Here is a 72089-nt window from a genome sequence, read left to right on the forward strand (position 1 = left end):
CAACCTAAATGTCATGTATTCAGCCGTAAAAAATAAAGAAATCTTACCATTTGCAACAACATGGATGGACCTCAAGGGTATGATGCTAAGTGAAATAAGTCAGATAGAGAAAGACAAATACTGTGTGATTTCGCTTGCTGGTGGAAACTAACAAACAAAACAAATGAAAAAATAAAATGAAATAAAAACAAACTCGTAAACACAGAAAACAGATTGGTGGTTGTCAGAGGGGAAGAGGGTCGGATGGGGTGAATGAAATGGGTGAAAAGGGTCAATTATGTGGTGATGGGTGGTAACTAGACTTATGGTGGTGATCCCTTTGCAATGTACATAGATAGAGCCGTTCAGCTCACAGGCTGGCCTCCCAGGTACCTTGATCATCTGCCTGGCTCTAACCAGTTTCTCCAAACTACCCAGCACATAAAGCCTACACAGAGGTCGCTTCTACATGGAACCACTTTCTGTACAACTAATAAGAGAGTGACTGTATCGAAAAGGCTGGGGAGCCATGGGAGCTCTCCAGGGACTGCAGGAACTCTCTGGTGTTGGAGGGACTGGTGAGCACCACTGTTTAAATCCCCTCCGCCTTCAAAGGGTGGACGGAGGCTCTCTCCAGAGGCTCTGGCCTACCCATAAAGTCATTGCAGCACATTTCCGGATACATGACCAGAACCTATTTCGGCCCCTAACAAAGGAAGCAAGCAGGATCCACAGGGCATTACTACTTGCAGCTGGCCTCCCCACTCAGAGAAGCTGCAGCTTCGTGGGCCAGTGCCTCGGACGCCTTAGACACCCACTTAGCTCCTGCCAGCCTGTCAAAATCACCCAGAACACACGGCCTGCACAGAGGCCACTTCTACATAAGCTACTTTTTTAAGACTGGGAGAGCCAGCTATTTTGTCTAATTCATATAAGCAAACATAGAAAGTGAAACAAAATGAAAAGACAGAATAATATCTCTCACATGAAAGAACAAGAAAAATCTCTAAGGGAAAAAAAATCTAAGGAAACAAAGGTACGTCATTGGCCTGATAACAAATGGTCACAAGGATGCTCACCAAACTTGAGAGAGGAATAGAGGAACTTAGGGAGGACTTCGACAAAGAGTTAGAAAGTATAATAAAGAACCAAGCAGACATGAAGAATACAATAACTGAAATGAAAAACACACTAAAAGAAATCAACAGTGGTTAGCTAACACAGAACAGATCAGAGACCTGTAGAAATCAACCAGTTAGAACAGTAGAAAAAAAAATAGAATGGAAAAAAAGAAGAAGAGGATAAAACCATTATGAGATCTTACTGCATACTTATTTAAATGGTTAAAATTGAAAATATTATAATAACAACTGCTGGCAAGCATGTGCAACAACTGGAATTTTTGGACAATGTTTGTAGGAATATAAAATGGTAGAACCACTTTGGGAAAAAGTTTGTCAATTTCTTATAAAATTAAATATATATTTACTTTTGGTCCAGCAATTCTACTCCTTGGTATTTACTCAGAAAAGAAAGAAAGAAAGAAAGAAAGAAGAAAGAAAGAAAGAAAGAAAGAAAGAAAGAAAGAAAGAAAGAAAAGAAAGAAAGAAAAGAAAGAAAGAAAAGAAAAGAAAAGAAAAGAAAAGAAAAGAAAAGAAAAGAAAAGAAAAGAAAAGAAAAGAAAAGAAAAGAAAAGAAAAGAAAAGAAAAGAAAAAAGAAAGTTAAAAACCATATGTCTACATTGTCCTATAAACAAATATTTACAGTAGCCAAAAACTGGGAACAACTAAATATGCACATTTTGTGTGAACAGACACATAAAATGTGGTGATCCCATACCATAGAACACCATTCGGCAATAAAAAGGAACTAATATACACGAACAAATGAACAAATCTCAAAAATATTATACCGAGTTTTTTAGAAAGTCAGACTCAAAATAGTACCTATGATACAATTCCATTTATATGAAATTATAGAAAAGGCAGGCTAATCTATAGTGACAGAAAGCAGACCAGGGGTCGCTTAGGGCTGGAGTGCGGCGAAGAAATGATTGCAAAAGAAGAAAAGGGAACTTTCGCATTAATGGAAATGTTCTGTACCTAAATTGTCATGATGGTCACATGGATATATGGATTTCTATGCAAATTATAGCTCAATGAAATTGATTTTAAAAAGACATTGTGATTCGTGAAATGTTGGGAATGGGGGAAATGAATGTAAAATACCATCGGACTGAGATGAAAGCCACAGTGAGAGCAACAGAAACGGGGGTCGGTCTGTCCAGTGACAATACGTGGTAGCAGGAGGAGTCGCCTCGAATGACAGACTTCGGGATTCTGTCCGCAGGACCGGTGGTACGGGTAAAGCATTCTGCTTTGCTCGACGTTTGACAAAAAAAACTCTAATGAGAAGTGGTTAGGCAATATATGAGAAAGTCAGTTGTGCACATTTGGGGGAAAAATAGATTTTAAACAGGAAAATTTTATACTTTATACATCCCGTACAACAGAAGACCGAACTCAATGGACTTGAGATAGCTACCTGGAGATCCTGTCCACGGGAAAGAGATTTCTGGAATTGTTCAAATAGTGGTAACCAAACAGGAAGAACACAGTCCTAGTCAGAGCGGAGGGGATCCTCCACTGATTGTACCATTACCCCTTTGAAAATGGACAGCCTCGGGTTGGAAAAGGCTCCCCACCGAGTCTGTAGTAAGTAAATGAATAAATAAATTACTTCTTATGGTGTTTATCTGAATCGGCTCCAGGCAATGCTGGTGTGGTCCCCTTGAAACGACAGTGGAAGAGTTTCATACAGGCCAAGCTGTCCCTACATGCATTACAATGAATCAGAGAAGTGAACTTAGTGATAAAGATACCCAGTTATTTTATTAGAAACTAAATGCGGCCTCGGTGATAGCCAAGTGACTTGTTCTCTTGGAAACCTGCCTGTCAAGAGTCAGAGTCATGACCAAACTCTCACAAACGTTCCTAACACTTATCTTGTCGGGCTCAGTAAAGAAGAGTAAGAGAACATGGCTTCTTCCACTCTTGTTCCTTCATTTAACTAATAAAGGAGATTCCAACGATATTTTAGTTCAAAAAGAGGTGCATACCTCACCACGAGGAAGGAATGGTGTAGGGACGTATGGTAGATAAATAATGGTCCGTACTCTAACCTTCAGAACACATGGATACATTGCTTTACATGGAAGAATGGACTTTGCAGATGTGATTAAGTTAAGGACCTTGGGGTGGGGAGACGATTAAGTATTCTCTTCAGCTAAGTAACTGCACAGGACTACAGGGTAGAATGAAGAACTCCCCCACGCGTTCGTGTGACTTTGCCCAGGTGCACACAGCCCCAGGGCTGGCCCCTGTGTTTTTTCATGCAGTCTCCAACTTACACCTCATTCCAAACCCCAATTCTAATCCACCCTCTGTTTGAGGGGGCATTTGTTTCTTGTCACCCAGAGAACAGGAAACGGAAGCAATCTCATTTAGCATTTAGCAGTTCAGTATTGTGTAACTAATGCAAGCTCTGGTGGCTTTTCCCCGGGCTCCTGCTCAACGCCACTTTGTCAGCTCTCCCGTCAGGCACAGGCTGCAGGATAGAAAAAATCACTTCTCTGCAGGGACACTGAGCTTGGAGCCCTAAGAGAAACACCAGAATCATTTCCTTGGGCCCCATCAAGAGCCAAAACCCTTTGCCCTGTAAATCAGTGATGACTTACAAGCAAGGACAGGCTATTTGCAGCTCACCAATCCCATGATTCCATGATTCTCTCCTCCAGGATCACAGGCCAAGCAATGGCCCTGGACATGTGGGAGAAAATGAGTCCAGAAGTCCGGGAGAGACCTTGAGGCCAACCAGAAAGTGGCCTCCAATTTTCTTTTATTTATTCCAAGGAGGTAGCAAGAAAAATCTACCGCACTTCCTAACCCCAACTTCTCAATGGAGGCAAAAAGAATCACAAGTAACAGTTGCCTAAAAATCAATTTTGAAATAGTGGCTCTACAAAATATTGAACATGCGATTTTGTATTTCTCGATAAGTTGTGGTCAGAAAGCATTACTATAATTGGTGTTCCGGATTTGTGTCCCCGGAGCCTAAATTGTGGGGATGAGGAGGGGCAAATTAAAAGCCCTGTTTCTGGACCTGTTTGCTGACAGCTTATCTATGCTCAGTGACCATCCAGAAGACACCAGACCCGAACGCATATGCACCTTATATCTGCCTCGCTAATGGTTCCTGACACGCTGTTGATTTATGGCTAAAATCCCTCACAGTGGGGAATCTCACTGGTCTCCAAAGGTTCGGAAATAATGATGTGTGGAGAATAAAGATGCACCATTTATTTTATTCTTCTCTCTCCAACAGAGAACCAAAAAAAAAAAAAAAAAACGTTATGTAAAGGCTCAGATAACTAAAAGGCACTTTAATACAATTACACTTTCCGAAGATTTGCCAAGAAAATATTTTCAGCTGCTGCCAAGTCAGCAATTTTCCAAAGATATCCTTGCAGAGAAAAAGGGATTAATGGAAAAGAAATTACCAGGGGAAATTTAACTGTAGTCTAAAGAACGTCAGGTGGTACAGAGCACATTATTACTTTTTTATTCATTACTTGCCTCAGAAACACGTCCCCCCCAACAAAAAAAAAATGTAACCAAACTGACAGACAGCAGCTGAGTACGATAACCTTACGAATGCCACTCTGTGCAATAATAATATCGGTGTGACCTGCTGTGCGCTCCCTCACCACAGCAAGCAGCGTCCTCCCTGGCGGGAATCTGAAGTGTCAGGGGACAGAAAGACTGTCTGTCCCAGGGGCACAGGAGAGGCCTGTGGGGAGAAATATGCCTAGAGCCACCCCCTCCCCCACCCCGCCACCACCAGTCACTCCAGCCCTGCTCCTCTCCTCCTCAGCGTCCCCCCCACCCACCCAGTTCGGTCATCAGTCTGACCCCTCCCTTCTGACCCGCAGCCAAACGGGTCGTTCCTTCCATCCAGACCACGGGGAACACTGACCAGGCTTGAGCAGTTGGTCTCATGTGACTCCCGAGCTTTCCTCAGAGATTTTCATTTTAGAAGATTTACACCTAGGGGTGGCCTAGTGAACCGTTTTTCATTGTGAAACGGACATGAATTTTGGTAAACTGCCGTGGGAAAAACAAGAGAATTATTTCTGAGTTTACATCAACTTCGATTCGTTCTGGAGCTGCTGATTCCGTTTGTGTGTTATTTATATTTTTAATTCTTCGCTCTCTTGCTCTCTACCTGTTTAGCCATTTTAATACTCTCAGAACTTTCACAACAGCATGGCAAGGAAGACATTTCACCAGCAGCGGATAGTAAAATACGAGAGTATGAAGTGAGACTTAAAATCCTAATTACTTCATCTTTTCAGCAGTTTAACACAGTATATGGTGGGTAAAAAAGAATAAGTCATTGCTTAAATTAAAATGTACGGACTGCCTACACATTTTAATATTAACCTTTCAAACGGTATCTGTTAAGTGCTTACTAATATGCAAAATATTCTGGAAACAAAGTCACAGTGGAGCCTAGAATAACATGGCTTGAACTGTGCAGGTCTCTTAGATGTGAATTTTTTTTTTCAGTCAGTGGTTGAGAATCAAATATGTGGAGTGCTGACTTAAGTTATGTGCAGATTTTCGACAGCAGGGGTGGTCAGCACCCCTAAGTTCCGCGTTGTCTGAGAGTTAACAGCACGTGCTGGAAGGGAAAGAACAGAAAGATACATGGTTTGCGGTCAGATAATCACATCTCATATTTGGTGAGTGCAATTTTCAAAGTATCCTCACTTTGAAACGATATTTATTCCTTCAGTACTACAAATTGAATATCTATTGTGTCTCAGGCTCTGACAAAAATTTGGAAAGCACATTAAATTGCTCACTGGCAGAAATTGAGTCCCGTTCATTTCAAGCAAACATCCAGCTCTTAATAGCTACCATTTTACCGAATATTTATTATATGCTAGGTACTACATATTAAGTACTTTGCTAATCATAAAGACAGCTAGAATTCATTGGGTTCATCTGAACCAGGTACTGTGTGTTGCAAGACTATTTTCAGTCTCTTGTAAATGGGTGGGTCTCTTCACGTCCCACAAACAGAATGCTGCCTGCCTTTGTTCTGGATTGTCTTTTCAAGGAAGCCTGCATAATAAAGCTAACAGCCTTGGGAGGTAGAAGTGGTCTTCCGCCATAGCAAAGGAGCAGATTTACTTACTGCCCATTGGGGGGGGGGGGATTGGGCAGGGGGAGTGAGTTCTCCAAGATCAGATTTTCTATCTGCAATGAACCCGCTGCACGTGTAGACATTGCCTGGCCCTTGTATCTTTTCTTTGTGGGAAGTGGGGTTCAGAGCACCAGCATAATTGCTGATCCTCTGGCTACTGCTATTGCTGTGATAGTAATGAAGTGATCTGTCTCTGACCCAGGAGCCTTGTGTCTTTTGCCAGCATCTCAGCAGGGTAAAACCTCAGGCCCGTCATTGTTCTTGATATTGCTCAGTGTTTTACAGATGCCTCTTCACTGAATCTTCTCAACGAACTATTCATATTATCCTGATTTTAGAGATAAAGAATCCAGGGCTTAGAGATGCTCAAAGACTTGCTCAAGGTTAAGGACTCGGTCTTCCCCCTCCCACTTCTCATATATGTTTTGTTCATAGTGGTTGCTCTTATTTCGGCCTAGGATGTAGGCGTTTAAAGGTATCCGCATGAGAAATGCCTCTGAGAGGATACACCAATTAAGGCACTGGGGCAGGCCTGGGAGAGAAATAATGAGAACTTTCCCAGTGAAATGAGTCGCTTTTGGCTTTGCCAGTCAAGCTCCGGGCTTGGCACTCAGGACTAAAGTACGAAGCAGAGGAAGGTTGAGGAGGGTAATTCTGGAAAGTGATTCTCTTAGAAGAGATGTCACAGGGAAAGAAACAGTCTGGGCTTGGAAGAAGAGGAGCCAAGTCAGAAAGGAAGCAAGGGAGGCAGGCCTACTGGGGAGGCTATTGCTGCGGCTCCAAACCCTGATGGGACCTGAGGCACACCCATAAACAAAACTCTCACCTTCGAGCTACTGAGAATAAAACGACCCGTAAGACTCCCAGATCTGACTCATACTGAGAAGTCGACCTGTAAGACTCCCAGATCTGACTCATACTGAGAAGTCGTTCTAGAAATAAACAAAGCCTATCCGCTGCCAAATCTGTTAGCCTAGAGTTCCTTTTCCATTTCACTCAGAGAGGTAACAGAGGCCCCATGGATGAGCCTTGAAGTGTCCTCTCAGAGGCAGATCTACTGATCAACAGCACAGGGGCCTGAACGCTTCCAAAGCTGACAGGCATTGTGTGTCATGAGAGGAAACAGGAAGTGGGTCCCTTCAGATTTAGACTGCTGCCGCTGGAAGACGGTATGACAATCAGATAGACAGCATGGGTCATCAGAGGAGTGTTTCAGAGGACAACGTGAGTGTCATGAGACATCAAATGATTTTCCTCACCCTTGATGGCTTATGTGTCCAAAACAGGAATTGTACTCAGGAGTGGGTTAGAATCCTAAATAGCATATTTGGGATCATTTAACATTGAAAATGATAGAAAGAAAGAGGGGGGGGGGAGAGAAGGGGGGGGGTTAGCGAATAGAGCGATAGATACGAGAGAGATATCGCTATCTCGGCCACCCATCCCCCTCCGAAAGCCTCCCCCAATAGCCCGAAAGAAGAAAGAAAGATCAGAAAAGGAAAGAAAGAAAGAAATTTTGTCAGATCAAGAGGCACAGACCGATTGCCCAAATTCTATCCAGACAATCCTAATATCTACACATTGGGATTTTTGTGTGTGTGTGTGTGATTCTTTAGGGAAAATTCACAAGTGCTATTAATAGCCTTTGACCTTAGATGTATATCATGGTCAAACAGGAGAAGTTATAATTAGGGAGCGCAGTCTAAGAGGTAAAGGTCAGACAACGCACTAAAACACAGCTTAATATACAGAGCACTGTGCAAAAGTGCTGATACAGGAGAAATGGCTATTGATTAAATCTGGGGTTTCAAATCCCTGCTAATGCCATAAAACTTAATGGATTACAAAGGGAACATACAAACCACAAGGAAAGCTATGGAAAGCACAGCTTCAGTGACTCTCCTAATTAGGCAACTGCAGAAAACATACACTGAATTTTTTTTTAAACTAAACTTTTAAAGAGGGGATAAAAATGGCATCTTTATTTATCCTTGCCCAATGCAGCTTTCCATCTCCTCCTCTCAAAGATAATTTACTGCTCACATAAGGCACAGCCCTGGAGACCGAGGGGCTGTTGTGCCTCTTCTTTATGGCCAGCATCATTTGAGCTTTGAAAAGTTCAAGCCAAACATCCCCAGGTCCTCAGACTCCCTGCTCGGTGCTGTCAGTGTGCCCAATAGCAGCAATGGGGGCCCAGCTGGGGTCACCCCTCCCAGTTGCCGTTCTCGTTAGTCACTCAAGACCTCCAAGGATACCGATGGGAAAGGCTTGTTCTCTTCCTGCTTTGCCTGGTGAGGAAGATGACTGTTCAGCATACTGTGACCAGTCTCAGCAATTCTCCTCAGAACCTGGAGGAAGGACCTTTCCACCCCGTGATGGCGGCACGTGCCATCGGCCCCTCCGCTGCCAGGGCGACCCAACCAAAACAAGCCTGAGCTTGTGACTTCCCTTCACAAACGTTCTCCATTACACAAAACAGACACCGACTCTGGCTTCCCTAATTAGAACAGAAAGGCGCTGGAAGGATGATAGAGAGATCAAAGAACCTGGCTCAGAGAACGGACATGCATGAGGGAGGCAAAGCTCAGCCAAGATGCGGCCAGAGAAATGGTCGCCTTGGAACTGCTCCGGGCCCCGCGGCCATGGCAGTGCCACAGCTCGGCTCGCCACCATACTCAGCGACTCAGCGCCTTCTCGCCCTCAGGATTAAGTGCCCCGTCCGAGCCTGGGTCACACACCAAGTCCAGACCTGCCCGGCAGCTGTAGGAGAGAACAGGTCGTGCCAACGCGCAACAGTGGCGAGATGAGGGGGGGCTCATGAAGAAGGATCCAAGCAGATGGTTTCCTCATTCTCCCCGCCATCTCCGTGAACTTCCTGAGATCTTCTTGTCACTATTTGGGTAGTTTCCTCTTGTGATTATACTGCATTTTGGCTCCCTTCCTTTTAAGATTCACACGGCCTTGGCAGCCTCTGCCCAGGCAGGACCCCAGGTCTGTGGAGCACCAGCTCCGTGCCAGATCGAGAAGGGCCTGAAGCCAGGAAAGCCCTGAAATTCTCTCTAAGGTTATTTATCTTTTCATTCACTTCTTACATGTCTTCGTGACAGCTTCAGAATCTCCATGTAGAAGGGTGAGTGGAGCAATCTGCTTAAAAAGGAAACTAAGCCTTGAAGCTGTATTTATGTAGAAAGTCCACGGTTGAGGGCTGGATTATATGTTCCAAATCAGTTTTTAAAAATAGCAGATTTCCCTCAAGCTGTACTCCACATAATACATAGCACCGTTTCAATTGTTGTTATTTAAGAATGGTCAGTTCCTGGAGATTATGGGGGCAAATGGCCCCAAATCAACTCATGACACCACAATGGTTCTAGTCTTTTTCTAGACCCTGTCAATATACTGAGTGAAAAATGATTTCTTAATCTCTCCTTCCATCCTGTGGAATTTCCTCAGGCCTGAAGCTTGCGAGCCAGCTCGTGGGAACCACCACGATGGAGCTGGCTGTCCAGCCCGCATTGTCCAGAGTTCTCAGTGACGAGGCTCCTCGCGCTCACCCCACCCCCCCCATGGATCTCCAGATGCTCAGGCCCATCCCTCATATTTATTGAATCAGAATGACAAAGGCTGAGGCTTAGATACAAGCATCACAAGTCTGCAGGTGGTTCTGAGCTGATGAGAAAAATCAAGCTGGGATTTGAGTCAGAATACCTATGTTCAAGTCACATTTCTGCCAGGGGTCATTTACATGGCTTAAAGTAAGTCCCTGAATCTCTGAGCGTGAACTTTCCTCCTGAGTAAAATGAGGACGGTGATAATGCTTGCTCTCCTCCTCTCTAAGGTCATGACAAGGACCAATAAAGTCACAGCTGTGAAATGTCTACAGGCCTCAGAACTCTGCAGCTCCATACAGACGTTGGTGTAACCATGGGAAGGACTTGTGCCCTCATCATTCACAGACTCGGAGGCCTTCCTGACTCATTAGCCCAGTGGGTCCTGCCTTTCGCTTTATCTCAGCTTGATTCCAGCTCTTTCTATGGAGAGGAAGAGATTCATCCAATGGACCTCAAGAAATGAGTTTGTTTTCGAACATAGCTGTAGAGTAGACCTAGGACTGGAAGAAGAACCAGGAAGCCATCAGAAACAAAGGCAGTTCTACGGACCGTCAACCATCTCCAGCACTTCCTCACAGGCCACATAGTTTCTCTGGCAGAAAGTCCTCGCCAGCCCCCGCTTAACCCCACGTGGCCCCTCACCAACCTCATGGGACCAGCTTGACCTTCTGGGCCCCTATGCCGCCTCTCAGTTTCTGCTCTAGTCGCCAACTATTCTCAGCATTTTCTATGTCAAATACCTGCAAGAAGAAATAAGACTGGTAAGGCCAGCTCCTGGGTCAATGGTCTGATGTGTCACTCATCAATCTTGGGTCAATTGCATGCCAATAAAGGTTACAGGGTAGGCAGGGATAAGGAAGAGAACAGGATTGCCCAGTCTATACTGGGGAGGCTACACCGAGGGAGGACTGAGGGCCAGCAGGCTCTACAATTTACATCTCTAATATAACTTCACAGTTCTTTCATCCTCAGGAGTGAGACAGTGAGACCAAAATGCTCGTCTTGGCTGTAAGAAAATCACAAGACTGCTTTCCTGGAGCGCGAGTTTATAAAAAGTTATGAAATATACGCAGGTCAGCAACACTAGCCACAGTCTGTAGCTAGGGTCCAGCTTGGCACAGGTTTGGTTAGAGGCCCAGGGCCCCAGACACTGGTGTTATGTCACTCCAGCTGACTAACCTGCCCCCTGGAGCCCAGCCCCCCACACTCACTGCCTTCTTTACCTCTGCCTTCTCTCCCCAAACTCAAGGAAAATCTCTCCCAAATTTCTTGAGCCATTGAGGTTTGTTGGTTATGGCCTACGAGTCTCAGTCGACGAGAAACAATCCCAGTTTTCCTGGTTAGCTAAAGAGTTTGCTTCTACAGTCTCTAACTTGTATCTTCTCCAGCTTCCACAAGTAACCTTCCCTTCCCAAGGCTTAGAAAATCCTTATTTTCCCAGGCTACACTGAACCCTCGTCAGTACTGTACCACTAAAAAACAAGCCTTTGTCCACCCTGCTTTCTCCCCGGGGTTACCGCCTCCCCGCCCCGCCCCGCCCCCACAAAGTTGGAAGGTCTCAGGCAAGCGGCCTCCACTCCATTCACTGTTTTCCCCGGCGTTGCTATTCTTTCTTCTACCACTTGGTGGCGCTTTTTCTCTGACAGCGCCTTCCCTGCCCTGAATTAAAAAAATGAGGCTCCCAGTGGAGTCTTCAGATTTACAGGAGGGTCTCTCCCTCTGTCTGGTCTTGGGGTGCATATGGACGTGCAGTAAACTACCCAATACAGCCCTTTCCATTTTTTGCCCCTCTCCGGGTCCCTGAATAAGAAAATGTTTGCGAACATTCGAAACCGACAGCCTGCATTACACTTAAAAGTGCACCCCTCTCCGCTGACCGTGAACGAGGACCCAAGAACAGGGTCCAGGCGCCTTGACCCTCCGAACTTAAAGCAAGGTTCCTGTCACCCCTGGAGGAAGTACAGCATCCTAAGGCCTATCCTTGAGTCAAAAGTTACTGGGCTATTTTCCCTAGGAGGTCTGCAAATAAATAGGATTGATCCCCGGTGAGCCCTCACGAAGACCCCACCCCAGATCTCCCCTACATTCACAACTCACACTACGCCCTCCTCAAGCATAGAGGGAAAAGACCAGGCTTTGAGATCAAACTCTTTTTCCACCCTTACTGGTTAGTGGCCAAATTCTCCTGCTAAGTCTCAGCTACAGATGGGAACAATAATACGGAGGTCAGGGATTAAATGGGGCGTGCAGGCAAAGCACCCGACATAGTGCTTGGTATACAATAGGTGCTCAATAAATGCCTGTTCCCTTTTCTTCTCTCCTTGCCCATCTGCCTAGCTCCCTTATTTTAAAATCTTTATCCAGATCCAGGGCCCATCAATCTAATCTACTTTCAAAATATAGATCTATTTGTTTAAAAATCTAAACATCCATTACCAATACGATACATAGAAGATGAGATTTTTAATGATTGATAGTAGACAAAGATCCAAAATAATAGTGGCTTAAACATGATTGACGTTTTCCTCTCACGAACTGGGCTTCTATGGTAGCGGCTCCCCACATGGGGATCCAGGCTCCTCCTTCTGCATCCTCACCATCCATCCCTAGAGTAATGCACTGGCCTCTGCAGTACGAGATGCCTTGCCGCCATATCTGCATCACATCCATCAGAGAAAGAGGAAAGAGAGAAAGAAGGCAAATCATAAGCACTTAAAGACACACTGAAATGTCACAGATCACACTTCTTTAGAACTCCGTCACACCCAACTCCAAGAACGCTGGAAGGTCAGAGAGGCTGCTGTGTATCCAGCTCAAAATGCTGCTTCTGTGGAGGAAAGAGAACAATATATGAGAAAACAAAATTTCTGCCGTAGTGCTAATTAGGAGTTTTTCTCTGACAAAATAAATATCAAAGCTAGAATAATCCATGTAAGCTGAAAACCATCCAAGCTGCAAGTTACAACCCATTTATTTCAAATAAATTCATTAAAAAAAATTAACATCAGCCAAAGACCCATATATAAATGACAAAGACTTTCAGCTAAATCAAAGGAATATAGCCATATAAGAAAACATTAAACATTTTGTCCTATTGAATCATCAATTCTTAGAGCTGATGAAGATCTTAAAAGTGATTTAATAAAACCTTCACTTAATGCCAGAATCTTTTCTACAGTGATTTTGACAAAAGTCATCCCATCTTTGCCTAGACTTTAAAGAGATGGTGCCTGGGGTTTCACAGTCTACAGTTCTTGGGATTCCTGGACAAAGGCAGAAAGAGCAAGCCAGCATGGGACAATGGCCAGAGTCTGCCCCTGGGGTACTCAGCTACGTGCAAGGTCAAGGTGTAAAAGGTCCAGTCCCAGGATCAATCAAGAGTACGAAGCATGGTGGAAGATGAAGGATTGTCATTGGTTTGGGTCTAGAGGTAAATTTGCAAAAAAGATATATTGTTCCTGCAATAGGCTGGTGACATCGACTTGGCTTGGCTTTAAAGTGTGAGTGAAAGTTTGCCAGACAGAAAAGGAACTAAGACATAGTAAACGAACTAACAAAAAGCACTTGAAACCTCAAGGAATTAAAAAATGTAGTGCGTTGAAATGAAATAAAATAATAAAGAGTTCAGTGTAGCAAAATTATAGATTGCATGCAGTGCTTTGGAAAGTAACTGTTTTGCTAAGAAAACCAGGAGCACAATATGGAGGGTTTGGTGTTAAGTGATGGGACTTTACCCTGTGAACATCCAAGAGCCAGCAAAGTTCTAAGCACAGTCAGACCTAATTTTAGATAACTCTGGCAACTGCATAGAGCGTGATCCAGAACATGCAGAACACGAGAAAAAGGGAAGATGTCCCAGTGGTCCAGGGGAGAATGAGGAGCAAAGCATGATGGATAATGAGAGCATTCTATCTATCTAAGAAGACTGGTGGTTTGGTGGTCCCTCTAACTAAGACATAAAGAGGAAAAGTTTTTGTGAAGATTGGAAGTTCACCTCAGGTCATGCTATGGTTCAGAGAATGACCCACCAGTTGGCAGTTAAAAATGGCTATCGTCAGACACAAATACCTTAATAAAAGCCATATCATGTATGTCTCAGCTGCTCCCCTGATCCATCATTTGGTGACTTTTCCAAAAAGAAAATGAGCTCGATTTGGCATGAGTTACTTTTAGCAACAAGGGTATCATGAAAATGCACGGAACAACGGACGGCGACAACGAATGCCAGCTGGTGACCACCGCTGTATTTTCGAGGTGTTTTCAAACCATCTAGCATTTTGTTTCATAGTAAAAATCAATAGTCAGCTCAATCCACCCGAATTTTTAGAAATTATCTGTTCTCCATTTTGGAAAATTTACAGAACATTGTGCGTCTCTAAATGTCTTCATTTTGTCAGTCACCATTATTCCTCAGAAACGACTCGTGAGAGTCTGGCATCCATTTGCACATCTTCCCATGGCTCAGGAATGTGATTCAGCCAGGTCTGAGATGTGACCACGTTAAAAGCAGTGAATTCTTTGTTTACCATCCTGACCTGGTATGGATTGCTTGTGTGGGCTTTCTAATTTTGAAATTCTTTTTGTGGGTGAAGAATATAGCAATGAAACAGGGCTTGAGTACTTTTGCTTTCTCTTTGTACTGAGCAGTTAGCATTATGCCATCTGTTGCCAGAAGCAAGTTTCAAGCAGGTCAGAAACATTCCTTGTTTTTGTGTCTCCAACATGTCAAATCAAAATCGAAATGTTGCTGTCCGTAGCATTTGGGGGAGTCTCGGTGCCTCCTCATCTGCAGGTTTCCTAACGCGGGGCGTATTGATTTAAGCCGCGCTTTTGTGTTCATTCGTAGCCATGTGTCCCTCCCTCGGTGTTCTGGGATTGTGCTCCCTGTGGATCCTTTATCTGAGCTTCTCCGTCTATCCTCATTGAAGTCAGTTGTAATTGCCATGTCAGAGTCATGTTTTTTCGGACCCCCGTGTTTCTTCCCAGTTAGTGTTTTTGATAATGAAGCTAATACCTATCTTTTTCGCTCACAGTTTTCAGTCTGATTCTCCCAAGATTGAGGCATGTGTCTAATAACCAGCACCCTTGACCGTCACAAACCCCAACATCACAGTCACTTCCTTCAGCATTCAGATCACCATCGTTTACTCGTATGTTTCCTCCTTTGTTGATAAGTTAAACCCCAAGTAGCCGTGCATTGTTTTCTCAAACTTCCAAGAGATGAAATGATCTCCAAGACATAAATGAATTGTATCGGCTGCTCCGTTTTTGTCAAGATGAACTGTCCTTATCCTCCCACTAAGTCAATATCTTGTTTCCATGCCAACTTTAAGTTTCTATTGAGAAGTCATCAGCCGTGTTCCTCTTCTGGATAAATGTCCAACAATATCACTACCTTTTGTCCCTACGAAAATGTTTCATGCCATTTATTAATTTAACAAATACTTATTAAACATTTATTATACCGTGTTAATTTGCTAGAGCTACCACCAACAAAATACACAGATAGGGCGGCTTTAACCAACAGAAACGTCTTTTGCAAGAGTCCTGGAGGCTGTGGGTCCGAAGTCAGGGTGTTGGCAGCATTAGTTCTTGCCGAGGGCTGGGAGCCAGAGGTCTGATCATGCCTGTCTCCTTGCCTTGAGCATGGCTGGCTTCTCCCGCCATCTGCATATCGTCTTTCCACGTCTGTATCTAAATTTCCTCTTCTTGTAAGGACACCGATTTTATTGGATTAGAGTCCACCCTAATGACTTCATGTTTGCTTAATTACCTCTGTAAAGGCCTGTCCCCAAAGATGATCACATTCTGGCAGCTAAGTATTCAATACGTGAATTTGGGGGACACGATTCAGCCCATAATGCGTACAATGAGCTAGGCCCTGAGCTAGGCCCCAGAAATATAGTAATGAATGCAACAAAGCCCCGCCCTTAGAGACTTTATTATTTATGCTCTGGTGGGAACTGGGAAGATTGAACAGTAAACCATAAATAGATGTGGTCACGCCAGATAGTGCAGTATAAAATGTAACCGTGCCAGGACACAGAGGGTGACAGATAGGAGATGGAGCTGAGGGCCCCGTAATTCTAGGTAAGGGTACATCCAGGTAGGGTAAGCCAGCTGTGTGATTGTGTAAGAAGCATGTGCTCCAGGCCAAGAGAACAGCCAGAGCAAAGACCTGAGGCCTGAGCGTGGTGGGCTTGTTCCAGAAACAGGAAGGAGGAAGTCAAGTAACGGAAATGACAGCAGCAGGGTGGGGCTCTTGTAAGGATTCGGATTTTATTCTAAGTAGTGTGGGAAGCAATCGGAGGGTTACAAACAAGAAACTGACGGACAGAAAACGGTACTAAACTTGGATTTTATGATATATAAGGTACACGCTTTCTGGGAAATATATGTCATCCTTAATAAAAATGCATAAACAATTTTCTGATAGACTTCAGTGAAATTAAATATTCCCTCTGGGAATTTCATCACCCACCCGCCTGACAATGGGTCTTGAGAGGAGCCTAATAGTTTTATCGTCTTCAATTAAACACTCACATAAAGTGTCTCTACCAAGAGGGAGTCTTTGAATTGGCTTTTTCAGAAGCCTCTTCCCTTGTGGCCCAGTTTGAAATTAAACTTTGATACATGCTTGTTATCAATTTGTCTAAGAAATTGCTTTAATGAAGGTAATCACATTTACATTTTGAAGGATCATTCTGGGTACTGGATAATTCACTGTAGCAATTTGCATTTGGGTGTGTAACTTCTATTATACCTGCTTCTTTTGCATATTCAGCACAATTTTCTCTCTCTCTCTCTCTCTCTCTCTCTCTCTCTCTCTCTCCGCCCCCCTTCTCTCATCTTTTAATTGGGCAAACACCACTCTGGCAAATCCCACTCTATAACCATTACAGCATGTAATAAGAGTAAAATCAAAATCTTTTTTCTTTCTTTCTTTACTTACTCATTTATTTAAAGTTTATTGGAGTAACATTGGTTAATATAATTATATAATTGTCAGGTGTACATCATAATATGACATCTATATATTCCACTGTGTGATTACCAGCCAGAGTCCAGTTTCTTTAAGCTACCATATATTTGATCCCCTTTATCCACTTCACCCTCACCCTCCCCCAACCCTCCTATATTTGACCCCCTTTATCTCATCTACTTCTCCCCTCCTCCCCCATCCCCTGCCCTCTGGTAACCACTAGTCCATTGTCCATGTCCATGAGTCTCTGTTTGTCCTGTTCATTTGTTGCTTTTAGGTTTATGTTCCACATATAAGTGATACCATGTGGAACATAAACCTAAATTTTTTAGGTTTCAATTTTTTTAGTCTGGCTTATTTCACTTAGCATGATTATCTCAAGGTATATCCACGTTGTTGCAAATGGCAGTATTTCATCTCTTCTTATGGCTGAGTAATATTCCATTCTATATATGTACCACAGCTTCTTTATCCAACCATCTATTGTAGGACGTTTTGGTTGCTTCCACATCCTGGCCACTGTGTGCAAATATCTTTTCGAATATTGTGTTTTCAAGTCTTTGGGATAAACACCCAGTAGAGGGATTGCTGGATCATATGGTACATCAACTCTTAGTTTTTTGAGGAACCTCCATAGTGGTGTACCAATTTGCAGTCCCACCAGCAGTGTATGAGGGTTCCTATTTCTCCACATCCTCTCTAACATGTGTTATTACTTGTCCTATTGATTATAACAGCAAAATCTCAACAAGATGCAAAAAGAAGTAAACTAAGTCTACTAAAATTAAACAATATTATCCCTTGGCATGAACATCCCTACAGGATGCTGCCATTTGTTTTGTATTCTTTTATGCTAAAGGTGCAAAAAGAACAGAGTCGTGATTTACAGTTGCCCGTTTCAGGCTTCCCTCTCTGCCTTCCTGCCCTGTTCAGTCAACAAATATTTACTGGGTGCCTATTAAGCACTGTTAGGTACAGAAGATACTGTGCTTTAGAAGATGTGAATAATGCCTGAAAAAAAATGGAATGCGTCGACAATAAAAAGCAAAAAGCCGGTCTCTGCGAGTGGAACATGGAACATCCTTCGGCGCCAGGATACCTGTCCAATTGAGACATGACGAGGCCACAGAGGTTGGTCATCTGACCCTCAGATTTAGGAAATCGCTTTAACCCAATTACAAGTCCCCAGAAAGAGAGAGGGCACGTGGTGCAAATCAACACAGTGCAGATGAAGCCTTCTTCTTCTCGTTGGTCTAAAATGTACTGTGCTAGGCTTAAGCTTTATTTAACACTTTCCTAAAAAAATTTACTGTATTTTTAAGTTAGGAAGCCTGGCCTTTTGAACATGAAATGATATAAGAGAAATGTCCAATAGGCCATTTCAAGGCATCTTAAGAGGTCTGGATTGCAGTGTACCTTTAAAAAATTTGTTGAAATATAATTCACATAGCATATAATTTACCCATTTAATGTGTGTAATTAAATGGTTGTATTATCTTCATAGAGTTGCGTATCCATCACCACAATCAGTTTAGAACATATTCTAACTTCCTGAAAAATCCAAACTGTTCAGCAATTACTCATTTCCTCCTCTCCCAGCCCTCTAATTTACTTTCTGTTTCTATGAATTTACCTGGATATCTCACGCAAATAGAATCAGATGGTCTTCTGTGGTTGGCTTCTTTTACTTAGCACAATGTTTTCAAAGTTCATCCATGTTGTAGCATGTATCAGTACTCCAATCCTTTTTATTGTAAAATAACATTTCACTGCATGCACGCATGTATGCATGTATATATATGCATACATACATATGTATACATATATACATACATGTGTATTATATACCTACATGCATGGATGCAGTGAAATGTTATTTTACATATATATATATATATATCACATTCTATTTATCCATTCATCAGTTGATAAACATTTGGGTTATTCTATTTGGGGGCTATTATGAAAAATGCTGCTATGAACATTCGTGTACCAGTTTTTGTGTGGTCGTATGTTTTCATTTCTCCTGAGTAGGTGCCTACGAGTTAGATGGCTGAGTCATATATGCAGTAACATTGTGCTTATCATTCGAAGAACTGCCAAACTTTTCCAAAATGACTACTTGTTTACACTCCCATAGGCCATGTACGAGGATTCCAGTTTCTCCATATCCTCCCCGACCAGGCATAGTTCTCTTGATGGCACTAGTTCTTTTCAAATCTGAATTGACTAATGGTGTCCTCTGTCTCTATAGAATCTATTTCAGTTACGAAAAGATAAATGATTACAAAAAATCTAAAATGCCAAAGCAAGCTCATTTCTGATACAAATTGACCTTTCTGAATCAATACATAAAAAGCTTCTTAAACTCTCCTTTTTTTAAATTTCCCCCTTTAAATTCAACGTTAGCATTCACTTCTGTCAGCAGGAGTCACTTTTTTTATCGTCTAATAATACTGAGCGTTTTTCAGTCAAAGTGTAGATTAAGTCTTATTATTGAAAAGGGGCAAACTACAGGTCCTTAGATAAACTATGGCTCTATAAGTTTCTGTTTTGGGTATGTACGTAAAATTTATGAAATTGTCTCCTAATAAATGCAATACAGAAAGGGTAAGTTTTTTAAAAATCAAATTAAATCTAGGTACACGTCCCTTCTCACAAGGATGGGCAAATATATTAGCTATTATTGGAGTTTTCTCCCTTCCCCGGGCCACCAATGGTCCTGGGAACCAGGTCGGGCTAGGTCCCCAGCGCCATTCTTTACTGAAATCCTCCCCACCCCACCAACCTTATTTATTGAAGAGTAAATGCGTACTAGAAATATAAATGTATTAGCTAGTTGAGATTTTATTAGATTACGGAACATAAAGAACAGATGAGTGTGGGACACTGGGAATTGGATAGGAAAGGAAGGCCGCAAAGAAGGAGAGTAAAAGAGAGAACGGGACAAAGAGAAAAGGTAAAATTTGTTTAAAATTTTAATTAAAAAAATCAGTATGTCAAAAGTAAATTGTACTCGAAAGATAAAATCACATGAACACATTTCAAGTTGGAAACTGTTAGTGCCACATCAAGTGACTGGAAAATTAGGGGCTTGCCCTGACAGGGGGCACATATACTAAAAACTGGAACTGAAATTAGTAATTAATGTCATAGTAGTGATGCATTTTTTCCAAATGAACTGTATCATTTTTTGCTTAGAAATGTCAAGCTTTCTGTAATCAATGTTACTGCTGGTCTTTGTTAATCCAAGCTAAATATTTCTAAAGTGTATCATATAATATACCAAGTCCCCCTCTAGTTCCAAAATTCTAAGTAAAGAGCATTATTTAAAACGCCTTCACTGTATTGGCTGATTTTTATTTGATGACTCGTATTTGACAGTCGACTTTTTGCAAAATCACCTTAAATTTGATACATCTTTTCTTGTAAAGATATTCCAATTTTTGTGTTCTCAGTCTTCAGTCAAAAATCCACAAACCACTGGCGATCCCAGTATAGGAGTAGGAAGCATGACTTTACACATGTATCCTTCCTGAAGTTCAAACACTCCATAGAGTGGACAACTTAGGCTCCCAAGAACCCTAGAATTCTCCCTCCACAAAGCCATCATTGTGGACCTTTGGGGTCATAAAGAGTGGGGCTGTGTTTGGTTAAGAGGTCAAAGAAAATATTATTCATATACATGAAATGCAAATGGTATAGCTGCATTTATACCACAAAAGGTGTCAAGTATTTTAGCATTAATGCAATTTCAAAAAATACTTGATTCCTTTTTTAAGCTAAGTCACCTGGCATGCCACAGGTTAACTGAAACGTTAGGAAAGATTCAGAATCACGCTGCCAGGCTCAGCCTAGCTCAGACGCTGAGGTTTTCTGATATTGACTAAAGAATTAGGAACTAATTATCCATTTTCAAATTTTAAGGTAATTGCAAAACAGAGATACTGAAAATAATTGCTTGGTTCGTGTGCCGCCTGTCATCTCGGAGTTTGCTGGCGTTTCCACGCACTGCTTCCCCGTCAAAGTAGGATGTAAGCCCATCTCTGGGAGCACTCACTTCTCCCCCCTTTGTTATGCTGGAGAACGTTAAGTGGTAGATTCATTGAACTAAAATAGCGTTGACAAACACTACCAAACCCATTTTAAAAATCAATAGGAATCCAGCAGGCGTTTCTACTGAACACTTAAGTGAAAGTTTAAATGTGCCCCAGGAGTCCTTGCTTTATTCGTGTTCATTATTTAAATATTGCATTTATAGCATAACTGTGGTTACCCTAACCTGACTTCTGGCTCGAGAAGTTGTCACTCAGGCAACCTAGAGTCCCAGGCCCCCGAATTAGATCACTCAATTCATAAGGAACAACTGATGGTCTTTTCTCATAAAATAATAGTGATGTCAAGTCTCCCTTCCACCCCCATCCTCTCCCATCTACCTGACTCCGCCCTAGGACAGCTGTCGCCAGAGAAAGACAGCAGCTACTGACCTCTCTGGAGCCCACCGCGAAAGACGCGCCCGAAAACCTGGCTCTGCGAGGTCAGCAACAGCGTCGACCGAATCCCCATGGATGTTCTCTCTCCCTGTGAGTCCAGCAAACGCACACGCATGTGCGCACACATGCACACGCACACGCACACATGTGTGCACACGCACACATGCTCTCACGCGCACATGCACACACGGATACTCACACATGGGCATGCATGCACACTTACACACACATATGCTCACATGTGCACATGTACGCACTCACACACACGCACGCATGCGCCCACACACATGCATGCACACGCACGCATACACGCACTCACACACACTCACGCACGCATGGATACTCACACACACGCACATACTCTCACACACACACTCACACTTTCATGCACTTGGTCATCCCTAGGGCTCATGGCACTTTTCCTCAGAGGAACAAAAACCCAGATCTTTGCTTTCTTGGGCTTTGGAAAAGTCACACTTATTTAAGCTTTTGCGTCTTAGTAAAACATTTTTTAAATGTTTGAAAATTGTTAGGAAAGAGTTAAGCGATACAAAAGGTATAAAAATAGAATATAATGTGCACCTCTGAAATTATCACCTAACTTCAAAAATCGCATTACCATTACACTCGAAGTCCTCTGTGTCCTCCCCCTCGGGAGAAAAGATAACCGCCATCTAGTTAGTTGTTTATCTCTGCATGCATCTTGTTATGCCTTCCATAAGCGTCGATACTATCCAACATGTAAAAGTGTTTTGTGCAAATAAAAGTTAAAATACTGCATATGTTCTTTGGCAACTTGGCTTTTTCCATTAAGAGTGTAGTTATGAGTCATATATATTGATATGTATAATTTTACCTCATTCTTCTTGACTATTGCACAATATCGCATTTTATTTGAATATACCATAATTTTATCTGTTCATTCTCCCGTGGATAGATGTTGAAGTTACTTCCAATTTTGCGTTCTTACAAACAACACTGCTACAAACATTTTTGTATCTATCTCTTCCTTTGAGACAGAGATGCTAAGCCAGTGTGTTGACAACTTGGGGCACACATGGGTTATAGGTATGCTGAGGAATGTATCTCTCTTGCTCTCAGGTAGACCACATTAAAGCCTAGATTGACCAGAGCCCCTCGCTCATCCACTCTACCCATGAGCTGCCTCACCCGCTTCTGGCAGTGCATGCCGTGAAATCAGAATCAAAATCATCTGCTTTCGTAGTCAGTCGAGACACTGAAAGTGGAAATCAGATCTCACTGTCTACAGTATTTTGCTATTCCCTTACATTAGCATTACTTTACTTCCCAGGAGTCTCTTGCTGAGACAAATTATTTGATTGTTCATTGCAGAAACTCCCCAAAAGACTCATTAATTCTTCGATGGAAAGCACCAACATTTTTTGCCCTAAGATTCTTCAAACCTCTTGCTTCACCATCCTTGCGCCACTGTTTCCATTAGCCCCAGACTGTTTATCCTGATCCTTCTCCAGTTCTAATCGACTTCCCACATTGAAGGACCTGCCTCAAACTAGAATTCCATTTCTCAATAATTTAGTCTCGTCCTTCCCCTTCTGAGATGCTGCCAAAGTTCTGTATTAGTGATGAACAATACACTAAACTTTGTCTTATCAACAGGGTGTGGTGGTGATATTTGGGGAGCTGGTATTTGCATTTAAGAGGAACATCAATATTTTCAACATGTGGCATGACAGCAAAAGCTGTGAGAAGCATGGCTATAGAGTGTATACCCAGGTGTGGGATGGCTGAGTCTTATAAGTACATTTTCAACCTCACTATTTATGGGCTAATTATATCAATCTAAGCCTTGTTTTCTCATCTATAAAATAAAATGGTTTGGCAGGATGATGCTTAAATTCTTTTTTGATCTTGAAAATGGTTTCACCTTCTGATTTATAAAGGAACTCATTCTAAGAACAAAAACATTCCACTGATTTTACACATACACATCTGTGTGTGTGTGTGTGTGTGTGTGTGTGTGTGTGGCAAAACATTATCTAGCTTATCTTGTAAGGTAAAGTATGTTAAAATGACTTTGACTAAGAAAGACAATGAAGCATAGAGAAGAAACATGACTTAGTTTTTCAACGATCTAAGAAACGGAAAAAGGAACCAAGCCTCGAAGCGTTCTCTAGAACACCCTGTAAGCACACCTCTTTTCATCAGTTCTCCTGACAGGATATCCATAGCAGGAGTATCAGATACATGGCACAGGTGCCCACCCCTCCCACTCCCTTGCCCTCGGCAGACATTACAAAGCAATCACGGCATCGTTCCACAATGCACAGTCTATTTCAGAGCCCTTCTCAATGCACTGCTCCAGACAGCCAATACCAGGCAACTCTGGTTGCTTCTACAATCCAAGCGCCCCATTTTACTTTCTGCCTTCTCCATCGTAAACTCTAGTGGAATTTCAACCTGAAGCCACCTCCAGTGACTTGCTGTTCTCCAAACATGAATGCTCTTCGGTGCTTCCGTGCCTTTGCAGATGTTTTCCTCAGACCTGGAATCTCCTCGTCTCCCTTTTCGGCCTGGCCAAGGCTCACTTAGAGGTTAGGTTTAAGTGCCACCTGCTCTTTAAAGTCTGGGGAGAAATCTCTTCTGCGACAGCGAGGCACTTCCTCTCCTCGGCTCCCACGGCATCCCGTGCTCCCTCCTTCATCGCAGGTATCCCACTGTCATGGAGCTACTCGGTTGTCTTCTTCTCCCCAAAAGAATGAGTCCTCTGAGGGCTGGGATTTGCATTCATACAACCTATCGCAGTACCATGCGCAGGGTTAGTAATCAAGAAATATTTGCCGAGTTGAAATGAAATAAATTAGATTAGCTTGAACCTATAGAAATAGTCTCTTTTTTTTTTCAGGAAAATCTCAATTTCATAAAACTGTAATTTTTAGTGGACATAACTCATTATTATATAACCATGAATTCATTTATATAATTCTGCCAGTCTTTTCTCATAAATAAATTCACAGATTAGGAAAAAACTCGTTTTTGCCAGATTGTACGTCATCTTGGATATGAGAACTATTGTCACTGAATACCACAAATTGCATTTGCTGCAACTGGGAACACGGCTGCCCCAGCTGGCCCACCGAGTGTGGGGCTGATCCCAGAGCAAACGGACAATGGACTTACCGGTTGTTTTTGTATGTCTATATCGTCACCTGTAAGGAAAGGAGGGAACATAGTGACCATCTAATGGGGTTTGCCATTGCCATCAGAAACAATCTTCCAGGTCAGTGTAACTGTAAAAGTATAAGGACAGGCAGGGAAGAAGCTGGCGCTTGACTCAGTGCTAAAATTGGTTACTTGAGAGAATGCTAAAGAAAAGAACTGATGAACTCTTCAGAACTATATCGCATGGTCGATCAAGAGTAGAAAGGGAATGGAATCAGCTCTTTCCTTGAGTAATTGTTTTTTGCAGTCAGGTCATTTCTTAAGAGGAAATTGTATGGGAGTCGGTGATAAAGATGAAGAGTAGCTGAAAGGCAGGATATTTCTACTCCCTGAGCTCTATTTTGCAGCCTATTTTGCAGATACTGAAATTGGAGAGAGGAAACGATATTAGAATTAAAACGTCTTCTCCATGAAGATGACCAGTAAAAAAGGATTTACTCAGGTTGTAAAGATTTAGGGATTATGTACAGCTGCCCCTAAAATGGGAAGACCAGCAGCAATGGGGAATCACCAAACTGTCAGATCACCCTCCATCAATCTAATTTCACCATAGGGTAGCCAAAGCAACTGGATCGATAATTTTAACATCCAACTCTGTTGTCTTGGAAACAAAATGGCTCACCCCTGTTTGGAACAGATCAATTGCACAGCAATCAAATTGCAAATAATGCTCTCACTGGATTGTGTACCTGGTAATTTTTGGACACAAGGGTATTAGAATACTAGGCAGGTTTTCTATCACAGAGGGTTAGAAACTTAACCAACACAAAGGATTAAGGTATTATATATTTGAAACTACACAATTTTCTATTTCTTTGGTCCCTTTCCAAACTCACAATTGCTTTCAACAAAATTGCATGTTTAATTGGTTTCTCTGCAGCCAGTAAGACTGCTTGTTTTAATCTAGGAACTAAAAATTTAATTACAAATACTGTATTTTAATCACTTGTCATGTATATACAATTCCTGAAAATGTTATACATGTCTTTTTTATCTCGTATTCTTTTGAAAACAGAATAAGTATTTTGTTAGAGGGGCTAATTTCGAAGTAGTAAGCAATTTGCCACAGTCTTCTATTGAGAGGTCATGAGTGAGAATTTGAATTTTTAGAAATGTTAATGAAGCTGTTGGGAAGCAAAATGAAGGAAACAGAAGGTTTAAGGACACCGAAAGTACTCTTTAAAAGAAAAAGAAAAGCAAAATAACTGGGGAAACATATCTTCCTTGCCCTAAAGCCTAGGATTAGAAGAATTACAATGAGTAAATATATATGAGGAAGACAGAACGAAGCGTGCGCCCCACACTCCGCCTGGGCCACGCTCCGCCTCGTTCTTCCTTTTACAGCAGGAGAGGTGACCCTCGTCCCAGGCCAGGCCATCCTTTGGAGTCCTCACCTTCCCCATCTCTGAAACCTCCTCTCTCCTATGCAAATCACCCTCTCCCTTTCAGTGTGATCCTTCTGCACATGTGTAAGATGATCCCATCCTTAAAAGGAAAACTCTCTCATCACTCTATAGCGTTCAACTCCTCTGCTGCCCTTTACAGCTAATCTCCTGAAAGAGTTGTCTAAACCCACAGTTTCTATTTCTTACTAAAGCTTACACCTTTATGGCTTCTATGACCAACATGCCATTTAAGAAATATTTGACCAAAAAAAAAAAAATTGACTGCCATGTTGATAAATCCAAAAACAAACGAATAAAGACGTTTTTAGCATTTAGCCTGCCTGCCAGCCTGTGCCACTCCTTCTCTTGGATTCTATGACACCCACTCCCTGGTTTTCCTCCTTCATTTCTGGTGTCTTTTCCTTCTTTGCTCTTTTTGCCTTTAATAGACCCCATGAAAGAGCTCCTCCAGACTGTGCCCTCTACTGCCTTCCTTTCTTATTCTCTGTTCTCTCCTTAGGCAATTTCATCCAGACCCATACCTTTGACTAACATTTCTAGTCCCTGAGACTCTCAAAATCAAACCTTTCCCCCGAGATCTCAAATAATATGTTTAACTCCCGCGTGAAGTCTTCAGCTGAATGGCCTGAAGGCATCTCAGCCTCAAATTTATACAATACTGACTTCATGATCTGGCCCTAAAATCTAATCTTACTCTAGTATTCTCAGCCTCAGGGAATGGTGCAAAGCCAGAATCCTTGCTTAAACATTTCTCAAATATTTCCACGGCTTACCACATCCACTGTTAGTCCCCTAATCCATGCTACCATCGTCTCGTGCAAAGGCTTCTGCAATGGCTCACTGCTAAGGGGTCTTCCTACACACCCACCCTCCTGCAGCACAGTCTCCACATGGCAGCCTGAGTGACATTTTAAACCCAAAATCTGATGATGGAAATCCCGTTATAAACACCATCGGCGTCCCACCAATCATAAATTAAAGCTCAAAATCCTCCATGTGGACCACAAGGTCCTGCATTTCTGGCCCCTGCCCACTTTTCAAGCATCAAATAATACCATCTTCCACCTTGTCCTCTACTCTCCAATCTCACTGACACCTGCCTTCACTAAAGGATTAGCTCACTAACTGAACAGCAAGCTTTTCCTACCCCAGGGCTCAGTGCAGTCACTCCCTCCCCACGGGACGCTCCCTCTTCCTCACCCTACTCCGCCTGCAGCCACGTTAACACCCAGACTGGTTCTTTGTGCTTCAGCTGAAGCACTGCTTTCTCCCAGAAGACTTCTTGCCAGTGTAAATCAGGCTCCTTTGTTATACATTTTCACAGAAACTCACCTTTCCTTCAGAGAATTTAGCAGTGTTTTTACATTCATTAGCACAATCACACGTTTAATGTCTATCTCACACGTTTCACTGAAAGCACCGTAAGATTAACTCTAGATCCGTTTTTGTTCACCGCTTTTTCCAGGGAGCCTAGCAGAACACCCAGCACATAAATATCACTTAAGAAATGTGCTTAATAAAGAAGTGTTTTTAAAGTATTTCACCTATATTTTATATTTCTGCCATTAAACGTGTGATAAATATCAAGGAATGTCTCTTAGATGACTCACGCAACTACATTGTGCGAAGCCAGGTTTGATAAATGGATCATAAATGTTCTGGAAACTTGCGGAGGGGAGGAGGGGTGGGGGAACTGAGTCCATATATTTTAAGGCAAAGGGTTGGAGAATCCACTAAACAATTCCCCAATAGGCACCGTGCTCAGTGCGAGAAATCACTAATGAGAATGTGCTGTGACCATAAATGTGCGGAAGAAATAAAAGGTTGTGTACTCTTTTTGGCATCTAACCCTCTCAATTTACAAAGTCGGTAAGTCCCGGGAAGGTGAAAAGACTTGTCCAAGCTCCTGTAACGTAGGAGTAACGTAGGACTCGATAACATCGCTTTATTTGCGTCCTTCCACGTACCTAGCACTGGGCTCTGTTCCCAGAGGACATACGATAAAATGTATTAATTAAAAGGAACGTGGGAGGTGCATAATCAAGATAATTCATTAAACGCATATTTACACAGCACATTCTATCTTCGGGGGCCTGGATAGGTAGTGAAAACAAGACAAACATGGTATCTCCTCTCATGGGCCTTATATTAAGATAATTATAGATTGTGAGAGTTGCTGTTAAATATATAAACAAGGCAAGGTGACAGTGAGTCGTGACAGGAAGACAGACAATGCCACGGTCACTTTCGATAGACTGGAATGACACTGGAGTTTAGACATAAAAGGGTCACTGACCTCCGAGGCACATGCGATTCCCGAACCCGGCCTGACACCCTTCGCGCGGAAGCGGGGAACAGCACAGAAGAGGCGAAGGGCAAGAGCGATGGACCCAAAGACGTGGGCTGAGGGCCTAGGGGCCGAGCCCGCAGGAGAGACCTTGCCGTAACTTCCCGGGTGGTGGCAGCACTGAGAGCTCCCTCCCAGGACGTCTTTGGGCGCTTCCCTGGGCCTGTTTCTTTACCTATCTTCTTTCTAATGTTCAACATCCTTTCACAGCAATTATATCATCTGATCATAGACTATTTCTGGGAGGATTACACAGCAGAAACCATGGCCCTCGTGAGACTGAGTCCGAGAGCCTCAGGGACTTACTCAGCTCAGACAAATCATCGAAGGCAAATCGAGGCCCATCCCAGGGACTTGACTTCCGAGGCCCACACTCTTTCCACAAAACCACAGCAGATCGATTTTGTCCTCTGCTGTGCTTTTGTTCACATTGTAAATATCAAATAATGCTCCACTGTTTAACTCAGTGCATGCGCTTTTACATGCTTATTACATGCCCCTACTAGATACTGCGATGCAGGCGAAGGGCCGACGGAGCTAATCGAAGGAGCACCAAACGGGACGCCGGCTGCCTCCCGAGCCTGTGCTCCTCCGCATCGCTGCCCCGCCTCTTCAGACCACGGCCTCGCACCTCGCAAGAATCACCTCGCCGCCCTGTCTTCAGTTGCTCCAACCCGCCTATTGCCACCATCATTTGTACACACTTCAAAACTTGTCATTGTCTTCACTGAAAACCTTGAAGGCACTGCAGTCACTTTGGCAGGGTTTTTTGATCCTGGTTACACAGTAGAATTACCAGGCTTAAAGCCCTAAGTCCTACCCCAGAAATTCTGACTTTACGTGGTCTGGCGTGAGTGAGTTATTCTTTTTTTTTTTTTTTTAATCTCCAGGTGGTGTTACAGTGCAGCCAAGGCTAAAAATTCCTGGTCTACCGAATGCAGTTGGCTCTCCTGAGCACTGCATTTGAATCCCTTCACAGCTGGGCAACGATCAATATTTCTTGTCTTATCTCTCCCCATTCATACTTGTTATTATAATCACTTCTTAAAGTATCTGTCATCCCCATTAGAATGTGAGTCTCTTAAAGGCAAAAACCCATCATTCGGTTCTGTATCCCTAATATTCATCATAGTGCCTGACAAATAGTAGGCCCTTTGTGAATATTGGTTGGATGGGTGAATGGAAAATGGATGGACAGACAGACGGGTGGGTGGCTAAATGGATTAATTCAGAACTGACCTGATTAGAGACCCAATGGCCTGCAATCTCATAGCTGAATTATCAGGACTAAGAACTAAGGCTCTTATTTACATCAATATGTATCAACTATTTTCCCCAGAAAATTCTTGCCGAGGAAGATAAAAGTGCAAAGTCTGTAAACTCTTGGTCTAGCAATCCTAAAGTATTACAACTCAAATTTGCCCATCAGATTCCCACAACGATATTCCAGCTACTTTCAATCAGACCTCCTAACCTTATAAATGTCCACCTCTGACCTCTCTTCTGAGATCCCAGACGTTATCAGGGGCCTGTTCTCCCTACTTCAGTAAGTCATAAACTCAGCTTTGTTTGATTAATAAGTTACTCTAGTGGTCTTCAAAGGATGTCAAGAAACAATACCTGCATTCTTTTCCTATCTTGCAGTGTGGCTTTGGGTAAGTTTGTTCCACTGAAAATGTCTCCAGATGTGAATTGAGTCCAAGAACACTTAGCACATGTCTTCCTTACAATCTTTGGAAGAAGGAAGTGTTCTACAATTTTCTATAGCACTTTCTATCCACAGATCTCAAAGTATTTTATAATTAATGGGTGTATATTTGACATGGCTAATAGCACTGCAATTAAAAGTGGCAGAAAGGATTTCATAGCTCCAAGTACCATGTTGTCAAAGTCGGCATTCCCTAAATGTAATGACTTTATCAAACCATTACATAAGAGCACTACAATGGGAAAAACTGGATGGAAATTAAGACCTTAAACTTGCTCCTAGTTTCCCAATTAAGAACTAAAGAATGCCTCCTAACCGCTGATTTATTTGACTTCATTAGAAAATCACACATGGATGGATTCATAATTACTCTTAAATTACAAGCACTTATTTATTAATGTTACCAAACTGAGGAGCAGTACACTGTCTATGATATGTCAATTTAAAATGCTGTGAAGCAAACTGTTACTCTCTGTTAATTATGTTGAATCTTTCACATTTTGGATTCTAAATGGTACTAATGCTTTTATTGGCTTGGAACATTCTGTTTTTATCCTTCGCAGAAAGAAAAAAAATATCTCCTTTCTTACTCTTCATTACCTAACCACAGGTAGATAAAAAAAAAAAAAAAAAAAAAACAGGAAAAAAATTAATACTACTTTCTTAAAAGATCACAAGCCAAGCTGCCTTAGGCTCTAATAAAATTTGATCACAGAACAGACCAGCATTTGGAATTTCTGTGCATGAAAGTGCTGGTTTTGGAAGTATTCCTTTTCTGATTCTTGTTTTCTGGGTATTTAAAATGCAAAGAAAATTTTTAGAGAGTTAGTGAGCTAATTCTTTAGAAAAAGACTCTACTAGATTTTTAAGTTATCCCTGCAAATTGGAGGGCTTATAACTCAAAAGCTGTAATTTGACATTCAAATAATAATACTGAACTTACTGGACAATACAGAAAAGAAAATGAGAGAAATGTAAGGCCTTCCATGAACCTGAGTTAATTACTTTATCCTTACCAAGATTTAGTGAAACTAGATCTTTAATTACCAAAGAGGGTCTTGCAGGAAACCTGTAGTCTACAGGACCTTTCTAATTTTTACTAATTGACTAAAACACTCATGATGAATTATAAAATTTTGTGAATTGGAGAAAGAAATATGATTATTAAGGCAGTGAATCAAGACAATTGTCTTCATTTTACATAGAACAATGTCCTTCAGTGGTGACCAGAATACATCCCAGCACCATAAGCTCTTCACTGAAAATGAAAAACACAGAATAGTCGAAGCAGATGACTGCTCCTCTTTAGTTTTCTATTCTTCGTTCTGCTACTAATTTGTAGCCGTAGTAAATCACGAATCTACCTTCGTGTATCCAGGTCTCTTTCCACAAAATTAAAGGGGATGTTGTGAGATGTTAAGCAATGAAAGCAGAGCTGGAGCAGGTGAAGCAATATCAGTTTAACTCAAATTTGAGGTAAATAAAAATGAAAGGCAATGTTAAAAAAAAAACAACCCTCAAGCCCCCCCTTACCCACCAACACCAGATTTCACAAAAACACGGCTTATTATTTTGACAGTCTCCAGAGACCAGCCTTTACACTCTCGTTATAAAGCATCGTCACATGGAACAAGAGTGATTTTTTCCCCATCTCTCCGTTAGCCCTTCTGGATCCCTACTCCATTCGCACAGGCAAAAATAAAAATAAAAAATCCTTTCCTCCCACCTTCTAAGTTCTTCTAGCCGGACTGATAATCTAACTAAGAGAGAGAGGTTAACAGGAGAAAACGGACTATTTATCATGGATGCACATGCCTTAGGCATCATAAAATATGAGAACCCAAACGTACTGGGCAGCTGAGGTTTCTATGCCATTATGGACAAAGAAGAAAGGGGGAAAGGGGCCTGAGATTTCGAAAGAAATCAGCAATTTACAGGTGGCCGAGGAAGAGCGGAACACACATAGCAGGCAAATTCTTGCTAGGCAACCTGGAAACGGGACACAGGGAACATAAGTGAACGGGCCCTTGCTGGAGCCCCCCGCCCTTGCTGGAGCCCCGCACCCCGCGCTAGGTGGATGTGCTGAGTCTCTCCTGGAGCAGCTTCTCCACCTTAATCTCTGAGGCAGGAAGGGGGAGGGGAGGGCCAATGTTCTCTCTGAGTCTTTCGTTTCTTAATAACCAGCTTAAAATCGATATCCCAAAAGGCACATTTTGGGGGTGGCAAAACTTTCATCCCTTTCACCTTCTTCCCACTTCCTTACCACAGTGGGATGATTTCTGGAGCCAAATGGTGGAAGAAGAAGAATCTGTAACAGCCTCACTGGTCTCCCTCCCGGCTCCTCCCCTTAAGGGTCGGTCCCACTCTTGGTACCACTTTGTTCCACAAAAGGACCCGGAAAACTGCCACCGCCAGTGTCTCCTCTGTCCCACGGCCACCCACCTATGGATGCCAGTAAAACCCCTTCGTTTGAAATTCCCTACTGGGCGTGACACACAATGTACTGTGAGAAATCATTCCGTGATTTTTTAAAAAAATCTCTATTAAGAGAATGTTATTAATTCTAAACAAACAAACAAACAAACAACAAAAGAGAAACTTCTTTGTTCCCCTCCAGGGTATTATTTTTTGCAGCTTAAGGAATCCAAGCCCGAGCCTTACAAGGAGCCCAGGACACCTCAGCTCTTAAACGCTACAGTCGAATCTCACCAAAGCTGGCTCCTTGGTGGCTGTTCTCAGCATTCCTTTCGGCAAATGAAAACACATCCCGGAGAGAAGCAAAGCACTCATCTACAAATTAGTTCCTTTGCAGTTAATATATTGTTGTTAGGATTTAATACTCTCATTATTTTTCATTATTTACTGCCAATGTATTAATATCCCATGAAACGTTTCCCCTGAAATAATTTTAATCTTCTCATTTAGCTTGTTTTAAACTCAACCGCGTTGCAATTATGAACCTGCTCTCCTTAACTAACTCTTCACGGGGAGCCCACGCTCCCCTGCAAGGAAATTGTCACTAACTTGAAATGTTCCATGGCCCATAGGGACACTGGGTGCCAGGAAGCTCGATAGTCACCATAACATCAGTTCTTTCATGAGCTTAGCTTCAAAGCAGAGATCCCTTCTGATACCTTAAATCCTGTACAAAAGTCTGTCTACATGTCCCGAACGGGATCTCCTCACTCCACATTTAGGACTATGACAGTCAATGCTAGAAATGCACTTATTACCTCAAACAGCTCTCATTGATATACTTACAAAAAAACTGTCACTGTGCAGGGCGCCGGAGGTTAAGGGACATAAAAGCCACAGTCACAGGGGTCTCAAAATCCTCACAGGCAAGCAGAGGAAATCTCACAGGAAAGTTATGTCTAACAAAAGATACAATGAAAAGTTCTGTATACACAGAAATATCATAAAACATTCCAAGATTAATTGCCAAATAAGTAGTTAGACAGTTCAGAACAGTAAGGCTTGAATGAGCTGGGAAGTTAAGTTTTAAAGATGCTTGGGCAAAATCTTGATAATGGGGCAAGGGTTGAATGGCTACAAATGGAGGAAGGCATTCTCAGTATTTGCAAGTCACTCATTTACTGGTTACCTATCATGTGGGTACCAATCAGCTCAGAGCATTGCTACCCTAAATCATTTCTGCTTCAAAATTTACAATAAGTAGGTCTTATGTCTTGATCTTTTTCAAAAGAAAACCGAGGCATAAAGAAGTCACAGCTAATTCGTGGCAGAGCCATGATCTGGACACCCTGTATTTCCTAAGTCAGCTTTTCCACTCTGCTGTAATAGGTCTCCACTTAGCATTAAGTGGAGAAGATGGAATGAGAAAGAACCTGAAGAGCTGACACTTCAGGTTAGACCGGTTAGACCGGTTCATGGCAGGAAAGGACCCAAGAAGTTGAGCCAAGGGATTTAAAGACAGAGAGGTGGAGTCTGGGGGCTCTGAGCACCACGCAGGCCCCTCCTGGCAGACCCCAGCACACTGAGGGAGCGAGTGCTCCCAAGCCACAAGCTCTCCAGCCAGCCTAGATGCCTCTCGCATTTATTTTTGCTGCCCTTTCTGCTTCCAAACGCAGTCAGTTGAGAGAGTTTAGAGCTGCTTGCTCTACAAGACAAAGTCTCAGAACGTCAAAGATGCAAGGACTCAGAGAAACGGGCTAAGGCAAGAGAAGTTCTGGGCTCTCTCCCTCATTCGAGCCTGTACGTCACCCGCCCACAGTGAAGAACTAGACGCAAGACTCATCCCCCCAGTGTCGATGTGATCTAAATTTAAGATTTAACCTTTCTGTATCTGAATCTCTCTGTGGAATGATCTTTGTGATTGCTGCCCAGACAGCTTATGCAACCTTGAAACATATCTGTAGATGTCTGACACCCCAGGCTCTAAATGGTTCTCGGAACTTACCTATCCCACCGGGAAAACTAGATGAGTACTTTCATCTAATATTTAAAAATGCTAAGAGCCCTCTCTCATTACAGCAGTTGTTTGTTTTATATCAGCTGAGAGAAAATAGTGACCGAAGCTTCTGTTGATATCCTCACTTTTGAGAATTTGCATTTTACTATTTGGAACTGCATCTACACATGGTCGAGAAATGATATTACCAATCTGCAGGAGACGTTGTATTTATTCAGATTGGACAATATACCGATCTTCTATCAGATTTGCCATAATTTGCATTGACATCAAGGTCTTTCCAAAGACACCCAGGCCTCACACTGGGAATCGCTATGACCAGAGCTATTTAACTAATTAGGTAATTATTATCCTCCGAAAGTTAATGTTTCCTACCGTTTCCTCATTTAATGCAATGGGCTGTTAAATGCTGTTGCTGTTAAACAGCTCAAGGAGAGCCTGGTTTTTCTGATGTCAGCAGATTATTAATATAGAGATCCTAAACTCACCTTCATAGCACAACTATATTCCGATAAAGAATTTAAAAGCAGTTGCTTAAAGGGCAAAACTCTTGTTTGGTTGTTTGCTAGTTTTCCCTTCTGAAAGGCCTCATTAAGCACAAGAAGCTGAACAGCAGGGTTTAAAAAAAAAAAAAAATAAGGAAGCAAAAACTGTCTTCCAAAACCCAGGAGTTCAAATGAGATTGCATACAAATTGCCGGAGTTTCTCTTCATTCAGCAGAGCTGCGATTATTCCTACTTCTATGTGACTTGCATGGCAAACACTGGAACGGAAAGCAGAGACAAAGCGCCAGGACCTGGGAAAACAATAAAATCGCTGTGTCCCTTTGCTTCAGCAATGTACCAGGCTAGTCTCTGCCTTGCAAATTTCTTCCACATGCTGCTGTCCATCACAGAGGCAGCTTTTATGGCAGGGTGGGGGGATGGGAGGGAGCCCTCGATTGTCATAGAAACAATAGCAATCTGCGCCACCTTTGTGTGAGTGGATGGAAGATTTGATGCTGCTGTTTGGCCAGTTTCCAAGGACCCAGACTGGGAAACACTGGCGGGCTTGATGGGGAGCCCCTGAATCTCTGACAAGCAAACTGATATCCTTCAAGTGGGCTGTCACGTATCTGCCTGGGACAGAAGGTTAAGTAAAATACAACCTTGGATGTGGGAACACTTAGAAAGACACATTGCCCAACCCCTAGTCCCTGCTCCTGAGGTGTAAGCAGGGGTCTGGAACCTTGCACGTGGGTGGTCCATGCAGAGTGTCTGGGGACCCCGGGTTGAGCCCTCAGCCTGATGGGATTTGTTCTCATCAGAGAAGGATGTAATCATCCCTAAGAGACTCTAATTAAGCTGGTGATTACGGTTAGCGCTGGGAAAGGCGACGTCCCAAGGGTGAGAGGGAACTGCCAGGGACTGCGCCGTTGGTGTGCGAGGCCAGGTGGCTGTGGCCTTCCCTTGATTTACAGCCTCTTTGAGACTGCTGCAAAGTGGCTTCCCTCATAAATCAGCATGAGACTGTAAGCCTCGGTCCCCCTCAGGGTGCTCTAAATAGCTGGCAGCCCCCGGGGCTCACTTAGCACGGAGAGCATCCCTCCGAGAGGTGGGACACAGACCTGATGTATGTGAAGCTCAGGTGAAAATGCAGGGCCTGTGGGCTTGTGGAGGGGGAATTCCTGTGAGCAGAACTCCCAGAAGTCTCTCCCACTCTTGATGCTGTGGTGAGTACTGAGAGAGTATCTCAGGATAGGGGTGCAGAGCAGCAAGGAGGGCTTGGTGGTGAAACAAGCCAGGCAGTGGGCCTGTCACCAGGCAGAGGTCCCAGTGAAGGCCAGAAGGATCCGGAGAGGTGAGGGCGAGAGGTTACGATGACACAGGAGCAGGAAGCAGGAGGGTGCACGCGAGCAGAGATGAGCAGGCGGCCTCAGGTCTGACCAGCCCGACCCCCAGAGCACCCTGAACAGCATGTCCGAGGCTAGGTCGAGACAGCATCCAAATTTACTCAGAAGTTTTCTACGTGCTCCTGCTAGGACAAGAACAAATTACAAACCAGATCAGTTAGATTCAGTTTAGCTGCATGAGACAGAAAATAAAAAAAAAAGGCCTGGCCAATGCCAGAGGTTTGCAGACGAGGGCTGTTGTGTTGGCTTCGTGGCTGTCAGGGACCCAGGCTCCTCTTAGCTTTCCACTCCGCCTCTAAGCTGAGGGTGCTGGCCTCGCGGCCCACGTCGGGAGGAACAAAATATCCTCCACTTTCAAGGTTCTTCTGGCTGGTCTAATAATCAGCTGTGGGACAGGTTAGCAAGAAAGAATGGCCAAATGTAATATATACATACGTATAGGAACCCACATACTCGAGAGTCAGAGACCCCACATGCACAAGAGGTTCAGAGACAGAAAGGGGAGTTGAGGTATGTAAGACATCCTGAGCTAGGAAGGAGATAATGCACCTTGGGAGATTCAAAGGGTCATCGCAAGATAAGAAGAACAAGTGCTGAGTAGACAGAAGTTTGCCCTGCCCCAGACATAGGTCAAAAGAAGATATCACTAATAACCTCTTGAGGTAAGGACCCTAATTCGAATTCTTCTAGGTAATTAAAGGGAGGGGCAGAAGCCTCTCTCGAGTCTATGACTAAATTTGCCTTTTAGCTCAAAGTAATCTGCATACCACTGACACACATCTTGGGGTGGCCCAATCTGAACCCCAGCACCTACAATGGCTGCCATAGCTGCAGCCATCACAACCACATTCCAAACAGCAGGATGGAGGGAGAAGGGCACACAAAGGTTTACCAGCAGCACCAGCCAACACTTTCACACGAAACTCACTGGCCAGAATCTACTCTCAAGGCCACTCCTCGCTGCCAGGTGTGTGCGAAACGCAGTCTTTAGGTTGGATTCACTGCTGTTCTGAACGTTACTGGTACTAAGTAAAGGGGGAAATGGACAGTTTTAGGTAACTAGGAGTCTCTGCCAGCCAGGTATTTCCTCTTGGACTCTGATGATCTCTTCAGAATGTGTCAGTCATGGTCATTTAAAAAAACAAACAAACAAACAAACTATTCCTCTACTCACTACTCACCAAACGGGGGTGGGGGTGGTGCAGAGATTCCCACACTCACCAATCCTCCAACTCTCCAGACATCAACTGGGGGGTCCTACCATTCAGTTCTGACGTGAACGGCAAGAGTGAGTGCAGACCCCAGGGGCTGAGAACTCAGCCGCAGGACGGCCCCTCCCACCTCCAATGCCAACTGCAAGCCCAGGCCTCCCACACTTTTGACCAACCAGCTATAGATCAAGGATTCCGGGGTAAGCGGGGAGGTAGACGGGGGAAAAAGAGGTCAAATATGTGGTGACAGAAAGAAATCTAACTATGGGAGGTGAACACAATGTAAATATATATATATGCCTTACTGTTACAGTGTACAGCTAACACATCAGATTTCATTAACCAGTGTCACCATAAAAACAAAGAAAAAAACAAATAAATAAATCCTATAAATAAATAAATAGATAGATAGATAGATTCTATAAATAAATAAATAAATAAATAAATAAATAAATAAATAAGTCGAAGGTTCCCACAACTCTATCGTTGGGTTCAATAATTTACTAGAACAGCTCACTCACCTCGAGGTAACACTTACTATTATCAGTTTATCCTGAAGGATATAACTCAGGAACATTCAAACAAAGGAGCGGCCTGGGCAGGGCGTGTGGGAGGGGCGCAGGGTGTGTGGGAGGGGCGCAGAGCTCCTACGCCCTTCCGGACCACACCCCACTCCCAGCCCCTCAGAGCGTCCACCAGCCCGGGAGGCCGCAGACCCCCGTCCGTTAGGGCAGTTCGGGAGGGAGCGGTATATAGGCACGGTTGTTGAAATCGCAGTGATCTTGTACGGGGTAAAAAAAACTAATACTTTTTCTCCACCGTCTAAGTTCTGTTAAATGAGCTAATAATCAAATTAACAGGAGAAAATCAAAATTTCAATACAAGCACATGGGGACTTCGCACAGGCATAACATTTCCGAAGACAGTGAGGCGACGATGGGTGTGTGAGACATTTTGGACAAAAGAGAAAGCGGGTGGGGAACGGGGTATCCGATTTCAGAGGTGAGAATGGGTGATTTACAGGCAGCTGAGGACATGCAGAATACACGTGGCAGGCGAATTCTTGCCGGAAACCATGGGTCACATGGGGCATCTAGCTAACAGGCTCCAGCCCGATGTCTTCTTATTTACCATACATAATTCAAATTAGGCTAAGGCAGCATTCTGAGATTTTCTTCCTGAATCAGCTTTCTCTGTCTGAATCTCTGGAGCAGAGAGGGATTGGGGAGTTGAAAGTTTCTTTCTGAGTCTTTCGCAATAAACAGCTTAAAATAGATATCGCCAAAGCAGCTTCAGGGGGTCAAAATTCTGGTCCCCTTCAGACTCAGTGTCCAGCCCCTCTCTTCTCTCTGGAGGTGGGGGGGGGGAGGGAGGGCTGCAATTTCTTCATCTGGTGTCTCTCTCCAGGCCCAGCCAGTCGGTGGGAGCTGCGTCTTCTCCACATCGACAGGAGCCAGGAGCCCCTAGGCCTATGGCGGGAAATGGGTCAGGTGGGAGAGGAGCTGGCAGGGGCTAGTGCGGGGGGCGGGGGGCAGGGATTTGGGGGGTCAGGAGAGCTCTGCACAGGACAAACCACTTGCACCTTGAGGGAGCAGCACAGCCTCCTGATTCCCAAGAGGCGGCTTACACCTGCTTCCTGGCAACGCCTGCACCCGGAAAGCGTGTTGCCATGGGATGAGCAACAAGATGCAAAAGGAAGTCGGTACAGTAGAAAGAACACAGGCTCTGGGGTTGTCCGCTTACTTAGCGAATATTTCTTGAGCTCCTACTATGTGTCAGGCGCCCTTCTGGGGAATGCGGCAGTAAAGGTTGGTTCATAGGCCTGAGATGGAGGAAGCTATCTTAACCTTGAATTTTCAAAAATGAAAATAAAATGGAGTAGAGAGACCAGGTTCCCTGTTATCCAGAAAATAATGGCGCAGCTTTAGAATGCTAGTCCATCGTGAAGGGTGTTTAAAGGAAAAAAATATTCACAACGTTTGTTAAAGAATGGGAAGGCAAACGTTATTCCGGGGAGGGCATCGAGATCAGAGCAGGGACCCTGCAATGGGGCTTCGCAGTGCAGGAGAAAGACTGGGCCGAGCTCCAAATACAACAAGAGAACGTGGGGATTTAGCCAAGGAGCAAGGTGGGGTTAGCGGATAGAAATATTGGAAGTGGGGGATCTTGGTTAACAAACTTGGAATTCTCGCTATAAGTTGGGGACACTGCAGAGACAAACAAGGGAGTCCAGAGGTCGAGTCATTGAAAAAGAGCTCAGAGGAGCCAGATTTAGAGTTTGGTCGAGGAGAGAATCAGGGACGGATGAAAAACAAAACAAAAAAACCCCAAAACTCAATTCTACCATAATGACAAATCAAAAACAGTTGTCGAGTACCTGTACGCCTTCCACATTTTCTTATTATTCTAAAGTCAAGATAACAAGTGTGCTGTTACACGCCATCATTTAAACATATATTCACTGCAAAGTGGAGACAACCTGGCCCCATGGAGCGAAACAGCACATGAGTTCATTGCTTTAGATCTGTCATCGCGCATCCATTTCCTATCTTCCTCCACTCCTGGGAAGCAGTGGAGCATTCCCCATTTGAATTTGTTGTTTAGAATAGATACACGGGTACCTCCGTGTCAAGTGAGAAATGGTGCCCGTGGATATTCTTAAATTTATAAAGTATGTCTCTCTTACATTTATAAGTATTTGTTTCCTGGTACAGATCCTTATACATTCTCTTTCTCTGCTCCCCCAAACGAGGAGATGCCTCTGACACTGAAAACGAGTGAAGCAAAGACATACGGAAACCCAGGTGCATTCTGCCAAGCGAAAGAAGCCAATCTGAATGAGGCTGCCCACGGTACCATTCCAACTGTATGACAACCTGGAAAAGTAAAAAAACTCTGATTAATGAAAAGATTGGAGTTGCCAAGGATGGGGGGGGGGGGGAGGAGGGATGAACGGGTAGAGCGCAGAGGATTTTTAGATTAGTGAAACTACTCTGTATGATACTGTAATGGCGGATACGTTTCATTCAATACATTTGTCCAAACTCATAGAATGCATAACACCAAGAATAAGCTCTAAGACTTTGGGTACTTGTAATGTGTCAGTATAGGCTCATCTTGGATTTAAGAAGGGACCACTCTGGTGGGGGAGGTGTTGATGATGAGGGAGGTTATGCACGGGAAGGGGCGAGCTCTGTACTTTCCTCTCTATTTTGTTATAAACATAAAACTACACTTAAAAATCATCTTTCGAAAAATCTAAGGCAGCCTCATTATTTGGAATGATATACTGTTTTGGAAGATGCGACTTCTTAATTTGTGTCAGGATGAAATTTACAGAACACGATTGCAGAAAGGTTTCTAAACCACTTAATAGCACAAGCACCAGAGAAGGGCTGCTGCTATGTTAATACTTTTCTGGAGCTAAACGTTTCTTTTTGAGAGATCGCTGAGACAAATGCAAAACCGAAAGTCATCCATGCCCACCACCCCGTTCTCAGATTTCCTGATGTGAGTGTGACTCTGTATAAAGAACCGTTCTTTACGCAAGTGGCTGGGAGAGAGAATAGGACGAGCGGGGAGGCACTGTGCTTCCCTCCATCCCCGCCCCAGCGGTCAGGGCTGCGCTTACTGCTGGCCCCACCGCCTCTCTGGCTGCAAAACGCTGCGGTGCAGAAACCTGGGCTGCGAATGGCTCGACAATGAGGGGCTCCTGGAGGCTGGAACACAGGAGAAAGGGGCAGGCGAGGACGCCAACTCCATACGAGAGATCTTAAGGTGGCCTGTGAACTAGAGGCCAAGAGGACGGCGTGAAGAATGGGAGGGGAGCGAGAGGGGCATCCCCTGCTCACACTTGGTCCTGAACTCTGCAAAGGGCTGCAGAACAATGCGGAACCGAGGTGCTGGTGCAGCACGCAGATCAGAGCTGAGGCCTTTGACTCGAGAGCTTGTCAGCGCTAAATCCTGACGCGAAAAAAAAAAAAAGAACAAAAGAAAGTCGGAAGGCGTGTGTATATCAAAGGAAAAGGGCCTGAACAAATGCAAAGAAATGCTTCGGCCTAAGACGCTTCCGGAGTTTGAGATGCTAATGCGGCAGCCATCAACGCCCTCTGCAGCTGCGACTCTGAGCGCTACCTTCTCTCTAACTGACACTTTGATACCACAGCCTTTGAAGTCCTTTTTCATATGTTTGTAATTTCTGCAACGGAAAGAGCTGACTGTTCTGGCGTTCACCCTCTCCTTAGCAAAAGGCAGGTTCGTCGGCGCCCTCTGCTGCTGCTACTGCGACGCTGCAGCAAGGAGAGCAAGAAGAGAACGCCGTTTCCTCGTGTGCGCTGCAGCACATTTTTATTAAAGATTACCCCCATCTGTGGTTATCAAACTTAAGCGTTTGCCAGAAACGCCTGGAGAGCTCGTTGAAACAAGATTTCTGGGTCCCACCCCCAGAGTTTCCGATTCAGTGGGTTCCAAGCGGAGCCGGATAAATTTGCATTTCTAGCAAGTTCCCAGGTGATGCTGGCGAGGGAGCACAGGCCCAGAACCTCCACGCGGTACACACTAGGCGCTGGGAGTGCTGGGAAGGCGCTTTAGGACACCACTGGACCTTGTTAAAGCGGTAAGGGTGCTGAGCAGACCGAAAAAGATTTCCACTTGCGCCAGGGTGTCATTCAGGATAGTACGTGGTGCCGGCCCTATGAGAACTGAGGTCTCAACCCGCAGCCGCTGCACGTCCCATTACAACGAGCGGAGCCTCAACTACCTTGACCTGACCTTGACATGCAGTCACATCTACAACTGCCACCTAGGAAGAAAACGCACCTCGGAACGTTGCTGACATAGGAAAGCTTCCCGCACACTCAGCTATCCACTGGCTTCTGACTGCTTTCACCAGCAACATCCAACATCTTGTGTCTTATGGTACAAGAGCACAGTTGTGGGGCTGAGGCTGTGGCGAGTTTTCTCCCTGAAGCTCGGTGTGTGGGTGCAGGTGTGAGAAAGCCAAGTCTCTGCTGTCGCTGCTCTCAGTCACTTTGTGTCCCCTCCCCACCCCCCACTGCTGACAGGAGAGGCTCCTTTGCAGGGCTCCACATCACACCCCCTGACTTCCCCTTTCTTCTCACTTTGTGTTTTACATACTCTAAATAACGACAGTTTCCCCTCTCGCCCGTGAAGCTTTGACCTGTAATGCCCTATCCTCACCTGCCCAGTGACACTCTTGCCACCACCACCCTTGTCTGAGCAACTGCTGTTCATCTATTCGATTTTGTCTTTGGACAGCCGCCCTCTACCCCCTACCCCTACCTCACCCCAGAGGAAGGGGACCCCAGGTGGCCCACAGCCCTCCACACTCTATGGCAACTGCGTGTTGACTCACGGCCCCTCCCTGAGGCAGCGACTAGGACCTCCCCCTCAGGTGCTAATGTGAGAGGTAACCATGCAAACCAGACACACTCACACTTCATAAGCCTCCTTACCCCACCATTCGGTATTGCCAAGTAAGTTTAATTCAACTTCTTTAGCAATTCAAGTTCCAGATGTGAGCCTATTTTCACACATGTCCCTCCCCACCCCTGCACCCTTCTGTGAATCTCCAAAAGCTCAACCTAAGTATATATACCTTTAAACCACCGTCTTGTCTGCCTCTCAAAGACTCATTTCTTGGTCAGGTAGACCTAGGAACATGTCCTGGACTACATCATAACTCTATTTTAGCTCTTACTCTCAGAGACGATTGATAATCCGGTCCATTTTCTCTGCCTCCAGGCTCTTGGACAACTCTGTGGATGAGAGGGTGCTGGGGGGCAATGGCTTCATCCGCCACCTTTCATCAGGGTCACGCGTAAGCCTTCCCAACAGAGGGGAATCCGTGTTTAAAAATAATTCTCAAGATACTCAATGAATAAAAGAGGGCATTTCATTAATTTTATGGTGAGTAATGGACATTTCTGCACCTAAGTGACGTTGCCGTTGGCTGTGCTGCCGGGAGCGATCCAGGCTGCCCGGAAGTGCTGCACTTAGGAGTGAAATCTCATCCGGCATCACCAGGGAGAAGCCCATGACGGGGCAGGAGTTACAGTACTTTCCCCAGTTTGATAAATGAATCACATTGACTTTCTGAAGTCCTCCGGGAACATGTAAAGACTCGGGAAAAGGAACATCCTTGTCTGAGCAGCTGTGATCGACTCTTAGAGTAATTCCTGGGAATTCACAGCCAGGGAAGCCTCTCGCTGACCCCAAAGTGGACATTCATTTCCAGGAAACCTTTTGCACTTGCATTATTGTCACTATAATAAGCATAAAAGAAGAGCACATGAGGAGTGCTTCTGGAAGAAGCTTTCCTGCTTCGTTTCTGAACCTCATGCATTCCCCTGTGGCAGCTGATAAAACTGACCCAGAATCCCAGGATCACTCACTGTAGGCACATCTATGGAACAGTCGTCTGACCCCTCGAAGATTCCATTTTCTTACCTGTAAAATGAAGGTCCTACTCTGCCCTGCGGGTGGCTGGTTGCACGGGATGAATGAAATGCAGCATGCCAGACTCTCTGTGTTCAGAACCGCTTCTCACCAGCTGTGTGACTTTGAACAAGTTACTTACCCTCCCTGTTCCTCAATTTCCTCATAATAATAACACTCGCTTATGGTGTTTTTATGAAAATGAAATGTGTTAACACAGGTACAGAGCCAAGAGCGGTGTTCAGAACCACTCAGAAAGTGTTCGCTGTGATTATGATTGTATGTGAGGAGCCAAGAGTGGTTCCTGCACTGCACGTTCTAGACATTCAATAAATGTGACTTGTCTTGTGCTGTTATTCTTTTGGCAAACTCCAAGGGAAACATTAGGTAACCTTACTCAGTACCTGCTATTTTCCAGTTCCTCTATATAAATCAGGATTACAGCAAAGGATTGTCCCCTTATCTCCATGGATGCAGACCTCTTGGCTAAATCCCTATTGGAAATATGGCTGACCTCCAGGCAAAAAAAAAAAAAAAAAAAGTGATCTCAAAAGCTCTCCTGACAAAAAATACATACCCTTCCAACCTACCTGGCCCCAACGAAAGAATATACTGCCCTGTCTCACCAACCCACCCGTAGGCTTCAAATACTCATGATTTCATAATTCAGCAAATATTTGCAAAGCATCTGCCATATTTAAAGCAATAAGAAAGACGCAAAGAAGGAGCAGTCATGACCCTGCCTCAAGGACCTGGTGGTGGCTACCAGGGCAGAGGAGAAACAAAAGGCAGCGGGTGAAGCCTCCATGAGAGAGAAACAAAAGGGGTCAGGAAAGAGCTCAGGAAGGAAGTAGCCTTGGGACTTCATCTTAATCAATGTGTGGCATTCGAATGGCATCCAAGCGAATGGGGAATTCCAAAGGGAAGGAAGAGGGAGAGCAAAATTTTAGCCATTGGCAAGCAAAGGACACCTCAGAAAAGGTATGTTGTTTTTCTCAGGCAGGATTAGGGTAAGAAAGAAGAAGAGCTGGAGATAAATATTTTAAAGATGTTTAGGGCAGAGCTGAGAGAGCGTCAGGATACCTATAAAGCAGGGAGCCAGCGAGGGTTTTTGAAAGCCAAGAAGCAACGTGACTAAAGCTGGTTCTTGGAAGGGAAATCTAACAACATTGTCGGAAACGAATATGAGAGGAGAGAGTAGGAGTTGAGAGGTTATTACAAAAGTCCAGGTGAGAAAGTAGGCAAATGGTGCGGGGGGGGGGGGAGGGGCGGGGCGGACAGGAGGATGAGAAAGACGTGGGATGGCATGGCCACAGATACTGGCCAGTGGCTGGACCGGGAGGTGGAAAGAGAAAGAAACCAAGGATGCGCCTCAGGTCCTGAACCTAGCTGCCTGGCGGGACAAAGGAACAAGGCCCTCCACAAAAGCAGGGAAGAAGAAGGTTCTGGCTCTGGCGAGAAATGATGGCTCGAGTTTGTCCCTCACTGAGAATTAGTCCTGCCCTTCCCACAACCGTTAATGAAACTGCAAATAGTGGGAATTACTTTCGCAGCTTTTTCTTTATTTACAGAAGGGGTCTCTATGAAAATCGTGGGGCTCTGTGGCACTTGAGTAGAAAGGAAAGGATGACAAAAGCAGAGGCAGAGAAGAGAATGAACCTTCTCTTCCTTCCTCAGTTTGTCTGACAAGCTTGTCTCTTGCTCAGAAAGAAAGAATGAAAGGAGGAATTTACCCCATTGGCATGTAAGTTCCATGAGAGCAGGACATTCTGTTTTGTTTTGTTTTGTTTTGTTTTGTTTTGTTTTGTTTTGTTTTGTGATGTATCTCTAGTCCCTAGCATAATCCCTGACCACGGTGGGAGCTCAATAAATGTTTGTTGAATGAATGAATTATCCCCGTTTCTAAGAATATAGGAAATGAAGAAATAAATAGAAGGTCCCTTCAAATCCCCCTCCCAGCCCCAGTCATCTAGTCTTCTCATGCCTTTAATTTTTTTTTCATCTTTTTCCAAACACACCTAGAAATGATTCTCAAAAAACCCTGCTTTATATTCTCACGTTTGCAAAGCTCTCAGGAATTGACAATTGCAGGAGCTATAACAAGGAAAGGGCAGCTCTCTGATGAGCAGGAAGCTGGCTGTTTATGTCGTCAAGCAAATATGGTCCCTCCCTTGGGAGGATGCTGGGTCTGGAAGTATGCAAGTGTTTGACTTCTTTTCTTGACTTTATTTTCTAATTGTTGACTCGTTGCATTACTTTCCAACATTTCCCTTATAGAATATGACTGGACAGAAATTTTCCATGTGGAGACTGGAATGCCATCTAGAATCCTGTATCCTCTGATGCTATGAGAGGACAACTTACAACCACTTTTGGGAAATCTGAGGAGTGAATTCTTTTGCAGACTCTTGAAAAGCATCAGAAGGTCCAGGAGCTGGTTTGAGAGGAAAGACATTAAGGTAAAATGTGTTTTAAGTGGATAAAGATTGAGAGGTAAAAGGATGTTATTCAAAAGAGTAGTTTATGAGTCAGGTTGCTTTTGACATCAGAGGTCTTTAATATCAGGTCCACCCATCCGGACTTGCTGAGTTCAATCATATCTTATCCTCCTTTTCTGCTTCCTGAGACTTAATCATGGTTTCCTCCGCGAGTGTCATCAGCTGCCTAAAACTTTACAAGATAAAAGGATGTTTTCTTTTGAGGAAGCTGCTCCTCAGGGCTGAATCTGACTTCCAAACCTACCATTTTAACTATGGAATGCTTGACATGGGCATTCCTCCCCCTCCTCAAACTATTTTCTGGAGTCATTTATTAGGTGCCTACTGCATGCGAAGCCAGGTGGGCGACTTTGTCTCTGCCCTGAAGTAAACCACTCTTGTGTAGAGAAAGACACACAGCCGTCCCTTCTGTAACAGACATGTCAAGGGCTGACAGGGAGTCACTGAAGGTTTTTGACCAGTAAGTTTCATAATTATCTGGCTTAGCCTTTTGAGATGCATTCTACTTTACCTCTGTCATGACTAGCTTCATCCCTTCCAAGAAGTGCAGGAGAGAAGATAAATTTACATGTTCACTTTTCAAATTTATTGTTGAGTCCATTCTGAGGAATTATACAGGCACCTACTACTAGTTAAATCCTAAAGAGGACTACTCATAGTTGGAAGTATTTGGAGAGAGCTATAGCTGAAGTTGGGAAAGTAATCAAGTTCAAGAGAAAACAACAACAACAACAACAACAACAACAACAACAACAACATTATCTGGGTGAGGAAACCAAGAAGAAAAGAAGAAAATGGTAGGAGGAAATGGATGGGGAAAAACATGTGGACTCTAGGAGGAAGAAAAGAAAATCTAATTTAGAGACATGAAAGTACTAAGTGGATAAAGGTACTAAGAAACGATCAGGTATATTTCTTTATAATCCTTATATTTGTGAGTCATACTTCTTCTCTTTTGAGAACCAAGCTTGATGTCTGTCCACCACCTGTTTAATTTCCCAGGTCACCTTAACTTGTACTAGGCTGCCATGTCATAATGTATCATTTGGGTTACTTGCAGTGTTTGATGTTAATATTGTAAATATACAAGGGAAGGCAAGAAAGTGACATAGCACTCCAGAGCAAGACCCCGTGAGGAACCCAAAAGTAAATCAGCAAAGCTTCCTTGCTGCTTTGGAATTCAGAATAATCCAGGTGACCTGCTTCTGCACCTCACTCAGAAGCAGGCAGCTCTGGCTCTCCCTGTGGTTGACTCTGCTGTTTTCAGGTACAAGATTCTCTCTCCTCCTCTGCTTCTTTTCCCCTGCTGCTCCCTCTCCCTCCTTTCTCTCTAGCATCAGATTTCCATGTAGGAGAGAACATGAACGGGTTAGGAGCTACCAGTGAGGACCACTTCCCCTGGACAGAGTCCTTGACTTGGGAGCGGCAGAGGAGCTGATCCACGGGCTCCTGATGGCCCGGGCACCCATCCCCACTCCATCTGTCCATGCCTCAGTGGATGTGAGCAGAGCTCCCTCGGGCTGCTGAAAGGGTTCAGAGCGTGGCAAGCACCTAGGAGCTCATGGACTTTCATGGAGTTTCCATGAATAAGGCTAACAAGTATCACAGAATTAACAGAATTAACAGAACATTGAAAACATCATTTATCCAAATTGGATAAATGAAATTCCAACTCAGCACACCTGCCCTCCCCCATAGACGTCCTCTTCTTACCCTTCTAGTCCCTCAGTCTCTAAAACTGAATTTATCTGCGGTTCCTCTCTTTCTCTCGCATCCCACATTTTAATCTGACTGGAAATCCTATTGACTCTACTTTTTAAATATATCCAGAAACTCGGGATTTCTCCAGTCGCCGTCATCATCACCGTAGTCCAAATCACCATTACCTGCAGCAGGCACCTATCTCTATGCCCCCACCCCTGCTTCCCACTCGTACTCACCTCCCACCAGTCTATTCTCAACGCAGCAGCCAGAATGGTCCTTTTAATTGGTCAGGTCATGTCACCAACCTGTTTAAAACTCTGTAATAGGTTTGCGTGGCTCTTAGGAGAAAGCCAGAGTCCTTACAATGGCCTACAGGCCTGACGTGACTTGGCCTCCCCACCTCCTGTCTGCCTCTCTCACTCTTGATCACTCTCTGCCAGACACACTGGCCTCTTTGATGTTTCTGGAACATACCACGCATGCTCTCACCTCAGCCTTTGCACTGGCTTGTCCCTCATTCCTGAACTCTCTCCCCCAGCAATGCACAGGGCTAACTCCCTCAGCTCCTCCAGGTCTGTGCTCAGGTGTCACCTTCTTCGACTCATGAATCACCCCACTTGACATTCCATCACTCTCTGTCCCCACATTTGCCATACGTGGCATTTTACAACATGCCATATCATTTCTTTCATATATTTTGGGAGTGGGATTTTTTGTTCGTTTCTTTTCTTTTCTTTTCTTTTCTTTTCTTTTCTTTTGCGGAGCAGGAGGATGAGTGGGTATTTTTCTTTCTGGCCTCTCTCTCCCCCATAGAATGAAAGCTCCACGAGGAAACCTAGATCAATCTCTACAACTTGTAGATGCTCACTCAGTATTTGTTGGTGAATACCTGATTTCCAGGACAACCAAAGCAGTGCCCTGAGCTTACTGACTTAGAAGAGATCACTTGAGTACAGTGAAAATTCAGCTGTGGTTTTGGGTTTGGTGTGATGGGTTGAAAAAAAACTGTGATTTGCAAAGTATGCTCTTTTTTTCCTACTATCTACCTCCTAATCGCCAGCGTGCGCTGATGGAGATGCATTCACAGACACTGGCATGCTTGTTCCCATAAACAGGTGCGAGCCAGTGAGTCAGTCCATGAGCTTGTGAACAAACAGATCACTGTGGTCCAGGTGGGATAAAAAGGTATGGTTGTCATCCTCAAGGAATGTACGTGTAGCATGTACGAATAATGATTCTACTATACTCAGGCATGAGAAATGTCATATTGTTGCTGTTTTTTTTTTTTTTCTTTCTCTAAATCAAATTAAATCTGCCCTACTCCCTCTCAACCCAGCTCAGGCTGAGGTCTTGTGCTGTGGGCCCCAAGGCCACCCTGGCTTCCACATGTCCCCATCAGAGATCTTGTTAAATCGCGGGGTGCTGTGATGGAGTGTGGTGCAGGTCTATGACAGTCTCGGGAATTTTCCATCACCAAATTTTCCCTAAATTTGAAGGAGGCTCATCTTCCTTTAAGAGGGGGGTCACCTCTTCTTTTTAAACAGTGTCGACCTCTAGTCTCTCCTTCTCAGTGATCCTGAAGCCCAAAGATTTGTTACTTCAGGCTGACAGATGGGGTGGAGCTGGGGAGAGCTCTGTGGGGCACAGAGCTTAACTCATCTCTTTACCTGATGTACTATATCTGATAAGACAAAACGGCCTCACAATGACTACAGCAAAAGAAGTTGTAAAACAAAGCTTCTAAATTGAATGTATAAATTCTCAGACAATGTAAAATAGAGAATTGATCCAAAGGGCTAGAATTTATCAGAGAAGCGTTCCTGGAGGAAGCAGATTTTGAATCAATCCTGGGACAGGTAGAGAGAGCTTGACACTTTCCAATAAAGGAGGAGGGATGATTTTCTTTTCGATATATGATAGGGGATAGAGGGGGAGGGCACCAAGTCAAGAAACAGTGAGTCAGATACCACAGGGCATTCTGCACTGTGGCAGAACAGCAAGTCTCTGGTGTGGCAGACGGCTGGAAATCCAAGCGCATCAAGTATGACTCAAGACCAGTTTAGATTCTGGGAAGAGAAGCAGGGGAATAAAAGTATGCTCATGAAGCAATAGTGAAAGATGACCCACGAAAAGGAAAAGACCACAATGAAAACTCCCAAGTGTGAGATTGGGTACTCCATTCCAGCCAAGGCATAGATTTTCAACCGGATTACATTTCCCAGAGCTCCTTCGGTCCCTGGAAGTCATCAAATCCAACTTCTCCTTCTGTTGGTCACAGACTGGAAGCCACAGAGACTCACTGACGTAGAGAACCTTTAGGTCATCTGTCCTTATCTTCTGAGATGGCGCTACCCTTTGAAGGCTTCTCTCTACCTCAGGACCACCAAACCCTTAAAAAGACACAGCATTAATGTCACAGAACGCCCACTCCCAGCAAAAGAAAGGGCTTTTAACAGACAAAAGGAATGCTCTCCACGTCAAGGTAGCTTCAAAGTAGTGGTGTATACTTAGTCCTAGCCTGAGACGGTACTCAGGCATACACGTTTTCATTATTCCTACAACGTGTCTAGTCTTTATCCTTCGAGGTGAATGATTGTGTGAAAAAGCTAAAAGTCCTTCAGATCTAGCTCTGGCGATCAAGGTACATGATCAGACTGGATGCGATGCCATTTTATTAGGAGTAAATAGATTGATTTTCTCGTGTGATTTCTTTTCAAGGCTCATTAGGCACGGCTACTGATTTCTTACTCTGTCAGGATAATGGATGGTTTCCACAGTTCCTGCCATCAGGAAGCTTACATTTTACAGCAACATTTACTCAAGTGAACATTTAATACCCACAAAAGCATAATACCAGGATGTGTGAGAACAGAGTGAGCCATTATTTTGAATTGAGAAACAGGGAAATGTTTTGTAGGAAAAGTAACATTTTAGCTGTGGTTGGGGGATAAATAGAATCAATAAGCAAAGAAAGGAATGAAAAGAACATTCCATACTAAATAAGAATAAAAAGACACAGAAATGCGAAAGTGCAGAGTGAGTTCAAGAAAAAGCAGATAGTTCTGTGGTTGGAGATACTGGCACTGGGCGGTGGCGGCAGAAGGTCACCGGCAGACGGTGGGGGTTTATAAACACCAGACTCTCGGGCTTGCAGCAGAGCCAGAGGGGCGCTTCCTGTCATATTCTGAACAATGACAGCCTCGTTACAATCAATGGATAGCTTCCTGAGATGCGCGGTTTGAAGGACAACACCCATCGGCACACTGAGTTCCAAGACTACCAAAATACAAATCAGTCCCTATTACTTGATAATCACATCTCACTTGACAGGATCATGTCTCAGGAGAGGAAAATTTAGCACCAGTTAGTTAAGAAATCAGGCTTCGGACACTAAATGAGTCATCGGCAGACCCACAACAGAGAAGCAGACTGTCTGTCCTGCAGGGCGGCCTGTCGTGGGAGATTACAGATGATAAAAATAAAGCCTTCCAGGAAGCCACCTTGAGAAAAATCTGCTGCTGCCTCAAGGGAGTTACAGAAGTCTCTCGTAGGGTCAGGGATCACAGGAGATGAGGTGGCGGGGGTCGGGGTGCATGGACTGAGTTTGGGAAGAGCCCAGCATAGCTGAGTGCTGAGTTACAAGGCAGAGAGATGGAGAAGAAAGTCAGAAGGTTGCAGCTGGCTCAGCCCGTGGATGCGCAAGATGCACAATGAGGGCTCAAGGTGGAGCACCCAGAGCAGTATGATTAATTCTGAAAGCCATTATATTGGTGGTTCGAGGCAACTAATGTAATGCTCTGTCCTGGTCAGAACTGGCCCCAGAACAGTGGCTCTCAAACTTTGGAAAGATCTGGAGGGTCTGTCAAAACACATGGCTGAGCCCCACCCCAGGATTTCTGATTCAGTTGATCTGGGATGGGCTGAAGAATCTGATTTTCTAACGACTTCCCAGGTAGTGCTGATGCTGCTGGTCTGAGAACCACTGACCTAGAACTCAATGGGCCAGAGTGTTCAGATAGTCTTCAGTCTCTGACTCTAAAGGGAACTGGAAAGGGTAGGATTTGAATACTTCCAGCCAAGACTAACTGCAGGGGTTTTAGATGCTCAGGAAACTGATAAGGCTCAAAGGAGGCAACAGCTCAGGACAGTGATGATGCAACAAAAGTGAGGAGGAAGGGAAAGCTAATTGAAAGGAACGAGTTTCAGAAGCAATTTGGCCATTTGCCCAGAACAACCACCTGTTGGAGGAGGAGCCGCATCGCCAGCCCATCACATCACCGCTGGCACCTGGCCGCCTCTAGAATCATCAAGGAGCTTTCGAAAAATACCAGGTCCTGGGCCCCAAACCCAGGCAAGTTAGATCAAAATCCGTGCATGGGGGGCCCTGACTGAGAGAGGTGCTGAAAGCTCCCAGGTGATGCTAACATGCAAGTAGGGCTGGGAGCCAGCCCCCGGTCTAAGGAAAATCTGATCCTGTGTAGAGGAAGACAAAAAATCTAATAGGAGAGTCTATGGAATGAGGAGTCCATCTCCATTAACTTAAAACTTAACAAGATTTCTAAACTTGACCAGTCCTCACGCTCTTGCTCTGTCCCTCCCAGTCCCTTAAGTCCCTTTTCCTGCTGTTGATATCCCCAGTGCCTAAACAGCGTCCTCAGGGCACTCCCCCAAAGCTTTGCTAATGGGATCACCATTATGGTTTATAGCAGCCAAACAGCCTACAGCTAAAAATATTGAACAAGGCTTTCTCCTAGAGCTCGCTTTCTTCCTGTCTCTCAGAGGCCTGGTGCCAAGTGCAAGTTCAAATAGTTTTTGTCTCTGCATAGCCGCAGTCCATAAATCACTCATTTTATATCAAATTATATCAAATTAAAAATGTAGGTTTCAGATTCATAAAATAGGACATGGTTCCATAGCGTAGCGGTTAGCGCGTCTGCTTTACATGCAGAAGGTTCTGGGTTCATGCCCTAGTGGAGCCACGACCCATGGTCGATGGCCATGCCACTCTGAACCAAGCCTGATGTCTGATCTCAAAAGCTAAACAGGGTCAGGCCTGATTAGTACTTGGATAGGTGACCACCTAGGAAGGCCAGGTGCTGTAGGTATAAAAAGAAAAAAAAAAGTCATAAAACGCCCTTGCGAAAAAATTTATAGGAAAGCTAGTCAAATAGTTTAGATACGTAGAATCTCAGTATAGTGAAATATAAGTGAAATTTTATAGGAAACTTCAATATATAAAATAGACACAAATGAGATACTACAGAACACTGTGCATGATATATTGCTATTTGTGTTAATAAGGTAAAGGAGGTTAGGAAATGGGAAGGGGGTGGTTCTCTAGAAAGATAGACAAGAGACGATGGCTTTGGTTTCCTCTAGGGTGGGGAGCTGGGGACAGCTTAGTAAGAAGACTTCCCGGAAGACGCTTCGTACTTCTTGAATTTTGAATCATGTGCATGGATCAGCTATTTAAAAATATTTTTTTTTTAATTAATTTTTTGTAGTGGAACTGTTCTGGTTGGAGCAGGCTAGACTTCACCTTCCTCCTCTCCCCATCGCCCGTTAGGATTTCTGATCCCATGAATTTTCGCAGAGGATCTGGTCAGGGATGCACAGAACCTTTTCATCCACATTTTTTTAGCAGCCAGAACTGACACTTGTAGAGGACAGGTGACCAGCTCAAAGTCACACAACTAACAAATGAACCTAAACCTCCTGATTCTTTCTTCACTGTTTTTTGTTTATGCCTCCTCAAACAATTTAATCCCTTCGACAACACAGTATCTCAGACACTTGTTGAACTTCTACGTCTATGCCAAAGAGATGCTATTAATACAAGTAAGTGCAAATCAGGGACAGAGAAAGTGTACTGACCAGACACTAAATAAATAAGCACAGTCCTCATGATCACAGTATTGATTAAATGAGCACAGCGACCTTACCATGTGAAATTTTACCCTATTAACAACCACACCATATAAAGGATTATGTAGCTTATTTTGGCATTTTGTAGCATGAGTCACAAGACAAACATTTGGAAGATGAAAGGACCATATATAGAAAGCAACCCTGTAGCATTTTTTTGGCTCAGCCCAGTGACCACTAGGTGACAGTAGTTGTCCTAACAACAACAATGCAGCAGGTCTAGAACTCTTAGAAAGTGGACCGAGGAATAACACCTTCGCAGCCTTGAGGCCCAGAGAGAATTATTAGTAAAAAATCCAAACAATGCTTCATTCTCTTAATAAGCTATGCCTTCTATTGTAACAACCAAGAATGCTTTAACTTATGTCAAAAAACAGGTTCAAACCAGCAGCCCTTGGGCAGAATCAGGTCAGCGGCCATGTATTCGCCTAGGACAAGGTTTGGTTTTGCTGACTTGTTTTAATCCAAACGCCCTCTGGTTTGCCAGAACTCTCACCACTTTCTAATGTCTTGTTCCAGGCTCTTCCACACACCTGCATGGTCCCTGCTGGCACTGGAGATTGGGATCCTTGCCAAAATACCTAAAAAAACAAACAAACAAACAAACAAAAAACACAATGGCTCTGCAATTCCAATCTCAACCATCCAGTTAACGATCTTGGGCTTTCTTAACTCTATCTTTTCCCAAGTCATTCCTCTATCTACAGTGTTCTACTTCATGGCCTAATTTTTTTTTTCCCCTGCAATCCTTCTCATTCTTGAAGGCCCAGATTATATGCCGTCTCCTCTTTCCTCCATTAAACCCGGCTGAGTGCATTTCCCTCTCCTCTGGCCTCCCAGATCCCACAGAGCATATACTTAGTTGGGGCTTATTTTCTGCTTCATGCCCCTTAGCTATCTTTCATAAGTCTCAACTGTAAGAGGACATATCGGTGAAAGCGCTGGAATTGGACAGCCTGGGTACATTGCCTCACCCTTTACAAGCTGGGTGACTCTTAGCAGTGCTCTTCTGAGGAGGCCCTCATAGCCAGGGAGGCGCTGCGGTGTGGGGCAGGCCTCAGGTACTCACCATGCATCGGTGGACGCTCTGGCTTGCACGTTCACGGTCACCATCCCAGCGGACGTTGGACTCAAGGTCCACGCGCGGGGAAGCTGGGCCCAGTGCCCGCCCTCTCGTCCCGCAATGCACGCAGAGGCGGGAGCCAGGCTGGCTGTTGACAGAGTCCTCGGAGATGCAGCAATCAATATCTCTGCTCGTCTGCAGAACACTGGGAAAACCGCAGAAAATACACCGAAGTCCCACCACCAACGACCATCCTGAGCTTTCCAGACAGCTCTGACTGGGCTAGTGAGTTACCTCACCGGCAGTAAATGAAGAGCATCGAAGCATTTTGTTCTCTGTGGGCCACTGTTCGTGCTCCTTCCTTTAAAAAATAAAGCTCAGCATTGGGATTCAAGACGCACCCATATGATTGTTGCACAAGAAACAAATTTAACGTATTTTGGGATCCCAATAACCAAAAAGCATGTATAATAAAATCTGAAGTTGTTTCTGCATTACATATAACAAAAGCTTATCACTAGAAACAAAAATGAAAATAATGATAGCACCTACTTCAGAGGATTTATTTTAAATATTTTACTTTGAAACAACTTTAGAAGTATGGGAAATTTGCAAAAATTATAGAGTTTCTATACACCCGTCACCCAGCTTCCCCTGTTAATATCTTATATAAACGTAGTCCAATTATCAAAACCAGGACACTGATTAACTAAATCTACAGACTTTATTTGAATTTCACCAGTTTTCTCACTGATTTCTTTTCTGGCCCCATCCAAGAGCCCATATTGAATCTAGGCATCACGACTTCGTCGTCTTCTCCAACCTGTGTTACTTCTGGAAAGCCCAGGCCAGTTATTTACAAAATGCCCCTCACGTTTTCTTCTGAGTAGATCGTGCTTTTGGCGAGGATAGCCCAGACGCAATGTCGTGTGCTTCTCAGTGCATCATATCCAAGGCTAGGATGATGCTGAGATGTCTCTTACTCGTGAGGTTAATGTTGATCACTAGGACGAAGTAGCATATGAGGGCGTCTCCACTGGAAAGTAACTATTTTTCACTTTGCAGTCAATAAACATCTTGTAGGGAGATACTTTGAGACTATGCATCTATCCTATTTCTCAACATACTTTCACCTACTGTTTGTAGTGTTCGTCAATGGTTCTTACCTGAAATGATTATCATGCTTGCCCCGTAGTGATCTTAGATTGCTCCCATTCCTTATACACTTGTTAATAAGAATTCTACTATAAGGAAGAACTGTTCATTGTCATTTGGAGGGCTTTTATGAGGAGGAAATGAAGTTAAGACATTTAAAACAATGCCTGGCACACGGCGAAGCCTCTAAGTGTGAGCCATTTCCAATGTTATTATTAATAAGACAATATGAAAGTTTTCTGATTAATATGGACATTTTCTGGTTAGGAATGAGTCCTTCTGAAATGTTTAAAGATGTTCCAGAATAGTCTACTGTAATAGTTTGCTAGGACTGGCATAACAAAATACCACAGACTGGGTGGCTTAAACAACAAAAATTAATTCTCTCACAGTTTTGGAGGCTGGAAGTTCAAGACCACGACGTCAGCAGAATTGGTCTTCAGCAGATGTCTACCGTCTCCCCGGGTCCTCGCATGGTCTTCCCTCTGTGTGCAGGCCCCTGGAGTCTCTTTCTGTGTCAAAATACACTTCTTACAAGGACGCCAATCATAGCAGATCAGAGCCCACCCTAGGGGCCTCATTTTAACTTAACTACCTCTTTAAAGGCCCTGTCTCCAAATACAGTCACATTCTGAGGTACTGGCTCAACATACAAAGTGTGTGGGGAAATACAATTCGGCTTATTGTGGGGAAATAGCTGTACATGTGAGAGTGCTTTCAGAATCGGCAGGCACCGTACAAACATAAAATAGTATAAAAATCATTGCAACACTTTGCAAGCATTCCTTCACTCCACATACGAATTGCTTAAGCATCAACTTACAATGTTATTAACACTACTAATTTGACTCTTGTTTTCCCGGCTGTCACAGAACTCTAGAAAGCAAACTTCAACCCAGCTGCTTTCTGCATTAGCACACGTTCCCATTGATTGGCACCCGCAATTAGTCTGTTCTGCTTGTTTTTTTGTTTGTTGGTTTTTGTTTTTTTCTTTGTCTTCCTGAGGCTCTGGGCATCTAGCAACTCTCTCTGGGCTGTGTTAGCTACCTTGCCAGAGGCCCCAGGCATCTCCTTACCTCAGAGAGGAGGGCTGCCTGTGAGCCCGCCAGCAGAGCTCCTGATTTATCCATCCACCAGCTGCATAGCCTCAGGCGAGGCCCTCAGTGCAACACTGTGTCTCAATTCCATGGCTGAAAGAAAAAGATAACAACCCTCCCAAGCAGGCTGGGAGGATGAATGAGTTATCTTTATCAAGCCTTTGATAATATAAAATGGGCAAACTCCTATTCCTTTCTTTCTAGAACCTGCATCAGGATAAACACCTGCTAGGAAACTAATTCTTCTCCAACAATGTTTTCTTGAAGGAGGGAATTTGCAGAGTTTCATAAATCTTGGCCTCCCAGAAGTGGGAAAAGGACACAGACTTCGCTATTATCTGGGTAAGTAAAAAAGAGGAATGATCTCTTTCCCACTGAAAATTTTGCTTATCAGAGACTAACAGAGGGCAAAGAGACTATGACCTCAGTCTGCCTCGTCTGTCCTAGAAAAGGGAAAAGAACCAGACTCATCCCTCAGGGCTGCTGAGTATTTCTTCAGTCTCTGACATCCTGGCCTTCCACAGCCTCCGCATGCCGAGTGTGTGGGAGGAGGGTATGGATGAAGTCGAACTGCTTCCTCCGCCCTCTTGCCCAGCCCAACATACTTCCCTCGGGCCAACAGCAGCCATTCTTTGCTTTAAAGCCTTTCGGAAGGATGAGTCTTATGACAGTCAAAGGAGAGAAGTCCATCTGAGCTGTTTAACCACTGGCTGAGCATCCCCGGAGTGTCTCTGTTTGTTCACCGTGGTGCATTACATCTTTGCAGAAATGAATCACTGTACCTGTGATTTATCTCCAGTGAGCACCCACGCTGTTCTGTTGGAAACACTCTGTCCACACCATTTGCTTATTTTCCTTGCCCCATTCTCCGGTGATTATCACCCAGCCTTCTAGAACATCTCCTAACCTAGCCTGCACACCTCTGGCTCCACTCCACCTATTCGGATCTTAAAATTGAAACGAAATCTTTCCAATCCCACTGCTACCCCCATGCCCTCTTTGAAGTTCCCTGTGGCTGTGGTAGCGATTAGCCAGGCAGAAGGAGAGAATGTGTGCGTGTGTGGGTGCGTGCGTGTGTGTGTGTGCGACAGGGAAAAGAGGTGAGAGCAAGCAACGGAGACAGAGCAACACATACAAAACTGGGAATTCAGCACATGGCCTATTTGGGGACCACATATAACTCAGTAAAACCAGCCTCCAGGGGCAAGCGGGGTGCAGGTGGGGAGGCGGGGTGCGGGGAAAGAAGAAAGCTGGCAAGAGTATCGGAGCCAGATCACAAAAAACCTCCGGTCTGACATGGAGCTTGGACTTTACTGGGGGACGGTGGGAGCCCTTGAAGGGTTTTAAGTAGGGGTATGTCACAAACAGATATGTGTGTTAGATTTCTCTGGCAAAGAGTGGAGAATGCCTTGGAGGAAAAGACTGGAAGCAGAGAGACTATCAGAGCGGCTGTTACAATAACCCAGGGTCGACAGCCCTAAGGGGAGTAGACAGGCGTGATAGTAACTTAGGCAGCGTTTCTCAGTGTTGTCCTTGGGCCAGTGCCAATTTGTGGACCGATGTCAGCCCTCCAAATATTTTTACTGACCCACTATGACAGAAGGAACTTGTGCCAGAAAGCGAACCCAAGGCGGTCCTTCTTTCATTAAGAAAGTCTTGCTTTAGGACCAAAAAAAGGAAAAAAAAAAAAGCGTCAGTTGAACTAAACAGTGTGCTTAGGGAATTAGTTGATTCAGATTCTGCCTGAACGTCACATCATTGTGGGTCGTGACGAACGTTGCACTGACCCGGCGTAGTTTCTGGACTGATGACGACTTGGGTTGAAGGGAGAAGTTTATAGTCGTGGTGGGTTAGGAGAGGGAGGGAGACAATACGTGCCTCTAAGAAGAAGTCATAACCCAAGGCCCAGAAGAGATAACACAATGGACAACTGATTCATGGACTTGGCCTCTGAGGGCTCAAATTGAGAAGCTGGATCCTAGACTGGAATAACCGCGGGCTTTGAATAAAACATCACTGAATCCAAATCCCAACTCCATGATCTACTGTGTAAACTTATATTAGTTCGTTAGCCTCTCTGAGCCTCATTTCCCTGTCTGTAAAATGGAAAACAATACCTGCCTCAGAGGTCCCGTGAGACAGCGCACAGGAGGCATTTGGCAAATGCTCCCAAGATCTGGCACATGATAAGCACTAATTAAAAATGTATTAAGTATCATAAGAATAAACAGAAAGGGAATGAGAAGGTTTTAAAATGTATACGAATAAAAAGAGTTGAGTGTATATAAACATTAGCTACTCTGGAATTTCAAACTGTAAAAAGATAGTAAAATTCTGCGGAAGTTCGTCCCAGCAGAGTCATAAAGTTCACTTTCCTGCCTCGTATTCCTTTCCCAGACTCTTCTCACGTCCAGCCTCGGTCTCACATTCTGTGGCCTGCCTTTGAGTCAACCTGGCTGAGGGTCTACCCACAACCTTGGGTCTTGGTCTGATAACAGGGCACTCTCTGCCTTGGTGACTGTTGTGGTCCTGGTCATGTTGTAGGTACCAACCCAGCACTCAGGTCCCTCTACTAGTCCACCTAGGCTGCCCTGGCCGATCCCCTCCCCCAGAGATTTCCAAACACTCAGCCCCAAGGCTGTTGCCCTGATACCTACTTGCAGATAGATGCTCTTGAGAACACACCAGAGCCCGCTGACATGGCATTTGAATCTTTTTACGATTTGCCCACAGGACTCTGATGTAGTATTGCCAGGCCACTCAGGCACCAAGCTTTGCAGTCAGATGAGAACTTATCCTAATACCTGATGAGTCTGGGGTTCCCCCTTACACCTCGGCACCTGCTTTATCCCTAGCATGAAAATCCAGTTCTAGATCTAAGCCCTTTGCTACATGTACCTGGGGAAAACCAAACAAACAGTACTTTATGCTTATACGGCAGTTTACAACTTACAAATTTCTTTCATTTTATCTCATTTGACCCTCACACCAAACTCCTTATATAAAAAAAAGTATCAATTTCCCAATTTTACAGGTAAGTGCAAGTGACTTAGCCGGGGTGACCAACTGTCCCAGTTTTCCCAGGATTAAGACATCTTCTCGGCTTTCGGTGCTAAAACCTGGGCAACCACGTGCAAACTGGGATGGTTAGTCACCCTAGGTCACGTAGCTAGTAAGTGACTGAGCTGGTATTTGATCCCAGTACTATAGCAGTTTCACACAATAAATATTGGTTCACTGAGTGACACCTAGTCTGTCTTCTTTCCACTACCTGTGTGCCTCTCACAAACAGCATCTCCTTCAGAATAATGCGTAAGGTCTTACTTGCCTTCTTTCTTCCTGAGATGGCAATTGGAGGAAAGGGTAGGGGGAAACACCGCTTTGCATGAGAAAAACATCCTCGCATTTACTCCCACGTAGGAATAAAAGCTGATTTCAACAAAGGGATTAATTAAGCAAAGTCTGTGATTATCTTAATGAAAACTTGAAATCAAAAATGATCATGAAAAAAAAAAGTGATTGTGAAGGGGCCACTAACCCAATCAATATACATACTCTGTCCTCAAATAATCAAAACTGTTACATATATGAATATTCAGTACATGTAAAATTAAATCCTAGAATCAGGTAATAAGAGGGTTGTAAGAGACATAAATTGGTCAGTAGATCTCTTTAAAGTCAAGCCTAGCTTCACCGAAACCATCTTGGAGAAGATGACAACCCCATTTTAACAACCTCTAGATGAGGACAGGCCAAAAGCTTCTGGTGACGTTTTTGAATTTAACTATCAAGGAAAGATGAGAGGAAAGGGGATCTGTGGAGGGTAGCTACCTAGCTCAAGGTAGGGAGCCCAAGGTGGGAGAAACAGAGACAGAGACAGAGACAGAGACAGAGAAGCATTGCTGTTCCGGGAGAGTAGTTGTCCCATACTGTTACTAGAGATGACACTCCTGTGAAAGAGGACAAAAGTTTCTTTACAACATCAGCATAAAAAGTATCAAAATGTGGCTCCTCCGAAGCTAGCTTGGAACTTGGTGCAAATCACAAGAACTCAGCTGCTCCCATTAGAATGAGCCCCTCTCCAAGGAATAGGGCTTGACCTCTTGTCTAGCAGAGACAGGAGTGAAAGTCTGCACTACTTGCTTACCCTTTGCCAGACTCTAGTGCAGGACTCACCCCCTCTAGTCACCTGACCCCTGCCAGTTCAAACTCCTCCCCCAGTCATTCAGGATGCAGCCATTCTTCAAAACTATGTCTGACCTTTCTTGTAACATATTTCTTTGATTAGCTTATATCAACTTTGAGGATAATTAATGCTCAAGACTCAAACTCATTGTAGGACATCCTTTTTATGCACCCAACTTTTGCCTTTCGTTTATATTCTCTATATAAATCGAGAAGTTTCCGAATATCCGTAATTCGTTCAGCACGCATTTATGATGTGTCAGGCACTGTGCTGGGCACTGAAGTTAGCGGTGGGACAGTTACTAGGGGCAGGAGTTCTTGAGACGGAGAGTAGAAAAGCCATTCCTGGAAGAGAGGATGGCATTCCACAGTTAGGACGATATGCTCAGATAACTACAAGTTCGTTCAGGAGGGCTGCAGGCAGGAAGTCTTTTAGCAGTTGGCAGACATGAGCCCGGATAATTCGGTACTTTTCTAGGAAGTCTTTCCTGGCCGATCCCTAGAGAAGCAATAGCTTCTGCCCTCTCACCTTGAATAAACACAAAGCAATCAAGGCTTCCTACCCTCTCTCTCTTCTTTTCCAATTTCTAATGCTTTTCCTCTGGTGAACATAGTTTAACCCCTTTTTGCATTTTCTTTTCCTTCTGTCTTCTGTAAATACTCTACATTTCGATCCACATCAGTGTTTTCTGCCAGCAACCACTGGAAAGGGTGGGGTAGTCAAGCGTTTCCTGTGACCCAGGAAGAAGAGGAAACAAGAAGTTATCAGTTCTATGCTATGATTAAGCCACTATATATGTTCTGAAATCTGGTTAACCTATCTTAACACACCATCAAATTCCTGTTTTTGCTAAGCATACCCTGTTAAAAGGATCCTTAACACTCCTGGAGATGCTGTCCAGTGTCAGAAAGGGAGGCGAGCAGCCAATACTAAGAACAACACAAAGAAAAGGAAAGGACTGGGAGAAAGATTGAGAAAAGCAAGGGAGAAGGGAGAAGAGAACTGTTCCTGGCTTGGAGCACTGTTGTGGGCATGACAGTCCTGCACCTGCCCCACTCACAGGCTCAGCTTGAAGATCTTCTTCCACCCCTACCTGCTAAGCTGATTGGAACAGGAACAGGATCTGACCCCCAGGGCTGTCAACCCACAGGCTGGATGGTCACTGGTGATGCAGCCTGAGAATGATGAGCCTGATGACAATAATAACAGCTATGATGTGCTGAGGGTTAACAACGTGCCTGGTGGACAGGTTAACTCATTTAATCCTCACTGTGGGGTAGTTAGAGATGACGAAACATGTTTCAAGGTTTTGCAAGTCTCCCAAGTTACGAAGAGTAAGTCAAATCCTGGGCTATAGCTCTAGAACCAAGTGCTTGCTCAGTTCGGTATTGCCTTTCTTTCATTTATCTATGTATTCAAAAAGTGCCTCGGAGTACCCACTATTCACCAAGACCACGCTGAGTGCAGAGATACAGCGGAGGCTAAGATTAAAATTGTCCCTACCCCATGGAGGTTATACCCCACAGAGGAAATAGATAAACAGTAAACAAATAGTCAGTGAAAATAAGTACAGAATGCATCGAATGCTATAAAAAAGACAAATGGAATGTCCTGGTAGAGAAGTGTAGAGGAGACCTACTCAGGTAGGTGGTCAGGGAAGGTCCCTGAAGGAAGGAACATTTCACCAGGATCTGAAGGCTGTGACGGAGCCAGCCAGGAGCTGACCTGAGGAAGAGCTGAGGGAATAAGACCCCAGAATAAAGCTATCGAAGAGACAGGGGTCAGTGCGACTGAGCATCTAAAGAGAGTTCGGCAGGGACCAGATCACGAAGGCCGTTAAATGTCATGGAAGGAGTTAGAATCGTCTTCTGAGTGCAGTGGCAATCCAGTGGAGGTTGTTACACAGCGGTGTGGTGGCCGATCTATTTTTCATTAAACAGAGAAGGGGTGTGATGTGATGAAAACACGGACTCCGGAGCCAGAATCCCTGGGTTCACATCCCCGACCTGCCGCTTGCCAGCTACGTGACTGTGGACAACCTCTCTGTGCCTCGGTTTCTTTATCTTTAAAACACAGAAACTAACAGGGTTAGTTATAAGAATTAAATTATTAAGTTATTAGTTGAAATCACTTAAACAGTGCTTGGTGCATAGTAATATATGTGCTCATCAAATGAAAGAATAGGCAAACAGATAAATTAGTAAGAGGTCTTTACACATATGTCCATAGAAATATATTTTTATATAGAGACAGGGATGTAATAGCAAAGGCACACAAGTCTTTTCGCTTTGTCCTTGACTCCTCTTTCCCTTTGTCCCTTGCTACTTGTGCTAGTAACTCCTCCTCCCTGAGGTAACTCATGGCAATAATTCAGTATGTTTCCGACCACATAATCCTGAAACTGCACACATTAGATTCATGTACATACACACAAATATGGCATGCTTTTGTCTTTGTTTTGCAAAAATTAAATCACATTATATACAAGTCTTTCTCAATCTACACTAACATGCGGAAATCCTTTCAAGATAACTGTACAATTCTCTTTCATCATCTTAATGGCTGTATCATGGTCAATGGAGGCAGAGATGCCATAACTTATTCACCTGTTTCCTAATTATGGACATTCATTTGTTTGAAGTCATTTTGCTATTATTAATATCACCTCAGAGAGCATTATCGTTCAAACGTCCTTGCATTCTGGGGCTATCTATGAAATAGCTTCCTAGAAATAGAGTTCTTAGATTAAAGAACACATGTTATTCATTTATAGATAGAGGTGACATATTGCTTGTTAAAAAGACATATCATTTCCATTTCCTATGAGAAGGTATGTGAATGCTCATTTGCCTACATTTTTTTTGCCAAAAACAGGTCATTTTTGTCATTTGGATGGACACCAAAAAATTTTGTTTAGTGACGTTACATATATTAAAACACACACATCATAAGTATACAATTCGATGAGTTTTGATAAATGTTTATATCATGTCACCATTATCACAATCAAGATATAGAAAAGTTTCATCATCCCAGAAAATGACTCTTCCGGCCAAACCTCACCCTCTGTAAGCAGCCACTGCTTTGATTTCTGTCACCATAGATTAGTTCAGCATATGATTAACCTCATATAAGTATATTTACACAAAACGTACTTTTCGGTGTCTGGCTTCTTTTGCTACACATGTTTTTGAGATTTTCCCTGTTGCATATTTCAGGAGGTAAAACATTTTTTTTTTGGTTCTAATTTAAATACAGAAAACGTACAGGTCTTATATAGTCAGTTAGATGAGTTTTGGCAATTGTACGCACCCATGTTACTACCGTGCAAAACATTCCCATAATCCCAGAGGGTTCCCGCCTGGTCCTTCGCAGTCAGTTCCAGCCCCATCTCACTCCCTCCAAAAGAAACTATTTGTACAATTTCCATTACTATTTGTTATTTTAGCCCATTCTGGAGCTTCATACCAAAGGGTTTTAGAGTATTCACTCTTTATATCCGTTTGTACTTATGCTGACAGTGTGTTTACTACTGCGGTTGTATAATTAGTCTTGAAATCAGATAATATGAGTATTTGTCCTTTTTTTGTCAAAATTGTTTTCATTATTAATATGCATTTCCATATAGATTTTTAAATCGAAATGTCAATTTCTACCCACAGATTTGTTTAGTTTTTGACTGGAATTGTATCTATTTGTCTATATTTTGAAGAAGTTTCTGTGATATTTGTGTTATTTCTACTTTAAATATTTGACAGAGCTCATCACTGAAACTATTCGGGCTGCTTCTCCCTCCATACAATGTAGATGACTAGGTGTATCCCTACAGCACTTTCCATTGGCAAGATTTTCCATCTCCACTGCCTTTCAAGGCCAACCCTGGCTGTAGCTACAATGCAACTATTGTTTAATTTTTGCCTGCACATGCATACCATGACTGTTGAAAAATATGAGATCCCTCACATGGCCATAGGTGTGAGCTGCAGAAGGGCACTTGTGCAAATCTGGAGAGTGATATTCCCTCTAGTCATACGGTGGCTTGATCTCAGATGAACCATTTCGGCGGACTGCTGCTGGACCTGTCCTAATTTATGATTTGGTAAAATCCACCACTGGCACTTCCAACACAAGTGTCAGCCATTTGGCCTAAATGGCAGGGTTGCTTGCACACAGCCTTGATGGACTCCAGAGATCTGGGGCCTACTCAAAGCTCATGGTATTTTTAGGTGTATACTGTGTTGCTCCTGGAATTCAAAGATGCCTACCTGGATTGTGCTTCCTTCTTTGTGGTAGAGGATGCAAGGTGTGCCTTTTACAAAGGAGAGGATAGCCCAGTATGCGCCTGACTACTGGATCCATAAAAACATCACCAAAGTGTCAGGTTCCTGAATCTTCATAGTAGGTATCTCTCATGTGTCTTACAAAGTCTTCTAGAGTACTGTCCAATCAGCATGACATCATCGATAGAATGAATCCAACGTAATCCTAGGTCAAAGCTGCAATCAAATATTATTTGTTTCACATGAGTGGAAACTGTTTCTGATCCTTTTCCTAACTGTAATTTAAAAAGTCCCTTTCCCAAATCGATGACCACATACCATGTTCCTGAGGCTTTATTAACCTATTTTATCATATTTATCTAGCAATAAAACCACATCCAGCACAGTAACCAAAATCAGGGGTATTGTTTGTTTTAGCGTGTGGTTTTCTCCATTCATTCTCTAGAGCCATCCAATAACAGCAGGAGTTACACTGATGACTTAAACAAAGATACGACGAGCACACCTGCATTTTTTATGTCTGTAATAGTTACATGAATGTCTGCTACTTTCCTGCTGCCAGGGTGCAATTTTTCTTTGTTTGCTCCCTTGACTGAGGAAGGTGGGGCAGTTTCAGAGGTTTCCACTTGGCCTTCTTCACTTTGGTCTCTCTTTCCCTACAGGCCAGTAATTCAATACGGAGGCTCCTCTAACGGCTAATGTGTCGATCCTAATTACGCACTTGGGGATTTGAGAAATAAAAACCCAGTGGGTCTCCCCAAACCCTAATGAACCCACCATAGCTGAAAATTAGCCAGGAATTTGTTTTCTGGCCCTTTAAAAGAGAAAAGGACCCATGACCTTGCCTTAAGTCAAACTCTTAGAAGCCCATTAGAGGAGGAGAGCTGGTCAAAGAAATGGAGAAGGAGCAGTCAGTTTGGTAAAAGAAAACCCAGGGGAGCAAAGTGTTACTGAAGTCGGGGGAGAAAGATGAAACTGTTCACCACGTGCAATAATGCTGAGAGCCTGACAAGTCTAAGAGAAAACATGCCCATTGCCTTGTCAACATGAAAGTCATCGACACCTTTGACCAAAGCTATTTTAGTGGCCTGTGGAGATTGAAACCAGATTAGAGTGTGCTGACAGATAAAATGGAGTTCAGGCAGTGGAGACAGCATATTAGCAAAACTTCTTTGAATTTTACTGTAAAAAGGAACATAAAAATAGGTGGAGGTAGGAGGAAGAGAGAGATAAGGGTTCAACAAAGGATTTTGCATTTTTAAAAATTTGCTTGCTTTTTATTTATTATTATTATTATTATTATTATTATTATTATTATTAGGCAAGGCAACTCTTGGTTGACCTCAGAGATTGCAAGGACCTTGTCAGCTTATAATTCCTTACTTTTTATTTTTTACACCTACAGCACCTGGTCTTCCTAGGTGGTCTCTGGTCCAAGTACTAACCAGGCCTGACACTGCTTAGCTTCCGAGATCAGACAGGATCAGGTTTGTTCAGGGTGACATGGCTAGACAAAATTTGCTTACTCTTTAATTTGATAGCTACTAAAGATTGTAAGATGAGGGAATGATACTGGACAAAAAATAAAGAGGACAAAGGTTAGAGTCTAATAGGAAATAAGTTCTGGGACAGAATTAGAGAGAATAACCTTTGGTAAAAACGAGACCACGAGATAAAATGTGAAAGATGTGGGCAGAATGACTGATTTGGTGGTAGGAAAATTAACAAGCTCCCACAGATGCGCTCTATTTTCTCAATGAAATATAATTGCTTTGAGTAGGTAAATATCTGCTTGTACATTGCAACTCTGTTCCTACCCTAAGCTGTAATAGCCCAAGGCTCTGCTTCTCAGCATTACACAGGAAGAGAGAAACAAGGTGTGGCTCAGCAGAGCCAGCATATGTTGCTTTGTTTCTTCACCTCCTTTCTTTCTTCTCCATTTACAGTCATGTGAACCAGCTTTCAGACTGGTAAACAGAGGTGGGGCTAGAGGTCAAAAGGTGATACGATCTTAATGTGGACTCACTAGTGTGATCAGCTGTGCTTCCTCATTATAATCAGGAAATCCTGGAGTGACTTAGCCAACCAGAGGACATCTGGGAAGACCTAGGGGATTGAGGGGAAGAAGAAAGGGGGATCATTATCAAGGAAGGGAGAGGCTCATCTCTCTTCTCTGGGCTCACAATGGATCTTCATTTCTTTAGTCCACATTTGTGCACCTATTCATATAAATGTGTGCATTTAATCTCTGCCATTATTTTTTTTCCTTTGAGTCTTACAAGGGATTTCACTGCATTTATAGATACATTCTGTTGATCTCTAGACACAGCCAAGATGTTCAACGTTCTATTTTATGTTGTAAAACATACAGATATTAGCAGTAAAACAAAGAAAAGAAAACTACAAAATACATTTATCGACATGGAAAATATCTCTAATATATGGTTTACCAATAACTACAGATTTTTTAAAAAATATAGGTCAATAGGTAGACATCTACAAATATATGCATCTATATACTTTTATCGTTTAATAACTTTTATTGTTCGGATATAATTGGCATATAATATTATGTTAGTTTCAGGTGTACAACACAGAGATTAGACATTTATATAACTTATGAAGTGATCACCCCAATAAATCCAGTATCCACCTGACACCATGCATGTTATTACAATATTATTGGTGATATTCCTTATGCTATACTTTATACCCCATGACTATTTTGTAACTACCAATTTGTGCCCTTTTTCATTCACCCCCCAAATCCCACAATCTGGCAACAATCAAAATGTTTTCTGTATCTATGACTTTGTTTCTGTTTTATTTGTTTCTCTATTCTTTAGATTCCACATGTAAGTGAAATCACACAGCATTTGTCTTTCTCTCTCTGATTTACTCCACTCAGCACAATACCCTCTGGGTTCATCAAGATTTCATTTTTTTTTTAAAGCTGAGTAATATTTCATTGTATATATGTACCACCTCTTCTTCATCCATCCATTCATCTGTGTAGATGGACACTCAGGTTGCCTTCATATCTTGGCTATTGTAAATAATGCTGCAATGAACATATGGATTCTCCTGTCCCTTCAAAGTAGTGTTTTGGGTTTGTGTAAATAAATACCTGGAAGCTAGACTACTGGGTCCTTCTGTGTCTCTTATGATGGTCTTTGTTTTAAAGTCGATTTTGTCTGATATAAGTATTGCTTCCCTACCTTTTTTTTTTTTTCACTTTCCTTTTCATAAAATACCTGTTTTAATCCCTTTACTTTCAGTCTATGTATGACTTTCAATCTGAAGTGAGTCTCTTGCAGGCAGCATATGTTGAGAGTCTTGTTTTCTTATCCACTCAGCCATCCTGTCTTTTGATTGGAGCTTTTAATCCATTTACTTTTAAAGTAATTGTTGATAAATATGTAGTTATTGTCATTTTATTATTCATATTTTTAATCTTTTTTTCTTCTTAAAGAAGTCCATCTAACATTTTTTCTAATACTGGTTTGGTGGTGATGAACTCTTTTAGCTTTTTCCTGTCTGGAAGCTCTTTATCTGTCCTTTGATTCTAAATGATAGCTTTGCTGGCTAGAGTAATCTTGGTTATAGGTCCTTGCGTTTTATCACTTTGAATATTTCCTGCCAATTCCTTCTTGCCTGCAAAGTTTCTGTTGAGAAATTAGCTGACAGTCTTAGGGGACATCCCTCATAAGTAACTAACTGCTTTTCTCTTGCCGGTTTTAAGATTCTCTCTTTAATATTTGGCATTTTAGTGTCTTGGTGTGGGGCTCTTAGGGTTTATCTTATTTGGGACTCTGTGTTTCCTGGTCTTGTATGTCTATTTCCTTCACCAACTTAGTTAAGTTTTCCATCATTATTTCTTCAAATAGGTTTTCAATTCCTTGCTCTGTATCATTTCCTTTTGGTACCCCAAGGATGCAAATTTTGGTATGCTCCATGTTGTCCCAGAGCCCCTTAAACTATACTCATTTTTTTTGTATTCTTTTTTCCTGTTTCTAGTCTTTGTTTGTTTGTTTGTTTATGCCTACAACACCTAGTATTCCCAGGTGGTCTCCCATCCAAGTACTAACCAGGCCTGACCTTGCTTAACTTCCAAGATCAGATGAGACCAGGCACGTTCAGGGTGACATGGCTATAGATGCTTGTTGCTATTCTGATTGAGTGTTTTCTGCTACCTTATCTTTTAAATCACTAATTTGATCTTCTGCTTCATGAAATATAATGTAATCTTCATGTTGATTCCTCTAATTCTTTATTTCTGATCGGTTCTCTTTTATATTTTCTATCTCTTTGTTAAAGTTTTCACTGAGTTCACCTACTCGTCCTCTTAGCTCATTGAGCATCCTTATAGTAGTGTTTTGAACTCTGCATCTGGTAGATTGCTTTTTCCATTTTGTTTAGTTCCTTTTCTGGAGCTTTGTTTTGTTCTTGCATTTGGGACAAGTTTCTTTGTCTCCCCATTTTGGCTGCCTCCCTGTATTTGTTTCTATGTATCAAGTAGGGCTGCCCTGTCTCCTAATCCTTGTACAGTGGCCATATGTAGTAAGTGTCTTATGGGGCCCAGTGGCACAGTCTTCCCTGGTGACCTGAGCCAGGCCCTCCAGGTATGTTCCTTGTGTAGATTGTGTGTGCCCCACTGTCATAGTGCACCTTAGCTATCATTTGCACATCAGTGGGAGGGATTGACCCTTGAGCTGATTGGCTGCGAGGACTGGCCGGTGAGGGCCTGACCCTATGGAGCAGGATTCACTTTAGCAGGGCTCTGGTGCCTGCCCAGTTGACCCTTTGGGTGTGTCATGCTCAAATGCAGCCCCAGGGGATGCTTTGTCTTGGTCTGAAGCTGGACACCAGACATGCCAGCTCCCAGGGCCTCCTGAGAGGGGCCCCACTGCAGGCCAAGTTCAACTACAGGCTGTGCCCTGCCTAAGAGTTCCCAAGCAATCTGCAGATGTCTTCCACTTGCTTTGAGCTTGGAGGTGCCTCAAGAGGCCAAACAGCAATCTGAGGCCAGCTGTAGCTAGTACAAGCATTGGTGCCACTCGGCAAAATGTATAGAGCACACTGAGGCCAGCTGCTGCTTGTTTGGGTTTTGCAAACCTTTGAGAGATTTTATGAAAGTCCCCAGCATGAGCCAAGACAGGCCTTTTGTATGAAAATGCCACTGCGGTGGCTTGGGTGGGCCCACAAGTTGGGTGGGGCAGGGTCTCAGGGAATCACCTGGACAGGCCATCCAGTATTAGGTTGATGAAGACTCAGATATGGTGCCCACCTGCATCTGCATACTGGGCGGCAGAAGTATTTAATGAAAAAACAATAGATTCCACTTCTGTTTGGAAGAAAGTTTCCCCTCCAACTCTCATGGTGAAGTCAGACAATTCATTTCCTCCCTGTACATCCCTGGCACCTTACAAGCTGCTGCCCGAGCTCTGGAGCTCAGAGCGAGTGAGCCTGTCAGTGAGTAAGTCTATGCATGGGCCCTTTAAGAGGAACACCTGGAACTCCAGCTGTCCTGGTCTCACTCAATCACAGTCTCTGCTGGTTTTCACAGCCAGTAGTTCTGAGGATTTCTCTTCTCAGCACTGGAACCTAGGCTGAGGATCCTGGTGCGGGGCCAGGACCCTTCACTCCTTCAGGTAGACCTCTGCAGCCAAGATATCCCTCTCAATTCTCAACCACCACATATGTGTGTGGGACTAGCCATTTCACATTTCCACCCCTCCTACCAATCTTGAGGTGACCTCTTCTGTGAGTCCCTAGTTGTAGGACTTCTGTTCGACTAGACTTCAGGTGACTCCCAATCATGGCTGTTCTGTAGTTTAGTTGTAATTCTGATGTGGTCATGAGAGGAGGTGAGCACAGGGTTTACCTACTCTGCCATCTTGACCGGAAGCTCTCTCTATATTTTTAAATGGCCGACATTTATTAAATGATTATTATGTGCCAGCTATAATGTTAGTTCTGGGTATTAAATATAAAAGTGTTTTTTTTAATTTTTAAATTTTATTAGTAGTTATTAATTTTTCTACATGCATTAACTTCTGTAAAATGTTTTTAAAAGTTAATGTTAGAGTCAGTATCAGGTCCCTGGTAAGCCCTGTTATTTACATATGGCCTTTGTGATTCCTCTTCACCTACTGAGATCTAAAATTGCATCAGATATAAGGTTTGGGAGTTA

General features: G+C 43.5%; 1 protein-coding gene and 1 pseudogene across 4 annotated transcripts; both read right to left on the reverse strand.

The window, feature by feature from the left end:
- Positions 1-12327: 12327 nt before the first annotated feature.
- Positions 12328-57847, reverse strand: LOC118612920. 4 transcript variants are annotated; one of them, XM_036235134.1, is made up of 6 exons: positions 57410-57847; positions 56724-56845; positions 55478-55539; positions 55185-55383; positions 54612-54696; positions 49467-50580 (listed from the first exon to the last, which is right to left on the reverse strand). In XM_036235134.1, exons 3-6 carry the CDS (start codon positions 55495-55497, stop codon positions 50228-50230), a joined length of 657 nt encoding a protein of 218 aa, XP_036091027.1. In that variant the 5' UTR covers positions 55498-55539; positions 56724-56845; positions 57410-57847; the 3' UTR covers positions 49467-50227. The 4 variants fall into 4 exon arrangements, 3 of the variants coding, with proteins under 3 accessions (XP_036091027.1, XP_036091028.1, XP_036091029.1); XM_036235135.1 differs by lacking the exon at positions 57410-57847 and having other exon boundaries at positions 56724-56930; XM_036235136.1 differs by lacking the exons at positions 56724-56845; positions 57410-57847 and having other exon boundaries at positions 55478-55767.
- Positions 57848-69935: 12088 nt separating this feature from the next.
- Positions 69936-70054, reverse strand: LOC118613054 (annotated as a pseudogene).
- Positions 70055-72089: the final 2035 nt, after the last annotated feature.

Source organism: Rousettus aegyptiacus, unplaced genomic scaffold (assembly GCF_014176215.1).
Source record: "Rousettus aegyptiacus isolate mRouAeg1 unplaced genomic scaffold, mRouAeg1.p scaffold_m13_p_17, whole genome shotgun sequence".
NCBI lineage: Eukaryota > Metazoa > Chordata > Mammalia > Chiroptera > Pteropodidae > Rousettus > Rousettus aegyptiacus.

Excerpts from the sequence above, each read along its gene's own strand:
- LOC118612920 (XM_036235134.1), bottom strand. The coding sequence starts at position 55,497 with ATGCTCTTCATTTACTGCCG. Across the intron at positions 54,697-55,184 it reads AGAGCGTCCACCGATGCATG|GTATTTTGGCAAGGATCCCA; the intron begins GTGAGTACCTGA and ends TTGTTTTTTTAG. Across the intron at positions 50,581-54,611 it reads GAACAAGACATTAGAAAGTG|GGTTTGGTGGTCCTGAGGTA; the intron begins GTGAGAGTTCTG and ends TGTCTTTTTAAG.